A 72,089-nucleotide genomic window follows, 5' to 3' on the forward strand; every position below is an offset into this window, starting at 1 on the left:
AATAAAATGACTGTAGCTAGACTTCTCCAGTATAAAGCACAGATTGGCTTTTCCTGTCTTCTAATTAAGATGTTTGTGCCTGTTATTAAAATTCCACATTCTCTTACCCTGCTGCTCACATTCCCCCACCTTTTTACTTAATTTTTTTTTAGCTATTTAATATATCCCTGCAGCTCAGCAGTCTAAGGTTCCTGTGGGTAATATAGTTAGAGGTTGGTCTGTGCATTGCTGGACTGCAGTCAGTCAAAGGTCTGGGGAAAAAATTGTACAAATAAAGGGCTGCCAGATGACCTGTATTTAAAGGGATAGTATAGTCAAAATTAAAGTTTCATGATTTAGATAGAGCAGTAATTTTAAGAAACTTTCTAATTTACTCTTATTATCAATTTTTCTTTGTTCACTTGGTATCTTTATTTTAAAATGCTGGAATGTAAGCTTAGAAGCCGGCCTATTTTTGGTTCAGCACCTGGGTAGAGCTTGCTGATTGGTGTTTAAATGTAGCCATCCAATCAGCAAGTGCTACCAATGTCCTGAACCAAAAATGGGCTGGTTCCAAATCTTACTTTCAATCTTTTTTAAATAAAGATACCAAGAGAACGAAGAAAAATTGATAATAGGAGAAAATTAGAAAGTTGCTTAAAATTGTATGCTCTATCTGAATCATGAAAGTTTATTTTTGACTACTCTATTCCTTTAACCAGACTGCCAGTTCTGTTTTTTTGCCAAGCTGTTCAGTTACATGAATGTAAAAAGTGCAAACTTAATTATTTGCTTCCAATCTAAGGTAGAAATATAAAGCAAAATCAATTTAAAATGTTTTTGGTGAACTATTTAATCAAAACTATTTATGTATCATCTGCCATCTGATCTATCTATCAATATCTATAATCTATCATTTCTATCATCTATATATATATATATATGTCTATCTCCATCCATCTATCTATAACCTGTCTGAAGTGTTTATATCTATTATATATAGTTAGATATATATATAGTATATAATATCTATCTCCATCCATCACATTCAGTCTATATATTATCTATCTCTATATATCTAGCATCTAGCTGTATTATCTATTTATCAATTATCTAACTCTGTCGCTCCCTCTCTATATATAATATATATATATATATATATATATATATATATATATATATATATATATATATATTAGGGGTGTCAAAAATAATCGCCATTGCGATGCATCGCGATGCAGCCATTAACGATGCTGCATCGATGCGGTGCAAGATCAGAATCGATTCAGGGTCAGTGACGTCATCGCACAATGTCACGTGACCCCGCCTCTCCCACTGACTGATGCGAGGGCTTAAAGTAATGGCAGGTAATGGCAGACAGAGTAAATATTGATTGATTCTATTTTGAACATCAGCACGCTCAGTGCAGTTGTCTGACAAGCGGACAGCAGCCTCCTGTGAATATTTCCTTGTATTATCGCTTCCCTGTTTACTCACTGTTGCGGTCTCTGCTGCATGTTTCCTCTTTGTCAGACCCCTAGCCCAGCACCAAACGAGCATTTGAGTGTTGCTATTAGATATAGAAAAAGTCAAGTGTTAAAAAAGTATCTAATAGCAACACTCAAATGCTCGTTTGGTGCTGGGCTAGGGGTCTGACAAAGAGGAGACATGCAGCAGAGACCGCAACAGTTAACAGGGAAGCGATAATACAAGGAAATAGTCACTGTGTTACACGAGGCTGCTGTCAGTTGGTCAGACTGCTTCTGCCCTGTCAGATCTCTCCTAGTCTTGAAGCAGGCGACACAGCAGGAGGGCTTAATTAATCACATTCACCCGGCCAGCACCTTTACCTCTAGGACAACTTATTGAAGCCGTTCAGTAAGTGGTTGGTGCAGTTGTTAATAAAGGTTCCAGTAAGAGGAAATGACATAGCATTCCTTCCCAGCTGCAGATCATCACAGAGCCGTAATAAACATGTTTAGAGTGCCTACATGATTGATTAGGTGACCCTTTATGTCAGTTAAGAGCCCTAATCATTAACGGTGACACTGCACTGCTCACACATACCATGCATTCCTTTCAAAGCTCTCCAATACCCAGAATACTAGTCTCACTGTCTCATATGAGCTTAGGGAGCAAAATAACAGCCCATCTATGATCTAAGTGTAATATGTGACAGGGTATTGTATTATAGTTGTGCTTTGTATGTGTATATAAATAAATGTATATGTTACATATAAACCTATAGCCTTTTAAAAGCATATCTATTACCTTAAATCTGAATCCATTATTTTTATTTTAAAAAAAAATCAATATCACACATATCCTATGTTAGTTATGTATTTGGGACCTGCTCTGCTAAAAGTTAATCATTTATACACCTTGGTTCATAAACTGTGCATTATTCCCTGACAAAAGAGGCAAGTCCAGAATTATTATTTAACATGCCAGGACCATAGTACCTTATATCCTAGAAACATCCCCTTAGCAATCCCCTTTTTTTTTTTTAAAGCAGATAAAATAAAAAAGGGAGTTCTGACTGCTTGAATTTGTTAATGAAAATCAAGGGCAGTAATCGTGATGCATCGCGATGCATCGTAGAATCGAATCGTATCGAATCGTTACGATGATAATCGTAATCGAATCGAATCGTGAGACAGGTGAAGATGCGCAGCTCTAATATATATACACACACTGCTCTTTGTCTATGTAATCTATATCAGTCGATTTCTGTAATCTCTCATCTATTTACCGTTTATGTATCTAATAAAGCAAGAGGTGGTTTATGCTAAAAAGGAATATAGTATTTTAACCATAAAAAGATAAAAAAATAATAATTGTATAGTTTCTTTGTCCAATCTAATGCCCTGGAACACGACTTGACCCCACTCTTCATTCTTTGTCATTTGCAACATTCAGATATTCCTCAGCTGCTTCCTGCACTCCCTGTGCTGATTCCTCATGGCATATTTCATGTGGGTAATGTGCCGGTGAGTGTATCGTGCTATATTTATCTACTGACTTCGTATGCTAAACACGCCACTAGAGGGCGGAAACACGCGTGGAATAAATGATAATGTGATCTCCATAACAACAAGATGAAAGACGCTAACTCATCTTTGGGGCGTGTCTTTTATGCACCACGTGACAAGGTCCTGCGTGTAGGAGCTGCCCATTGGATCGTGACATCACTAGAAGTTTTGAATGACGTGAATTGAGGGCGGAAATCTCCACGTATGAGACAAGAACAAAACAATAATGGCGGAGTGGGGAAGAGGTAACAAAATATACAGCAAGTGAAATACGTCTCTGTGTAGTGGGAGGGTGGGGCAAGGGACTAAGATATGTATATTAAATCCTCAGCCTGCGATGTAATTGCTATAACTCTTGTCAGTGTCACATAATATGATGTGGGTATATGTAACTAACAGGTGTCAGTGCTACAGGATATGATAGGGGTATATGTAACTAACAGGGGTCAGTGCTACAGGATATGATATGGGTATATGTAACTAACAGGTGTCAGTACTACAGGATATGATAGGGGTATATGTAACTAACAGGAGTCAGTGCTACAGGATTGTGATATGGGTATATGTAACTAACAGGGGTCAGTGCTACAGGATTGTGATATGGGTATATGTAACTAACAGGGGTCAGTACTACAGAATATGATATGGGTATATGTAACTAACAGGGGTCAGTGCTACAGAATATGATATGGGTATATGTAACTAACAGGTGTCAGTACTACAGGATATGATATGGGTATATGTAACTAACAGGAGTCAGTGCTACAGGATTGTGATATGGGTATATGTAACTAACAGGGGTCAGTGCTACAGGATTGTGATATGGGTATATGTAACTAACAGGGGTCAGTGCTACAGGATTGTGATATGGGTATATGTAACTAACAGGGGTCAGTGCTACAGGATTGTGATATGGGTATATGTAACTAACAGGGGTCAGTGCTAGAGGATATAATATGGGTATATGTAACTAACAGGTGTCAGTACTACAGGATATGATATGGGTATATGTAACTAACAGGTGTCAGTGCTACAGGATATGATATGGGTATATGTAACTAACAGGTGTCAGTACTACAGGATATGATATGGGTAAATGTAACTAACAGGGGTCAGTACTACAGGATATGATATGGGTATATGTAACTAACAGGTGTCAGTGCTACAGGATATGATATAGGTATATGTAACTAACAGGGGTCAGTGCTACAGGATATGATATGGGTATATGTAACTAACAGGTGTCAGTACTACAGGATATGATATGGGTATATGTAACTAACAGGGGTCAGTACTACAGGATATGATATGGGTATATGTAACTAACAGGTGTCAGTGCTACAGGATATGATATGGGTATATGTAACTAACAGGTGTCAGTGCTACAGGATATGATATGGGTATATGTAACTAACAGGTGTCAGTGCTACAGGATATGATATGGGTATATGTAACTAACTGGCTTCAGTGCTACAGGATATGATATGGGTATATGTAACTAACAGGCTTCAGTACTACAGGATATGATATGGGTATATGTAACTAACAGGGGTCAGTACTACAGTATATGATATGGGTATATGTAACTAACAGGGGTCAGTGCTACAGGATATGATATGGGTATATGTAACTAACTGGCTTCAGTGCTACAGGATATGATATGGGTATATGTAACTAACAGGGGTCAGTACTACAGTATATTATATGGGTATATGTAACTAACAGGGGTCAGTGCTACAGGATATGATATGGGTATATGTAACTAACAGGTGTCAGTGCTACAGGATATGATATAGGTATATGTAACTAACAGGGGTCAGTGCTACAGGATATGATATGGGTATATGTAACTAACAGGTGTCAGTACTACAGGATATGATATGGGTATATGTAACTAACAGGGGTCAGTACTACAGGATATGATATGGGTATATGTAACTAACAGGTGTCAGTGCTACAGGATATGATATGGGTATATGTAACTAACAGGTGTCAGTGCTACAGGATATGATATGGGTATATGTAACTAACAGGTGTCAGTGCTACAGGATATGATATGGGTATATGTAACTAACTGGCTTCAGTGCTACAGGATATGATATGGGTATATGTAACTAACAGGCTTCAGTGCTACAGGATATGATATGGGTATATGTAACTAACAGGGGTCAGTACTACAGTATATTATATGGGTATATGTAACTAACAGGGGTCAGTGCTACAGGATATGATATGGGTATATGTAACTAACAGGGGTCAGTGCTACAGGATATAATATGAGTATATGTAACTAACAGGTGTCAGTGCTACATGATTGTGATATGGGTATATGTAACTAACAGGGGTCAGTGCTACAGGATATGATATGGGTATATGTAACTAACAGGTGTCAGTGCTACAGGATATGATATGGGTATATGTAACTAACAGGTGTCAGTACTACAGGATATGATATGGGTATATGTAACTAACAGGTGTCAGTACTACAGGATATGATATGGGTATATGTAACTAACAGGTGTCAGTACTACAGGATATGATATGGGTATATGTAACTAACAGGTGTCAGTACTACAGGATATGATATGGGTATATGTAACTAACAGGTGTCAGTGCTACAGGATATGATATGGGTATATGTAACTAACAGGTGTCAGTGCTACAGGATATGATATGGGTATTTGTAACTAACAGGCTTCAGTGCTACATGATATGATATGGGTATATGTAACTAACAGGTGTCAGTGCTACAGGATATGATATGGGTATATGTAACTAACAGGGGTCAGTACTACAGGATATGATATGGGTATATGTAACTAACAGATGTCAGTGCTACAGGATATGATATGGGTATATGTAACTAACAGGCTTCAGTGCTACAGGATATGATATGGGTATATGTAACTAACAGGGGTCAGTGCTACAGGATATGATATGGGTATATGTAACTAACAGGTGTCAGTGCTACAGGATATGATATGGGTATATGTAACTAACAGGTGTCAGTGCTACAGGATATGATATGGGTATATGTAACTAACAGATGTCAGTGCTACAGGATATGATATGGGTATATGTAACTAACAGGGGTCAGTACTACAGGATATGATATGGGTATATGTAACTAACAGGCTTCAGTGCTACAGGATATGATGTAGGGCTGCAACTAACGATTATTTTCATAATCGATTAATCGGCCGATTATTTTTTCGATTAATCGACTAATCGGATAAAAAGAGAATCAATAATAGTTTTCTATGTTTTAAATAAAATCCACATAATGAGTGTTACAAATATAAACTTCAGACTAAAACTTTACATTAACACAACTGTTTCTTCAATTTTTAAGCAGCAGAACACAGTTTTATAATTAAACAAAACAAACCCACAAACTGTTTGAAAAGAGGTAGAACTAGAAAGAGACTATCCCTGTTAATAACATTCTGTTATTCACTCTTTCAGAAACTTTGCATTGAAATGCAAAAATCTCAACATGTCCACATGCTTCTGGCTAAGTCTGGTTCTCTGCAGCTATATTTCCTGCAGCAGAGAAAAGGCTGTTGAGGTGTATAAGTAGGGTTTTGCCAATTTCACCAAAGTGGGATATTTATCTTTATTAGCTCTTCACCAATGCTAAGTGTTTTCTACCTTGGCAAGGGGCCTCTTAAAGTAACCCTTGACTTCATTCTAACATAAAAATATCTTGAATATCTATATGCAATGGTAAATAACCAGCTATAAGGTTCTGGGAAATATCTAGTCCGCTCTAAAAATAACGAATATAGACTTACAAAGGTGGAATCTGGTACATATCACAATTTATTAAAAATATAAAAAAAAACAATAAAATACAAAATCAAAAGCGCTAAGGACTGTATATCAATAACAGGACAAAGCCTTACACATTTATTTATACAGTACATATAATCAGCAATAGCAAGCAATACGCTAATAATTGTGCAAACAGATAATAGTGCACATCAATTTAAATAACTCCCATCAATCTAGGGGCAAGGTGTAAACAATAAGCTTGGCACTATATCATGAAAAGCATAGGTCCAAATCACCAGATTTAATATAAACAATCCAAATGATGACTATTATATCTAGGTTGCACATAAGCCAGGGGTAGTTGTAAACGTATACTGTCCTGAAAAAGTGAAAAGTAGACCTCTGTAGACGTCCTTTAGGCTAAGGACATAACCATAAAACACAATACCATATGCAGGAGTTCATTGGAGTGAAGCAGCTGGTGTTGTGCACAGACCAACTAATTGCAAACCAACTAATCGATTAATCGATTATGAGATTCGTTGACAACTATTTTCATAATCGATTATTATCGATTATGACGATTAGTTGTTGCAGCTCTAGGTATATGTAACTAACAAGTGTCAGTGCTACAGGATATGATACGGGTATATGTAACTAACAGGCGTCAGTGCTACAGGATATGATATGGGTATATGTAACTAACAGGCGTCAGTGCTACAGGATATGATATGGGTATATGTAACTAACAGGCGTCAGTGCTACAGGATATGATATGGGTATATGTAACTAACAGGTGTCAGTGCTACAGGATATGATATGGGTATATGTAACTAACAGGCTTCAGTGCTACAGGATATGATATGGGTATATGTAACTAACAGGCGTCAGTGCTACAGGATATGATATGGGTATATGTAACTAACAGGTGTCAGTGCTACAGGATATGATAGGGGTATATGTAACTAACTGGTGTCAGTGCTACAGGATATGATATGTGTATATGTAACTAACAGGGGTCAGTGCTACAGGATATGATATGGGTATATGTAACTAACAATCTTCAGTGCCTCAGTATTTGATCTGAGGTCTGATATGGGTATGTATAACCAATGGGCTTCAGACCTAGTAAAACAAATTATTTGGTGCTTAGATTAAAGGGACAGGAAAGTAATAAATGTAAACTTGCATGATTCAGATAGAGCTTTTACTTTTAAATTCACTTCTGTTGTCAAATTAACTTTTTTATTCTTTTGGTATCTTTGATTTACATATCCTACACCACTTTAGAGCTAGCTGGTAATTGGTGGCTACACAAACATGTGATTGGCTCACTATACGTGTTCAGCTACCTCTCAGTGCAGTATTGCTGCTCTGAAGCTGACTTTAACCCTTTGTACAGGTTTAAACACATAGTTCTATGCACGTGGTAGTGCAGTAATACAATACATGAGTGATCGAGCACTTAGTTTAACGACAGTGGGACTCTAGAAGTTCTCTCACACTAACGGCTTGTACAGTGCAGCTGTACCGTCCCTAGTTTTTTATTTTCTCCTACATTGGTGTGTCCGGTCCACGGCTTCATCCTTACTTATGGGATATTCTCTTCCCCTACAGGAAGTGGCAAAGAGAAACACCCAGCAGAGCTGTGCATATAGCTCCCCTTAGGCTCCGCCCCCCCAGTCATTCTCTTTGCCGCTCTGAACAAGTAGCATCTCCACTGGGGTGGTAAAGAGTATGTGGTGTTAGTTGTAGTTTTATTTCTTCTATCAAGAGTTTGTTATTTTAAAATAGTGCCGGTTTGTACTATTTACTCTACAACAGAAAATGATGAAGATTTCTGTTAAAAGAGGAGTATGATTTTAGCACCAGTAACTAAAATCCATTGCTGTTCCCACGCAGGACTGTTGAAACCAGAGAACTTCAGTTGGGGGGAACAGTTTGCAGGCTTATCTGCTTCAGGTATGATCAGTCATTTTTCTAACAAGACCAAGTAATGCTAGAAGACTGTCAGTTATCCATTCTTGGATAGGTAAGCCATTTTCTTAGACTCAGTAACAGAATTAAGGCTTATAACTAGGGCTCAATGCTGGTTGACACTATTATGGGCTAAGTCGATTACTTTTTATTATGTTTATGTGACATTTTAAGTGTTTTTCAAACTTAAACACTTTTGGGGAACTTTTTTCGCCTGGCAGTGGTTTAGACGCCTAATCTTGTCAGAAAGGCCCCTTCACTCTGGAATGCTAGAGGGAGGAGGCCTCATTTTCGCGCCTCAGTTGCGCAGTTGCTTTTCACTAGGCAGTTCATGCAGCTTCACGTGGTGTATCTAGATTGGAAAAGGACTTCAGAGAGGCTTATTATTTACTTGAATAACCCCTAAGGAAGGTAAAACGCAGCAGTAGAGACTGTGGTGTGGGACTGTAGTGTCTTTAACCGGTTAATTTCATATTTTAGCTCCGGTTTGGGCATTTAAGGGTTAAATTGTCTGAAAATTGGAGTGCAATACTTTCTAAGCATTAAGTCACTGTGATGAAAATTTCATAAAGATCGGATATTTCTTTGATGGTTTTCTGACATTTCTATAATAAAGTGTACACTTTTATTATTTAAAGAGACAGTAACGGTTTTGTATAAAATAATTTTTATTGCATTAAAACTCTGCATAAGTTTGTCTAACATGTCTGTGCCTTCAGATAGCCTATGTTCTGTGTGCATGGATGCCAAGGTGGTTCCCCCATTGAATGTATGTGTAAAGTGTGCAATAGCGTCCAAACAGATAAAGGACAGTACTGTCACTTTTAAAGATGTTGCCCAAGATGAGACTTTAAATGAAGGTAGTGGGGATAGTTCATCATCCTCTCCTTCTGTGTCAACGCCAGCTTTGCCCGCGCAATCGATACCTAGTACATCTGACACGCCTATGGCTGTTACTATGCAGCAGTTAGCAACAGTTATGAATAATTCGCTAGCAGCATTTTTAGCCAAAATGCCAGTTTTCGCTAGAAAGCGTGATTGCTCAGTTTTAAATACAGAGGATGAGCAAGCAGACGCAGGGGATAATTCATCTGTGGTACCCTCACATCAATCTGAATTGGCGGTGAGGGAGGGCCTGTCTGAGGGAGAAATTTCTGACACAGGGAAAGTTTCTCAGCAGGCAGAGACTGATCCCATTGCATTTAAATTTAAACTAGAGCACCTCCGCGCCCTACTTAAGGAGGTGCTAGCTACACTTGATGATTGTGATCCTCTGGTGATTCCAGAAAAATTGTGCAAAATGGACACATTTTTAGAGGTTCCAGTGCACTCTGATGCGTTTCCGATACCCAAGAGGGTGGCGGATATAGTGACTAAGGAGTGGGAGAAGCCAGGTGTACCATTTGTTCCCCCTCCTATATTTAAGAAAATGTTCCCCATTGTTGACCCTAGAAGGGACGCATGGCAGACGGTCCCTAAGGTTGAGGGGGCAGTTTCAACATTAGCTAAGCGCACAACTATACCGATAGAGGACAGTTGCGCTTTCAAAGATCCCATGGATAAAAAACTAGAAGGTTTACTTAAGAAAATTTTTGTTCAGCAAGGTTTCCTTCTGCAACCAATTTCGTGCATTATTCCTGTCACCACGGCAGCGTCTTTTTGGTTCGATGAACTAGAAAATTCGCTCCAGAAGGAGACTCCTTATGATGAGGTCATGGACAGAATTCACGCACTGAAGTTGGCTAATTCCTTTATTTTAGATGCCGCTTTTCAATTAGCAAAATTAGCGGCGAAAAATTCAGGTTTTGCAATAGTGGCGCGCAGAGCGCTTTGGCTAAAATCTTGGTCGGCGGATGTGTCGTCCAAAACAAAATTGCTTAATATTCCTTTCAAGGGTAAGACCCTATTCGGGCCAGAATTGAAAGAGATTATTTCAGACATCACTGGGGGAAAGGGCCATGCCCTCCCACAGGATAGACCTTTCAAAGCAAAAAATAAGTCTAATTTTCGTTCCTTTCGCAATTTCAGGAACAGACCGGCCCCTAACTCTACAGCCTCTAGACAAGAGGGTAATGCATCCCAGCCCAAGCCAGCATGGAAACCATTGCAAGGCTGGAACAAGGGAAAACAGGCCAAAAAGCCTGCTGCTGCTACCAAATCAGCATGAAAGGATAGCCCCCGATCCGGGACCGGATCTGGTAGGGGGCAGACTCTGGGCTTTAGAGATTGTCTCTCAGGGGTATCTCCTAGAATTCAAGGACCTTCCTCCAAAGGGAAGGTTTCATATGTCTCGCTTGTCTTTAGACCAGACAAAGAGACAGGCATTCTTACATTGCGTAGAAGACCTTCTAAAGATGGGAGTGATACACCCAGTTCCAAAAACAGAACAAGGACTGGGTTTTTACTCAAACCTGTTTGTGGTTCCCAAAAAGGAGGGAACTTTCAGACCAATTCTGGATTTGAAAATCCTAAACAAATTCCTCAGAGTTCCATCATTCAAAATGGAAACTATTCGAACAATTTTACCAATGATCCAGAAGGGTCAATACATGTCTACAGTGGACCTAAAGGATGCATACCTGCATATTCCGATCCACAAGGTTCACCATCAGTTCCTAAGGTTCGCCTTCCTGGACAAACATTATCAGTTTGTGGCTCTTCCTTTCGGATTGGCCACTGCTCCAAGAATTTTCACAAAGGTGTTAGGGTCCCTTCTTGCGGTGCTAAGGCCAAGGGGCATTGCGGTAGCACCTTACCTCGACGACATCCTAATTCAGGCGTCGTCCTTCCACAAAGCAAAGGCTCATACGGATATTGTTCTAGCCTTTCTAAGGTCTCACGGGTGGAAGGTGAACGTAGAAAAAGTTCTCTGTCCCCGGTCACAAGGGTTCCCTTCCTGGGAACAATAATAGACTCGGTAGAAATGAAAATCTTTCTGACGGAGGTCAGGAAGTCAAAGCTTTCAAATGCTTGTCGAGTTCTTCATGCCATTCCTCAGCCTTCTGTGGCTCAGTGCATGGAGGTAATCGGTCTAATGGTTGCGGCAATGGACGTAGTCCCTTTTGCCAGAATTCATCTCAGGCCACTGCAACTGTGCATGCTCAAGCAGTGGAATGGGGATTATGCAGATTTGTCTCCCCAGATACAAATGGACCAGGAAACCAGAGACTCGCTTCTCTGGTGGTTGTCCCAGGATCACCTGTCTCAGGGAATGAGTTTCCACAGACTGGAGTGGATCATTGTCACGACCGATGCCAGTCTCTTAGGCTGGGGTGCGGTCTGGGACTCTCTGAAAACTCAGGGTCTATGGTCTTGGGAAGAATCTCTTCTCCCGATAAACATTTTGGAACTAAGAGCGATATTCAATGCGCTCCTGGCGTGGCCTCAACTAGCGGAGGCCAAATTCATAAGATTTCAGTCGGACAACATGACGACTGTAGCGTACATCAATCATCAGGGGGGAACAAAGAGTTCCCTGGCGATGATGGAAGTATCCAAGATCATCAAATGGGCGGAGGATCACTCCTGCCATCTATCAGCAATTCACATCCCAGGAGTGGACAACTGGGAAGCGGATTATCTGAGTCGTCAGACTTTCCACCCGGGGGAGTGGGAACTTCACCCGGAGGTTTTTGCCCAGTTAACGCAACTGTGGGGCATTCCAGATCTGGATCTGATGGCGTCACGTCAGAACTCCAAAGTTCCACGTTACGGGTCCAGGTCCAGGGATCCCAAAGCGACACTAGTAGATGCCTTAGTGGCGCCTTGGTCGTTCAATCTAGCTTATGTCTTTCCACCGTTTCCTCTTCTCCCCCGGCTAGTAGCCAGGATCAAACAGGAGAAGGCTTCAGTAATTCTGATAGCTCCTGCGTGGCCACGCAGGACTTGGTATGCAGACCTGGTGAATATGTCATTGGTTCCACCATGGAAGCTACCTTTGAGGCAGGACCTTCTAACTCAAGGTCCATTCGAACATCCAAACCTGGTTTCTCTGCAACTGACTGCTTGGAGATTGAACGCTTGATTCTTGCGAAGCGTGGCTTTTCGGATTCAGTCATAGAGACTCTGATCCAGGCTAGAAAGCCTGTCACCAGGAAGATTTACCATAAGATATGGCGGAAATATCTTTGCTGGTGTGAATCCAAGGATTACTCATGGAGCAAGATTAAGATTCCAAGGATACTATCCTTTCTCCAAGAGGGATTGGAGAAAGGTCTCTCAGCTAGTTCTTTAAAAGGACAGATATCTGCTCTGTCTGTTTTGTTACACAGGCGTTTGGCAGCCGTGCCAGACGTTTAGGCGTTTGTACAGGCTTTAGTCAGAATCAAGCCTGTCTACAGACCTGTGGCCCCTCCATGGAGCCTAAACTTAGTTCTTTCAGTTCTTCAGGGGGTTCCGTTTGAACCTTTACATTCCATAGATATTAAGTTACTATCTTGGAAAGTTTTGTTTTTGGTTGCTATTTCTTCTGCTAGAAGAGTATCTGAATTGGCTGCTTTGCATTGTAATTCACCCTATCTGGTGTTCCATGCAAATAAGGTTGGTTTTGCGTACTAAACCTGGTTTCCTTCCAAAAGTTGTTTCTAATAAGAATATTAACCAGGAAATTATTGTTCCTTCTCTGTGTCCTAATCCAGTTTCTAAGAAGGAACGTCTGTTACACAATTTGGATGTGGTTCGTGCTTTAAAGTTCTATTTACAAGCAACTAAAGATTTCAGACAAACATCATCCTTGTTTGTTGTCTATTCTGGTATGAGGAGAGGTCAAAAAGCGACCGCTACCTCTCTTTCCTTCTGGCTAAAGAGCATCATCAGATTGGCTTATGAGACTGCTGGACAGCAGCCTCCTGAACGGATTACAGCTCATTCCACCAGAGCTGTGGCTTCCACTTGGGCTTTCAAGAATGAGGCTTCTGTTGAACAGATTTGTAAGGCAGCGACTTGGTCCTCACTGCATACATTCACCAAATTTTACAAATTCGATACTTTTGCTTCTTCGGAGGCTATTTTTGGGAGAAAGGTTTTACAAGCAGTGGTGCCTTCCGTTTAGGTTACCTGACTTGTTCCCTCCCTTCATCCGTGTCCTAAAGCTTTGGTATTGGTTCCCATAAGTAAGGATGAAGCCATGGACCGGACACACCAATGTAGGAGAAAACAGAATTTATATTTACCTGATAAATTCCTTTCTCCTACGGTGTGTCCGGTCCAAGGCCCACCCTGGCATTTAGTCAGGTTTAAATTTATTTTTCAAAACTACAGTCACCACTGCACCCTATGGTTCTCCTTTTTCTCCTAACCGTCGGTCGAATGACTGGGGGGGCGGAGCCTAAGGGGAGCTATATGCACAGCTCTGCTGGGTGTTTCTCTTTGCCACTTCCTGTAGGGGAAGAGAATATCCCATAAGTAAGGATGAAGCCGTGGACCGGACACACCGTAGGAGAAAGGAATTTATCAGGTAAATATAAATTCTGTTTTTTCTAGTGTGTTTTTATTTTTCGGCACATTTTCACATAATTTGCTACTGAGGTAATGGTTTTAGATCATGGGTTACTGATTTGTGGTGTCGCATAACTTCTTAAAGGACTGTTAAAGGGACATTAAAACCAAAAGTTTTCTTTCATGATTCAGATAGAACACAGGTTTTCAAACCTTTCCTCAGACCTCCCTAACAGGCCAGATTTTGTGGATATCTGAACTAAAGCACAGGTGAAACAATCAGCTGATTAGTAAAGATGATAATTTTACCTGCTCTCGTCTAAGGTAATCCAGAAAACCTGGCCTGTTGGGGAGGCTTGAGGGCATGTTTGAAAACCAGTGAGAGAGAGCTTATAAGTTTAACCCCTTAATGACCACAGCACTTGGTCCGTTTGGGACCAAGGCTATTTTTACATTTCTGCGGTGTTTGTGTTTAGCTGTAATTTTCCTCTTACTTATTTACTGTACCCACACATATTATATACCGCTTTTCTCGCCATTAAATGGACTTTCTAAAGATACCATTATTTTCATCATATCTTATAATTTGCTATAAAAAAAATACAAAATATGATGAAAAAATGGAAAAAAACACACTTTTTCGAACTTTGACCCCCAAAATATGTTACACATCTACAACCACCAAAAAACACTCATGCTAAATAGTTTCTAAATTTTGTCCTGAGTTTAGAAATACCCAATGTTTACAGGTTCTTTGCTTTTTTTGCAAGTTATAGGGCAATAAATACAAGTAGCACTTTGCTATTTCCAAACCACTTTTTTTCAAAATTAGCGCTAGTTACATTGGGACACTGATATATGTCAGGAATCCCTGAATATCCCTTGACATGTATATATATTTTTTTAGAAGACATCCCAAAGTATTGATCTAGACCCATTTTGGCATATTTCATGCCACCATTTCACCGCCAAATGCGATCAAATAAAAAAAAATTGTTCATTTTTTCACAAACTTTAGGTTTCTCACTGAAATTATTTACAAACAACTTATGCAATTATGGCATAAATGGTTGTAAATGCTTCTCTGGGATCCCCTTTCTTTAGAAATAGCAGGCATGTATGGCTTTGGTGTTGCTTTTTGGTAATTAGAAGACTGCTAAATGCCACTGCGCACCACATGTGTATTATGCCCAGCAGTGAATGGGTTAATTAGGGAGTAGGCAGAGAGCTTCTAGGGTTAATTTTAGCTGTAGTGTAGTAGACAACCCCAAGTATTGATCTAGGCCCATTTTGGTATATTTCATGCCACCATTTCACCCCCAAATGCGATCAAATTAAAAAAAAGTTACATTTTTCTCAATTTTAGGTTTCTCACTGAAATTATTTACAAACAGCTTGTGCAATTATGGCACAAATGGTTGTAAATGCTTCTCTGGGATCCCCTTTCTTTAGAAATAGCAGACATATATGGCTTTGGTGTTGCTTTTTGGTAATTAGAAGGCTGCTAATTGCTGCTGCGCACCACACGTGTATTATGCCCAGCAGTGAAGGGGTTAATTAGGGAGCTTGTAGGGTTAATTTTAGCTTTAGTGTAGTGTAGTAGACAACCCAAAGTATTGATCTAGGCCCATTTTGGTATATTTCATGCCACCATTTCACCGCCAAAAGCGATCACAAACTTTAGGTTTCTCACTAAAATTATTTACAAACAGCTTGTGCAATTATGGCACAAATGGTTGTAAATGCTTCTCTGGGATCCCCTTTGTTCAGAAATAGCAGACATATATGGCTTTGGCATTGCTTTCTGGTAATTAGAAGGCCACTAAATGCTGCTGCGCATCACACGTGTATTATGTCTAGCAGTGAAGGAGTTAATTAGGTAGTTTGTAGGGAGCTTGCAGGGTTAATTTTAGCTTTAGTGTAGAGATCAGCCTCCCACCTGACACATAACACCCCCTGATCCCTCCCAAACAGCACCCTTCCCTCCCCCACCCCACAATTGTCCCCGCCATCTTAAGTACTGTCAGAAAGTTTGCCAGTACTAAAATAAAAGGTATCTTTGAATATTTAATACAATTATTTTAGCATATTTACATATGTTGCTATGTAGGATCCCCCCTTAGCCCCCAACCTCCCTGATCACCCCCCAAAACAGCTCTCTAACCCCCCCTTCTGCCTTATTGGGGGCCATCTTGGGTACTGGCATCTGTCTGCCAGTACCCAGTTTGCACACAAAAAAATGGTTTTATTATTTTTATTTTATTTTTTTTCTGTAGTGTAGCTTCCCCCCCCCCCACAGACTAACAACCCACCAGCCACCGATCTTGCTATATTGAATATAATACCCCCCTTTTTCCCCACTTCTAAATAAAATATTTCTGTAGTATAGCGGTTCCCACCCGCTCCCTCCCCGTGCACGCGCCCGCCTCCCCGTACACGTGCGTGCGCTCCCGGCCATCCCCGCCCACGATCCCGCCCCCTCCGCATCATCCAGGGCCATCGATGGCCGCCACCCGCCTCCCACACCGGCTTCCACCCACCAACGAACTTAGCCGTTAATGTCCGGTGCAGGCATCACTGCAATAACCGGAAAGCAGCTGGAAGCGAGCAGGATCGCTTCCAGCTGCTTTCCACACCGAGGACGTGCAGGGTACTACGTCAGGCGTTAACTGCCTTTTTTTTTTTTTGAGGACGTACCCTGCATGTCCTCGGTCGTTAAGGGGTTAAACAACTTAAAGGGACACTAAACCCAATTTTTTTCTTTCATGATTCAGATAGAGCATGCAATTTTAAGCAACTTTCTAATTTACTCCTATTATAAAATTTTCTTTGTTCTCTTGCTATCTTTATTTAAAAAGCATGAATGTGATCATAGGAGCTGGCCCATTTTTGGTTGACAACCTGGGTTATGCTTGCTTATTGGTGAGTAAATGTCAGCCTCCAATAAGCAATGGTGATGAACCTAAAATGGGCTGGCTGCTAAGATTTAATTCCTGCTTTTAAAATAAAGATAGCAAGAGAATGAAGAAAAACTGATAATAGGAGTAAATTAGAAAGTTGATTAAAATTTCATGCTCTATCTAAATCATGAAAGACAAAATTTGGGTTCAGTGTCCCTTTAACAATTTACTTATATTATCTAATTTGCTTAGTTCTCTTGGCATCCTTTGTTGAAAAGCATACCTAGGTAGGCTCGGGAGGCTGCTGATATATACTTCTTGTCATTGGCTTACTGATGTGTTCAGCTAGTTCCCCGTAGTGTATTCCTCCTTTAATAAAGGATACCAAGAGAATTTAGCAAAATTGATAATAGAAGTAAATTGGAAAGTTGCTTAAAAATGTATGTTCTGTCTGAATCATGAAAGAACATTTTCGGGTTTCATGTCCCTTTTAAATACAGTAGAAGTTCATCATCAACAAATACATAAAAGGAAATTCAATTAGCACTTACTTGAATTTCAAATGAGTAGCAGATTTTTCTTCTGACACATTTTAAAATTTAAAGTGTATAATGTGACAGCCATCATCCAATCACAAAACAATTATATATATATATAGTAAATCAAAAATGTATGCTCAAAACACAGTAAAACTTGACAGTAAAGTGTATCGGTGGCAAGCAAAAATGGAGAAATACTGAATATCTACAGTCTTAGAATGATAATGGAATGATAACGGAGCTTTTATTTACCAATTTAAAAGTTTAGCCAGAAGTGTCTGACATGTTTCGGCATGAGTGCCTTAATCATAGACATGATCTTGCTTAAAGTACAACTTCATTTAAACGAAAGCCTTTGCTTCTATTAGTAGCTCATTATGATCACAGGATTAGCTTCTAGTCACATTTTAAAGGGCTATTATACATCTAAAAAAGGAATCATAAATACATAGTAGAAACAAAGCATAGGAGCTCATGGTTACAAAGTTTGTCTAGATATATGGCAAATAATATTACCTTAGTAGCAAAAAACACACCTAGACAAAATATTAAAGGCTAAGCAATCATAAAGATACATAGGTAATGTAGCGGAGGGCAATATTAAAATACTCCCAATAACCGGACGAAACACAGTTTGGGAGTCAATAACTCACGACCCAGCCAGTTTTCAGGTTTAAAACAGAATGATATTTATTAAAAAGGCTATGCCTAGTATTTATGCAGATCTGACCCCAGCTGGGGGGTTGAAAGAATCTTGTACATTAGATAGAGAGCAAACGCCCTTTGACATGCCACAATAGAATTACCTTACTTAGCAGATAACAACTTAAACACAAGACACACTTGGCTTTTCTTATCACCTAGGCGTCTGCTTTCTGGAGGTGATTAAACAATGGAATGTTTATCACTAACTTTAATGACAGTACACAATAGCTGAGGCTAGTAACCTTGTCGTTAGAGAATAGCTTCTTAAAGCTGAACACAGTTAACTCTTTAGTTCTGACCGAAGGGTCTGTCACATATACATAGCACGCAATACAGCCTATAGACAACCTTTCTTACATTATAGTCCAGAAGTGGCTAGGTTTGCCACAGGTAATAATACAAAGGTAATAATATTATTTGCCATATATCTAGACAAACTTTGTAACCATGAGCTCCTATGCTTTGTCTCTACTATGTATTTATGATTCTTTTTTAGATGTATAATAGCCCTTTAAATGTGACTAGAAGCTAATCATGTGATCATAATGAGCTACCAATAGAAGCAAAGGCTTTCGTTTAAATCAAGTTGTATTTTAAGCAAGATCATGTCTATGATTAAGGGCTAAACTTTTTTTAAATTGGTAAAATAAAAGCTTCATTTTAACAGCACCAAGGATTCATGCCGGTTTGTTCTTTGATAATAAATTTATATATTCACACACACATACTGTGAACGCTTGCACATGCTCAGTAAGAGTTGGTGCTTATAAAGTATTGTGCACATTTTGGTAATGAAAGTAAATTGGATTTTTTTATTACATGCTCTATCATTTTGACTTAATGCCCCCTCTTTAAGGGACCCACTTTTTTTTTTCTTCATGATTCAGATAGAGCAGCAATTTTAAGCATTTTTCTAATTTACTCTTATTGTTTTTGTTCTCTTTCTATATTTATTTAAAGGGACACTGAACCCAAATTTTTTCTTTTGTGATTCAGATAGAGCATGAAATTTTAAGCAACTTTCTAAGTTACTCCTTTTATCAAATGTTCTTTATTCTCTTGGTATCTTTATTTGAAATGCAAGAATGTAAGTTTAGATGCCGGCCCATTTTTGGTGAACAACCTAGGTTGTCCTTGCTGATTGGTGGATAAATTCATCCACCAATCAAAAACTTCTGTCCAGAGTTCTGAACCAAGAAAAAAGCTTAGATGCCTTCTTTTTTATATAAAGATAGCAAGAGAACAAAGAAACATTGATAATAGGAGTACATTAGAAAGTTGCTTTAAATTGCATGCTCTATCTGAATCGCGAAAGAACATTTTTGGGTTCAGTGTCCCTTTAAAAAGCAGGAATGTAAATGTAATCACCAATTAGCAAGTGCTACCCAGCCTACTGAACCAAAAATGGGCCATCTCCTAAGTTTAGATTCCTGTTTTTTTCAAATAAAGATAACAATAGAACAAAGAAACATTAATAATAGGAGTAAATTAGAAAGTTGCTTAAATTGCTGCTCTATTTGAATCATGAAAGAAAACATTTGTGTTTAGTGTCCCTTTAAGTACAGTGGAATCCATTATGTCTTGCACTTTTTTTTTTAAATTAAAACTGCACTTTGTTTCCCCCCCCTCATGACTAACTTACAGCTCTTTATGTGAAGGATGTGACTCACACAGTTTTCTTGCAGGTCCAAGCTCCGGAGCAGTGGATGAGATGCTGGACGCAGAAAACAAGCGTCTCGCCGAGAACTTAACTTCAAAGGTGTCGCGGCTCAAGTCGGTGAGTGTCTTCTGCGCATAACAGGAGGGTGAGAGATCTGAGATCTTCCTTATTATAGAGTGCGGTAATGCGCACAAAATGGTGTTTGCTAGGAAATGTAACAGCAAAACAAAATTCTTCTAAATAATCAAATCTGAATAAGTCTGTCACAAAATAACAATTAACTCAGAGTCCAATTAAAGTGACAGCCAGCTGATTTTGTAGTTTTATGCATTGTATAAATCAGCAACTATTTAATATATTGCAAAATGTCTGAATACAAATAAACACTGTAAAAGCATTTATGCTGTCGTTGGTCAATGATTACATACCTGGCAGATGCGAAACGCGGCTGTCCTTATGGCTATTTATTTGTTTACATTTGTTTTATTAAACTGTTTATAATGGGTTTATTATCATGTCGTTGTGCCGGTTTGTGACGCTATTATATTTGCACCATTTGCATTGTTTTGCAGATCAGAGACATACACCTTGAAAACCTTGAGTGTGTTTGTTGTATCTCCTCAGTTGTGGCCAATAAAGGGGGAATAAAAATGAACTACTACACTGACAAACAATTACTGTGTAGAATGTTGCATCTCCAAGGGAAACACAATTCTGCTGAATATGATTGTGTTTAACTTCTGTAAAAAAAACAAAAAACAATTCATTACTGGGAGCTAACTGGTGCTTGGTGGCTTCACAGATAAGACTCTTGTGATTTGTTCAGCTAGCTCCCAGTAGTACACTGCTGCTTCGGAGTCCTAAGATGACTAATTATGTGTTTCACCTTTTTTGCAAAGATTAAACACAGAACTTTTAATTTTTTTTTACTCTGCCCCTTTAAATTACCGAAAAATGGAGCAAAAAACCCCATACAGTTCAAAGAATATTTACTACACACAGCTAAACATTTTATGGGGAATTTAGTTTTCTGCTTACGTACTAATGGTTATAATAAATGAGAATTATTTTATGTTTTAGTTTGACAATAATGGGGGGAAAAAACAATCTCTTTTAAAAGGTCATTAAACCAAAGAAAATTAATTATGCAGAGTAAAAATACTAAAAAAAAATACTTCCAGTGGGGGTAGTAGAGATAAAGAATAAAATGTCAATTTTCATTTGTTCCCTCAAAGTATTGTGCTTTGGTATACAGAGCTGGAAAACCTTTGTGAGCATAGAAGGTGCTAAGATAAGGAGAGCTGATTTTCCCTGTAAGCTCAGCCCATTTTAATGAGTAGTGGTGTAAAAAAAATAAAACCTGTTCTTTTGTATACCAAAATAAACCTATTTCTCATACTGTTTTTACTCTATTGCTGATATAACAAGTCATTGGGAACATATTAAATGGATATGAAATCCACATTTTTTTTCTTTCGTGATTCAGATAGAAAGTTGCTTAAAATTGCTGCTGTAATTTACTCCTAGTATCAATGTTTCTTCTCTTGGTATCTTTATTTGAAAAGCACAATGAATGTAAGCTTAGGAGCCGGCCCATTTTTGTTTCAGCACCTTGGTAGCGCTTGCTGATTGGTGGCTACATTTAGACACCAATCCGCAAACGTTACACAGGTACTGAACCAAAAATTGCCTGGCTTCTAAGCTTAAATTCCTGCTTTTTCAAATAGAGATACCAAGAGAACAAAGAAACATTGATAATAGGAGCAATTTTAAGCAACTTTCTATCTGAATCATGAAAGAAAAAATGTGGGTTTCATATCAATTTAATGGGAAACCAATTTTTTATAGTACACTGTCACTTTAAATACTTTTAAGGAAGTAATTTATTTTCAACTCTGTTCCCTGCAGCTGGCACTGGACATTGACCAAGAAGCAGATGACCATAACAAGTACCTGGATGGCATGGTGAGACTTTATAGACTAGCGATCTGTTTAACACGAAACAGTCAGACAGAGAGGAAAGGAAAACTAGTGGGAATATAAGAAATATCATTTTATTCATGTGATTGGTATTGAAGGTATAGGGAACACAATAGTTTTATTCATTATTGCATTAAATTAACATACTGGTTGAATTTGAAAATGTTTGGAATGCATTATCACCCTTGTTTGCTGCAATTTATTGTTTCTCTGTAGCCAAATTCCGCCCATGGGTTTCTTTATTTGGAGGAATCGGTTATCAGAGAAGATACAGCTAGCACCACAGTTTTGTTGAAGTTCTTTATCTCTGCTGAATCCATTTAGGTACATATATGTAGCAGGGTTAGGCTTGTGAAGCCTGCCGTGAGCTCTATCAGTTCTAAGAACCGAAAAATGCCTAGAGCAGACATCCTCAAATTTCCCATGATGCTCAGCCAGCATATTAGTTGGCTGAGCATCATGGGAAATGTAGTTCCAAACCTCTGGAGGGCCAAGTTTGAGGATGTCTGGCCTAGAGGGATAGGAAAGTCACAATTAAATTGGCATGTCATTATAAGACCCTTTTAAATCACTTCTGTTATCAAGTTTGCTTTGTTCTTTTGGTATACTTTTGTTGGAAATAATATGTACATATCTTACACTGCTGGGAGCTAGCTGCTTATTGGTGGTTGCACACAATTGTCTCTTGTCATTGGCTCACCAGATGTTTTCAGCTAAATCCCAGTAATGCATTGCTTCTCTGGAGCTGACTTTAACTATGTGTTTAGTCATTTTGCAGGGCTTAAATATACAAGCAAAAGTTACTTTATCTGATTTATTACATCATTTTCTTTTTGCACTTTTGTAACCCTCTAATTGTCAGAGACAAATGACAGGAAGAGGAAGCAAAATAAGTATATCACACCGTTGTTTTACTGCTCATAATTAAACATTTTTATATTAAAATCTCAGTGTTTATTTTCCTTTTAACTAGTACTTGGAAAGCAAGAGGTATATTCTAACCCTTTAGAAAAGCTTATCTAATGATTTTCCTACATACTTCATCAATAAAGTCTACTTGATTTCTATACAGATAAAAATAATTTGAAAAGCTTTTCTAAAGAATTAAAATATACTCCTAGATGTTTACAAAACATACCAGTGTTCTCCACAGAAAATTCTGCCAGGCAAGTGTCATTTTTAAAGTAACCATGTGGGGGCAGTGCAATACTTTCTAATATTATAACATATTTATTGCTATCCAAAGCACAAAATAATTTCATAGTTTAACAGAAATTTATTTAATGATAATCTGTGCAATAAACATTAAAACAAATAAGATCATTTTAGCTTAATATTATATTAATATTTAGCCGGGTATTCAGTAAAATCAGCCGGGTGGCACACCCATTAAAAAGCTCCTGGGGAAGAACAGTGCAAACAATAATTCACAGAGCATGAGTGGGTTAATTTTTTTTTACGTTTTATACCCTGTAAAACACTGTGAACTGGATTAAGTCACCATTTTATCAAATTGATTGACAGATGACGATTTGTAAAATAACGAATCCTTGTTTCCCCCCAGGGCGTTCAGCCCCTTTGCATAATTGTCACAGCCCGGGGAAAACAAGGATTGGTTCTTTTATGAATCGTCATCTGTCAATCAATTTGACAAAATGGCGAACGGGAGAGCTGCGCTTATCGTCGCAGCGGTAAATAGTTAAAAATTCTTCAATATATATAAATTTAAAACTTTTCATGAATTAAACCCTTCTTAATTTTTAAATGTCTATGCAATGCCGTGGGGCAATATTAGTAAATTGACCTTCATTTTAACCCATTTAATGCGCATGGTGAGCTGTATGTACATTGCTTTGTGTAGGCGCATGACGCTGTTTTCGGCAACGCTCCGCACCACAGGCCAGAGATTGTTGGCCTAGTGGACATCACTCCCAGGCTTCAAGGGAGTGCTGGTGACGTCGCCACGTATGCACGAGGTAACGTCACAAAGAGGGCAGAACCAGGAAGCTTAGTGTAGCTGTTAGGGAGATGAATGTGCGGAGGATCTTCAAACCCTTAGATCTTCGTTACCTTAGCAGCTACAAGCCTCCAAAGAGAATCGCTGGCTCTTTCAAATGATGTTGGTCTTAGAGCAGTACCACGGAGCAGATCTTTTAAAAATAATGTAAAATAAAGCATTCCAAGCAAATAAAAGGATTTGCTTACAATGGGACAGTTTATGTGCAATAAAAAATGTGTATAGACCCCTAATAAAGTTTATTTTCCAGTAGACAAGTCCCTCTCTCAAAGAAACATATGAATTTTGTCTGAATAGTCAGCTGATCACTGTGGTAAAAGTATAGTCATGTGATCACTGTGGTAACTGTATAGTCAGGTGATCACTGGGGTACCAGTATAGTCATGTGATCACTGGGGTAACGGTATAGTCTGGTGATCACTGGGGGGAACAGTATAGTCTGGCCGATCACTGGGGGGAACGGTATAGTCAGACCGATCACTGGGGGGAACGGTATAGTCAGACTGATCACTGGGGGGAACGGTATAGTCAGACCGATCACTGGGGGAACGGTATAGTTAGACCGATCACTGGGGGGAACGGTATAGTCAGGCCGATCACTGGGGGGAACGGTATAGTCAGGCCGATCACTGGGGGGAACGGTATAGTCAGGTCGATCACTGGGGGGAACGGTATAGTCTGGCCGATCACTGGGGGGAACGGTATAGTCTGGCCGATCACTGGGGGGAACGGTATAGTCTGGCCGATCACTGGGGGGAACGGTATAGTCTGGCCGATCACTGGGGGGAACGGTATAGTCAGACCGATCACTGGGGGGAACGGTATAGTCAGACCGATCACTGGGGGAAACGGTATAGTCAGACCGATCACTGGGGGGAACGGTATAGTCAGACCGATCACTGGGGGGAACGGTATAGTCAGACCGATCACTGGGGGGAACGGTATAGTCAGACCGATCACTGGGGGGAACGGTATAGTCAGACCGATCACTGGGGGGAACGGTATAGTCAGACCGATCACTGGGGGGAACGGTATAGTCAGGCCGATCACTGGGGGGAACGGTATAGTCAGGCCGATCACTGGGGGGAATGGTATAGTCTGGCCGATCACTGGGGGGGGGAGCGGTAAACACCTTGCAAGAATAAAGTGCTTTTATTTCATATTGAACTCTCTAATCTATATTATAACCCCCTAAAAGCCTATATGGACCCCTATTTCACATGTGGCTACCCATGATGACAATTTAGTCAGGTGATCACAGTAACAGCAGGGGTCACTGGGCCATTTTCAATATTATTTACTAAAATCTAAGATAAAAATGATACATTTTTTAAAAATAATTGTTAACAGCTTTTGCCGCAGCTATCTCGCATGCCATGACATATAAATATAATAATGCTATATTGTCAATCTGCTGGGCCTGCTGAAAAAAAATTTCATTTGTGTGGGTCGCTCACTGAAATTTGACTTAAAATAGGGTTTAACTGTAGGTAGTAAAAAACTCAAGCTTGGCTCCACACTGGAGTGAAAAAAGGCTAAGCAGTGAAAGGGTTAAGTTACCTTTTTAATTTCCTTCAAGAAAAGTAAGTTTTATTAAAGGGACATTTTATCTATATGCTGAATCACTTAAAGGGACACTGAACACAATTTTTTTATTTTGTGATTCAGATAGAGCAGGCAATTTTAAGCAATTTTCTAATTTACTCCAATATTCAAATTTTCTTAATTCATTTGTTATCTTTATTTGAAAAGCAAGAATGTAAGTTTAGATGCCAGCCCATTTTTGGTGAACAACCTGGGTTGTTCTTGCGGATTGGTGGATAAATTCACTCGCCAATAAACAAGTGCTGTCCAGCGTTCTGAACCAAAACTTTGCTGGCTCCTTAGCTTAGATTCCTGTTTTTTCAAATAAAGATAGCAAGAGAACAAAGAAAAATTGATAATAAGAGTAAATTAGAATTTCTTTCATGTAATTGGCAAGAATCCATGAGCTAGTGATGTATGGGATATACAATCCTACCAGGAGAGGCAAAGTTTCCCAAACTTCAAAATGCCTATAAATACACCCCTCACCACACCCACAATTCAGTTTTACAAACTTTGCCTCCTATGGAGGTGGTGAAGTAAGCTTGTGCTTGATTTCTACGTTGATATGCGCTTCTCAGCATTTTGAAGCCCGATTCCTCTCAGAGTACAGTGAATGTCAGAGGGACGTGAAGGGAGTATCACCTATTGAATGCAATGGTTTTCCTCACGGGAGATTTATTTCATAGGTTTTCTGTTATCGGTCGTAGAGATTCATCTCCTACCTCCCTTTTCAGATTGACGATTTACTCTCATATTCCATTAATTCTACTGATAACCGTTTCAGTACTGGTTTGGCTATCTGCTATATGTGGATGGGTGTCTTTTGGTAATTATGTTTTCATTACTTGAGACACTCTCAGCTATGGTTTGGCACTTTATGTATTTATATAAAGTTCTAAATATATGTATTGTACTTATATTTGCCATGATTCAGGTTTTCAGTATATTTCCTTTTTCAGACTGTCAGTTTCATATCTGGGAAATGTTTTTTTTAGGAAAAATTATTTCTTACCTGGGGTTTAGTCTATTTTTCAAATTGAGTGTCTTTTAAATTCGCAGGCAGAATTAGGCTTGCGAGGGCGCAAAATGCCAAAGTTTGTGTCATTCTTGGCGCGAGATTTCTTTGGCGCCAAGTTACGTTTGTTGACGCAAAATCGTCATTTCCGGCGTCACAAGGTTGCGTCATCTGTGACGCGAGTATGTCATTTCCGGACGTTTTTGGCGCCAAAAAATATTTTTCTGTTTGTTGCGCGTCATACTTGGCGCCAAATATTTTCATTATTTAAGACCCCATTCCTATATGCCTCTTGCTTTTTTTCTATCAGAGGGCTAGGCTGTTTGCATTTTTTCCCATTCCTGAAACTGCCATATAAGGAAATTAATAATTTTGTTTTATATGTTGTTTTTTCTCTTACATTTGCAAGATGTCTCAATCTGATCCTGTCTCAGAAATCACTGTTGGAACCCTGCTGCCTGATAACAGTTCTACCAAAGCTAAGTGCATTTGTTGTAAACTTGTGGAGGTTTTATCTCCTGCTGTGGTTTGTAATAGTTGTCATGATAAACTTTTACATGCAGAGAATGTATCAGTAGTAGTTCATTACCTGTTGTTGTTCCCTCAACATCTAATGCACAAGATATACCTGTAAATTTAAAATAATTTATTTCTGATTCCATTCAGAAGGCTTTATCTGCAATCCCGCCTTCTAATAAACGTAAAAGGTCTTTTAAAACTTCTCATAAAGTTGATGAAATTTCAAATGACTGGCAACATGCTGAATTATCCTTCTCTGATGGGGATCTATCTGGTTCAGAAGATCCTGCCTCAGATATTGAAACTGACAAATCTTCTTATTTAAAATGGAGTATATTCATTCTTTGTTAAAAGAAGTGTTGATTACATTGGATATGGAGGAAACTAGTCCTCTTGATATTAAAATGTTTTAATTCTGTTCATAAACATCCTGTGGTTATTCCAGAGGTTTTTCCAGTTCCTGACGTTATTTCTGATATTATTTTCTAAGGAATGGAATAGGCCTGGTACTTCTTTTATTCCTTCTTCAAGGTTTAAAAAATTGTATCCTTTGCCAGCAGTTTCTTTAGAGTTTTGGGAAAAGATCCCAAAGGTTGATGGGGCTATCTCTACTCTTGCTAAACGTACTACTATTCCTATGAAATATAGTACTTCTTTTAAAGATCCTTTAGATAGGAAACTTGAATTTTATCTAAGGAAAGCCTATTTATATTCAGGTAATCTTCTCAGGCCTGCAATTTCTTTGGCTGATGTTGCAGCTGCTTCAACTTTTTGGTTGGAAACTTTAGCGCAACAAGTATCAGATTATGATTTGTATAGCATTGTTAACTTGATTCAACATGCTAATAATTGTATTTGTGATGCCATTTTTGATATCATCAAAATTGATGTTAAATCTATGTCTTTAGCTATTTTAGCTAGAAGTGCTTTGTGGCTTAAATATTGGAATGCTGACATGACTTCTAAGTCCAGATTGCTATCTCTTTTTTTTCCAAAGGTAATAAGTTATTTGGTTCTCAGTTGGATTCAATAATTTCAACTGTTACTGCGGGGAAGGGAGTTTTTTGCCTCAGGATAAAAGACCTAAGGGTAAATCTAAAGCTTCTAACCGTTTTCGTTCCTTTTGACAAAATTAGGAACAGAAACCTAATCCCTCCCCCAAGGAATCTGTTTCCAATTGGAATCCTTCCTCGAATTGGAATAAATCCAAGCCATTTAAGAGATCAAAGCCAGCCCCAAGTCTGCATGAAGGTGCAGCCCTCATTCCAGCTCAGCTGGTAGGGGGCAGATTGAGATTTTTCAAAGATGTTTGGATCAATTCGGTCCAAAATAAATGGACTCAGAGTATTGCCTCTCAGGGGTACAGAATAGGATTCAGAGTAAGACCGCCTGTGAGAAGATTTTTTCTCTCACGCATCCCTGCAAACCCAGTAAAGTGTGTTTTAGACCTGGAGTTATCAGGGGTAATCATGCCAGTTCCGTTTCAGGAACAGGGTCTGGGGTTTTATTCAAATCTATTCATTGTCCTAAAGAAAGAAAATTCATTCAGACCAGTTATGGATCTAAAAATTTTGAATCGTTATGTAAGAGTACCAACTTTCAAAATGGTGACTATAAGGACTACTCTGCCTTTTGTTCAGCAAGGGCATTATATGTCCACAATAGACTTACAGGATGCATATCTTCATATTCCGATTCATCCAGATCACTATCAGTTCCTGAGATTCTCTTTTCCAGACAAGCATTACCAGTTTGTTGCTCTTTTCAAAGGTTCTCGGTGCCCTACTCTCTGTAATCAGAGAGCAGGGTATTGCGGTGTTTCCTTATTTGGACGATATCTTGGTACTTGCTCAGTCTTTACGTTCTGCAGAATCTCACACAAATTAACTAGTGTTGTTTCTTCAAAAACATGGTTGGAGGATCAATTTACCAAAAACTTCTTTGATTCCTCAGACAAGGGTAACCTTTTTAGTTTTCCAGATAGATTCAGTGTCCATGACTTTGTCTCTAACGGACAAGAGACGTTTGAAATTGGTTGCAGCCTGTCGGAACCTTCAGTCTGTCATTCCCTTCAGTAGCTATATGCATGGGAGTTTTAGGTCTCATGACTGCAGCATCGGACGCGATCCCCTTTGCTCGTTTTCATATGAGACCTCTCCAGCTTTGTATGCTGAACCAATGGTGCAGGGATTATACAAGGATATCACAATTAATATCCTTAAATCCCAATGTTCGACTATCTCTGACTTTGTGGTTAGATCACCATCGTATTGTTCTAGGGGCCTCTTTCGTTCGTCCAACCTGGACTGTGATCACAACAGATGCAAGTCTTTCAGGTTGGGGAGCTGTTTAGGGATCTCTGACAGCACAAGGTGTTTGGAAATTTAAGAGGCGAGATTACCAATAAATATTTTGGAACTCCGTGCGATTCTCAGGGCTCTTCAGTTTTGGCCTCTATTGAAGAGAGAACCATTAATTTGTTTTCATAAGCAGTGTCTTAAAGGTTTAACCAAGACTTTTAATTTTAAAAAAGCAAAATTCAACGATTTAAGGAAATCATTAAATAACATAAATTGGGACAAAGTATTCTCTAATAAAAATACAGAGGATAAATGGATAACATTTAAAACTTTGTTAAATAAATATACATATCAACAAATACCATATGGTTATAAAAATAAAAAATCCAAGCCAATGTGGCTGAATATAAATGTGTTAAGAGAAATTAGGAAAAAAAACGTATGGCATTTAAATTATTCAAAGAAAATAGTACAGACTCAAAATTCCATATTTATAAGGAATGTAACAAAGCATGCAAAAAAGCAATCAAATTAGCCAAAATTGAAAATGAAAAATGAATTGCAAAGGATTCTAAATCTAACCCTAAAAGGTTCTTTAAGTACATAAATAGCAAAAAATCTAAGAAAGACAATATAGGTACATTAAAATGCGGGGAAGGTAGCATGATTAACAGTGACAGGGAGAAGGCTGAGATGCTAAACGAGATTTTTTTCTTCAGTATACACAATAGAGGAACCATTGGATGATACTTTGGAAAAAAATAGAACATGCCAGCCCATACCATTAATTGGGTTATGTATAGAGGATATCAGGAACAAATTGGATAATATTAAGGTAAATAAAACTCCAGGCCCAGATGGAATACACCCAAGGGTGTTAAGGGAACTTAGCACTGTTAGAGACAAACCTCTACTCTTAATTTTTCAAGACTCATTATCCTCAGGCATGGTACCCAAGGATTGGCGTAAAGCTGATGTGGTGCCACTCTTCAAAAAGGGAAGCAGGGATGATCCAGGAAGCTATAGACCAGTTAGTCTGACATCAATAGTGGGGAAGATATTTGAAGGGATTATAAAGGATTATATTGATGAGCATATTCGTGTAAACAAGATTATGAGTTCTAATCAGCATGGTTTTATGAGAAATAGATCATGTCAAACTAATCTAATTAGATTCTATGAGAAAGTAAGTAAAAATATAGATAAAGGGGAATCAGTTGATGTGATATACTTAGATTTTGCAAAGGAGTTTGATACAGTGCCACATGAGAGATTAATGCACAAAATTAAGGGACTGGGAATAGCTGAAAATGTTAGTTTGTGGATAAATAACTGGATAAAAGATAGGGAGCAACGAGTAGTAGTAAATGGATCATACTCAGATTGGACAAAAGTAATCAGTGGAGTACCCCAGGGATCAGTGCTGGGCCCTATTCTTTTTAATATTTTTATAAATGACTTGGAGCTAGGATTAAATAGCGACATCTCTATTTTTGCAGATGATTCTAAGTTATGTAAGGTCATTAGGTCAGAGCAGGATGAACTTTTGTTACAAAGGGACCTGCAAAAATTAGAAGTATGGGCAGGTAAATGGAAAATGAGATTTAATACGGGAAAATGCAAGGTTCTACATTTTGGAAGTAAAAATAAGCAGGCAACGTATTATTTAAATGGGACAAGGCTTAGCCAAACACAGGAGGAAAGGGATTTGGGGGTAGTAATAGATAACAAGCTAAAGATGGGTGCACAATGCAGGGCAGCAGCTTCAAAGGCTAATAAGATACTAGCATGTATTAAAAGAGGCATTAACTCAAGGGAGGAAAGCATAATTCTGTAACTATATAAAGCCCTGGTAAGACCTCACCTTGAGTATGGAGTGCAGTTCTGGGGACCAATCGCAAAAAAAGATATTGCAGAATTAGAAAAAGTTCAGAGAAGGGCCAAAAAGCTAATAAGGGGATTGGAGAATTTAACCTATGAGGAGAGGATAGCCAAACTGGGTCTGTTTTCTTTAGAAAAAAAGCGCTTAAGAGGTGACATGATTACTTTATATAAATATATTCAAGGCCCATATACAGAGATGACAGAAGCTCTGTTTATTCCAAGAAAATTGTTTGTGACCAGAGGTCACAATTTAAGGTTGGAGGAAAGGAGATTTAATCTCCTGCAACGGAAACGTTTTTTCACTGTAAGAGCAATAAAATTGTGGAACTCATTACCAAAGGAGGTAGTGAATGCCAATACCCTAGATACATTTAAAAATTATTTGAATACATTTCTGTCTATAAACAAAATTCATCGATATGATTGCTAGTATTAAATGGGTGGGATTATTTAAGTTTAACTGGAGCTTTTAGTGGGATTATTTAAGCTTAACTGGAGCTTTTTGTATATATTTTAGATTTGTATAGGTTGAACTCGATGGACTTCGGTCTTTTTTCAACCTCATCTACTATGTTACTATGTTACAACTGTGGCATATGTCAATCATCAGGGTGGGACTCAGTCCTCAAGCTATGAAAGAAGTATCTCGGATACTTGTTTGGGCGGAATCCAGCTCATGTCTAATTTCTGCGGTTCATATCCCAGGTATAGACAATTGGGAAGCGGATTATCTCATTCGTCAGACTTTACATCCGGGAGAGTGGTCTCTCCACCCAGATGTGTTTTCTCAAATTCTTCAGATGTAGGGTCTTCCAGAAATAGATCTGATGGCATCTCATCTAAACATGAAACTTCCCATGTACCTGTCCAGGTCCAGGGATCCTCAGGCGGAAGCAGTGGATGCGTTGACACTTCCTTGGTGTTATCAACCTGCTTATATTTTCACGCCTTTAGTTCTTCTTCCAAGAGTGATCTCCAAAATCATCATGGAACAATCGTTTGTGTTGCTGGTGGCTCCAGCATGGCCTCACAGGTTTTGGTATGCGTATCTTGTTCGGATGTCCAGTTGCCAACCTTGGCCACTTCCATTAAGACCGGACCTTCTGTCTCAAGGTCCATTTTTCCATCACAATCTCAAATCATTAAATTTGAAGGTATGGAACTTGAACGCTTAGTGCTTAGTCATAGAGGTTTCTCTGATTCAGTGATTAATACTATGTTACAGGCTCGTAAATCTGTTTCTAGAAAGATTTATTATTGAGTTTGGAAGACTTACATTTCATGGTGTTCCTCATAAATTCTTTTAGAATTCCTAGAATTTTACAGTTTCTTCAGGATGGTTTGGATAAGGGTTTGTCTGCAAGTTCCTTGAAAGGACAAATCTCTGCTCTTTCTGTTTTATTCCACAGAAAAATTGCTAAACTTCCTGATATTCACCGTTTTGTACAGGCTTTGGTTCGTATCAAGCCTGTCATTAAATCAATCTCTCCTCCTTGGAGTCTTAATTTGGTTTTGAAGACTTTACAGGCTCCTCCATTAGAGCCTATGCATTCTTTGGGCATTAACCTACTTTCTTGGATAGTGTTGTTCCTTTTAGCCATCTCTTCTGCTAGAAGAGTTTCTGAATTATCTGCTCTCTTATGAATCTCCTTTTCTGCTTTTTCATCAGGATTTTGCAGACTTCATTTAAATTCTTACCTAAGGTTGTGAATTCTAATAACATTTAATAGAAAAATTGTTGTCCCTTCTTTGTGTCCTAATCCTAAGAATTCTTTGGAGAGATCTTTACATTCTTTGGATGTGGTGAGAGCTCTGAAATATTATGTTGAAGCTACTAAAGATTTCAGGAAGACTTCTAGTCTATTTGTTATCTTTTTTGGTTCCAGGGAAAGTCAGAAGGCTTCTGCCGTTTCTTTGGCATCGTGGTTAAAGCTTTTGATTCATCAAGCTTATTTGGTGTCGGGTAAAGCCCAGCCTCAGAGAATTACAGCTCATTCTACTAGATCAGTTTCCACTTATTGGGCTTTTAAGAATGAAGCTTCAGTTGATCAGATTTGCAAAGCAGCAACTTGGTCTTCTTTGCATACCTTTACTACATTCTACCATTTTGATGTATTTGTTTCTTCGGAAGCAGTTTTTGGTAGAAAAGTTCTTCAGACCGCTGTTTCAGTTTGATTCTTCTGCTTATGATTTAAGTTTTTCCTTTTATTTATGAGAATAAACTTATATTTGGGTTGTGGATTTATTTGTTTCAGCGAAATGGCTGTTTTTATTTTGTCCCTCCCTCTCTAGTGACTCTTGCTTGGAGTTCCACTTCTTGGTTATTGCTATCCCATACGTCACTAGCTCATGGACTCTTGCCAATAACATGAAAGAAAACATAATTTATGTAAGAACTTACCTGATAAATTAATTTCTTTCATTTCTTGGCAAGAGTCTATGAGGCCCACCCTTTTTATGGTGGTTATGATTTTTTTGTATAAAGCACAATTATTTCCAAATTCCTTTGTTGATGCTTTTTACTCCTTTCTTTATCACCCCACTACTTGGCTATTCTTTAAACTGAATTGTGGGTGTGGTGGGGGGTGTATTTATAGGCATTTTGAGGTTTGGGAAACTTTGCCCCTCCTGGTAGGATTGTATATCCCATATGTCACTAGCTCATGGACTCTTGCCAATATGAAAGAATTTAATTTATCAGGTAAGTTCTTACGTAAATTATGTTGTTGCTTAAAATTGCTGCTCTATCTGAATCGTGAAAGAAAAAAATTGGGTTCAGTGTCCCTTTAAAGGTGACGCAGCATATCTGTAAAAATCTTAATAGAAAATATCAAATCGCTATGTAAAAAAAAGTAGTAAAATCAGATGTTTTCCTCTCATTCGAACAAGTGCCCTTTGAGAAACGCCCCCAAAATAACAGCCAATCAGCATAATCTGTGCTCTGTTCACACTTTGCTCTTATTTTGAGGGATTTCACCATAATATTGTGATATTATATAGGCAACTTCCTTTAAAGAGAGATGGGAAATAAAGTGATTGCGCCCTAACATACCAGATGCATGCTTTTCTTGTAAGTCTTGGGATTAGCATTCTGATTGGATGATGAAAGGGACATGAAACCCAAAAATGTTTCTTTCATTATTCTGAAAGAACATGCCATTTTAAACAACTTTGCAATTTACTTCTATTATTTAATTTGCTTCCTTCTCTTGTTATCCTTTGCTGAAAGGTTTATCTAGGTAAATTCAAGAGCAGCAGAGACCGAGATTCTAGCTGCTGATTGGTGGCTGCATATATATATATATATATATATTTTTATTCATTGCCTCACCCTTGTGTTTATTCAGAAACCAGTAGTGCATTGCTGCTTCTTCAACAAATGATACTAACAGAATGAATCCAATCTGATAATAGAAGTAAACTGCAAAGTTGTTTAAAATGGTTTGTTCTACCTAAATCATGAAATAAATTTGTGGGGCTCCTTGTCCCTTTAAGGTACCTATGCTAATTTCTAAGCCCTTGAAGACTGAATGTTATTGCATTGCACTTGTTATTAATCCAATTCTACTGTACTTAAAGTGAAGGTCAATTTTGAGGAATTAGTGCCCGGTTTTAAGTACTCCTATTAAAAACAAGGGCACTTTAATTCATCAAAATTGACATTTCAAGTGTTTTCTTTCGAAAACTCCCCTTTTAATCCTGAAAGCTGCTGCAGCGATTCCCCTGGACGTCGGAAGCCTCTGCTTACGTCAGAAATGACAAATCTGGCTTCCTCCAATCACGGGGGTATCATGGCCTGAGAGAACGTCGGTATTGGATGAAGCCGGATTCGTCATTTTGCACTTGCGACGGCCGGGGGAATCGCTGCAGCAGCTTTCAGGATTAAAAGGTACCCTTTTGAAGAGAACACTTGACATGTCAATTTTGATTAATTAAAGTGCCCTTGTTTTTAATAGGATTATTAAAAACCGGGCACTAATTCCTCAAAATTGACCTTTGCTTTAATGGTCCTTTTAAAATTTAAAGGGACTGGTTTTGTGTTCCTTTAATTAAAATTCACCAAAAATCAGAGGTTTTTGCACAGAAAACATTTACCCTCTAATTTGTCATAATTTAATGTTGCATCTCCCTCCTTTCTAAACAGTATGGGGATTTCTCCTTTCTAAACAGTATGGGGATTTCTCCTTTCTAAACAGTATGGGGATTTCTCCTTTCTAAACAGTATGGGGATTTCTCCTTTCTAAACAGTATGGGGATTTCTCCTTTCTAAACAGTATGGGGATTTCTCCTTTCTAAACAGTATGGGGATTTCTCCTTTCTAAACAGTATGGGGATTTCTCCATTCTAAACAGTATGGGGATTTCTCCTTTCTAAACAGTATGTGGGTTTCTCCTTTCTAAACAGTATGGGGATTTCTCCTTTCTAAACAGTATGGGGATTTCTCCTTTCTAAACAGTATGGGGATTTCTCCTTTCTAAACAGTATGTGGATTTCTCCTTTCTAAACAGTATGTGGGTTTCTCCTTTATAAACAGTATGTGGATTTCTCGTTTCTAAACAGTATGGGGATCTTCACCCTAAGTGGTATTATTTTTTTTAATTTCCTTTATTGTTGAAATACATAATATAACAAACAGTGGAAAATACAATTAAAGGCATTACATAAATTTACAAGTACATATTGATCCTTGTGGGATTAATTATTATTATCATTTATTTATAAAGCGCCACAAAATTCTGTAGCAGAGAGTACAGAGGTTTGTAAAGATCTGTGGTAAGATACAAATACATAAGACTTAACAAATCTAGTGCAGGATTAAAGGGATAGGAAAGTCAAAATGAAACGTGCATGATTCAGATAGGGCAGGTCATTTTAAGACACTTTTAAATTCACTTCTATTTTCAAATGTGCTTCGTTCTCTTAGTATTCCTTGTTAAAAACTGAATATGCACATATCATACACTAGTGGGAGCTGTTGCTAATTGGTGCTTGCACACGTTTGTCTCTTGTGATTGGCTAACTAGATGTGTTTAGCTTCCTACCAGTAGTGCAATGCTGTCCATTCAATGGATAACAAGAGAATGAAGAAAATTTGATCATAGAATTAAATTAGAAAGTTGTTTAAAATGGTATGTTCTATCTGAATCATAAAATACAATTTTGTGGTTTACTATCCCTTTAAGAGGGCCCTGCTCTGAAGAGCTTATGGTCTACAGGTCGAGGGTGCAGAGACATAAGGTTTGGGGTAACTGGTCATGTGGATTGTAGTTGCAGCAGCAAATCAAGGCAGTTCAAGATTTATTTTGACTATGAGAGATGGTAAGTTCTCTAAAGAGCATCTGACACTATACAAGTGGTATACTACTGTGTTTCTCCGGTGAAATAATCAGCTGATCAGTAACCATGGTAAATGCTCACAGTGCTGTCTTTTATGAAGTCCTTGATTAAACCCAACCTCCTCTCCTCCTTTAGGATTCTGATTTCATGAGTGTGACGGGGCTGTTAAGCGGCAGTGTGAAACGTTTCACCGGGATGACTCGCTCCGGCAGGGATAATCGCAAGCTCTTGTGCTACGTTTCCACAGGCCTTATTGGACTCTTCTTTCTTCTTTACTATCTTGTGTCACGAGCGAGCACGTGAAAAGGCTTGATGGACCCTTCAAATAAAGACATTCCAAATGCACCGCATCCTATGACCCAACTACACAGAGGGTCTCCAGCCGGATGAAGAGGTTGGCGGGTCTAGCACTTTCATTGAACTTCCCAAACAAGGAAACCTCCATGCCTAATCTTTTATTTAATGTAATTATACTAATTAAACTGAACACATTTTACCCTTCTCAAGCTGTAAAGAACTTAAATAACCAATACCTTTTAATTTTGTAGTGTTCCAATTATTTAGACAAAAACGTTATTTAAACACCGTCTATTAAAGAAAATCCTTTTTATATCCAGTGACTCATGATGTAATGAGATATTTTTGCACAAATTAGACCTTAATGATAACAATAGCTTGATACATTTTATTATCATTTCTAATACTACACTTGAATACGATTGAATGGACATAACCCAATTTTTTTCTTTCATGATTCAGATGGGAGGAGGATACAATTTTAAACAAATTTCCAATTAACTTCTATGATCAAATTTGCTTTGTTCCCTTGGTATCCTTTGTTCAAGAGCATACCTAGGTAGGCTCAGGAGTTTGGAGCTAGCTGCTGATTGGTGCCTGTACAAATTTGTCTCTTGTGATTGGCTAGCTAGATGTGTTCAGCTAGCTCCCAGTAGTGCATTGCTGCTCCTTCAATAAAGGATTTTCTGAATAAAGAAAAATTTTGGTCTTCGTGTCCCTTTAACCTAGAAAGGAATTAAAGGAGCATTAAACTGCTGCACACAACACAATGCTCAGGACTCGTCATGCTTGTGTTTCTCCTCCTCTGCAGCCTTTTAACCTTTTGCAGGTGACGCTTTGCATTTTTAAACTGAGAGCCGCCGCCATCTTAGATCTCCAGTATTCTTGCACCGTATGATATCAGTGGTCTGCGATGTTGCTGGCTTTTTCACAGCTGGGTTGTGAAAATTGGGATCTCGCAGACAATACACAGTAGACGCTTTACATTTTTTAAGTTTTTTAAATACAAAGCTTAAATGTTAAGTAACATATAGACAAAAGGCCACGTTAATGGGACATTCTACACTTTAGTCATCTTAAAGTCTTACTTTAGATTAAGCTGCAAATATCCTCCTGCACCTCTCTCTATATCATGCGGCAGGAACAGTAAAAAAGTTATTTTAAAATGAATATTGTTTCTGGTGACTTTGAAACGGCTTCCAAGCTCCGCCCACTAATGACATCACAATCTGGGCTACATCTAGACACTCTGCAGAATATCATTAACAGTCTATTCAATCCAATTAGTGAGTCTTTTGTAACTAGTGAAGCCTTTAATGCAGCCCAGATCGTGATGTCATCAGTGGGCGGAGCTTAGCAGCAATTTCAAAGTGACCAGAAACAATAGTCATTTTAAAATAACTTTTTTACTGTTACTGCTGCATAATATAGAAAGGAGGGCAGAAAGCTATTTGCAGCTTAAAGTGATATTAAATCCAAGCGTTTCTGAAACGCTAGGCTTTACCAATGTGCAACAATAAAGGGGACTTTCAGTCATGAAGTATAAAATACTTCATGCTGAAAGTTCCTTTGTCTGCAGCGTTTGCCGCGCTGAGAGCCTCAGACCGCCCGCAGCAGAATGCTATTTTTCAATGAAGTGACGTTTACACATCTTGGCCAATAGCCGTACGGGCCAGCTGGTATTATGCCGGATAGCTAGCACGCTATTGGCTAAAATTACCTCAGTGATAAAATAGCGTTCTGCCGTGGTCGGCCTGAGGCGCTCGGCGCATGCTGCAGACAAATAAAGAAACTTTTAGCATGAAGTATTTTATACTTCATGCCTGAAAGTCCCCTTTATTTGTTGCATTGGTAAATCCTAGCATTTCAGAAATGCTAAAATTTACTATCACTTTAATCTAAAGTAAGTCTTTAAGATGATTAAGGTGTAGACTGCCCCTTTAATAAGACAGCACAGCGCAGCCACTGCAATATATAAAGCTCCCATTCTGTACCACACATGCGTTAACCCAAAGTGCACAATACAGCTGTCAAAAATCTGTGAATGTGCACTGCTTTTGTCACAGAGTGTGAGAATACCTAAGTGCCAAGATGGCGCTAGCCAGTTTAACGGTGTTAAAGGATTACTTTCTGTTATAATTTTTAAGCTAAACAACTAACATATTAAAGTTAATAAACATTAATTAAAACCTACTGACCTATATTTTCTCCAAAACGAAGTTTCATAACGTTCTAAAAGTTATATCTTTTATTCGCCGATGATGTCACGTTATCCTGCCCACTATTTTCAGCACTGCATGTTCAAAATACTTAAACCAATAACTTTGTGTTTAAAACGCCATTTTGAAACCTAGGTATTGTAAACGGATTGGTACAGAGCAAAGGATACCCACGGAGTGGGTTTGGAAAACAATTAAATTCGCAGACAAGATTTCTGATATACGGTAGAGATATGTTAATGAAAAGCTATTGATAAAAAGCGTATTTGGGGTAGTTAGTTAGTAACAGGCATAGAAAATATTTACTTACAGTGGCCCTTTAAGCGTCACAAACCAGCACCGGTAAGTACAGGAACAAAAAACATCATGCTGAGTAGTATCCCTGCACTTGTACCCAGCAGTTTATCACTTACATGAGCCAAAGAATGCTTGCAGACTGTACCATTTCATAAGTATATAGTAGGTGAATAAAGAAATGCACCCCCTCCCCTTGTGCAATCAATAAATTACTCTTCTGAAACAAATCCCAGTATTAATGTGCACATTATATAACTAAAAAAATGCTCAAAATGTATTAGATAAATTGCTTTACAATACAATTTGTGGTCAAATTAAAGGGACATTAAACTCAAAAGGTACTTTTCCATAAAATGAGTCACATTTATTAGTTGCTGGACTGACCAAATTTGCTCTCAAGAACCCCGTCCACCCGACAGCACGGCAGCGGCCTCATTTAACAGCCCCAGCTCTTAAGCAACCAATTGCGTGTGAGCAGGATTTGTCAATCATCAGAATCGGGATGATTTCATTCCGTAACACTAGATTTTTCTTTGCATAAATGTTTTGTAGATGAACCTTTTATAAAGCCCATAAGTCAGAGCTTTCCAAACTTTTCCTGTTGATGACACCCTTTTTAGACCGACATCATTTGGCGACACAGTAATTCAGGTGTATTAGCAAACAGGAGGTTAAATTAACTTGTTTTAAGAGATACGGACACATACATAAATTATATAATAACAAATTGTATTTACAAGTAACAGTAAGTGTGCAAGAATTAAAAAAAAAAGTTTAACAACACCAATAACTACTTACTATTTTAATGGGATGTATGAGGTTGATGGGATGATGTATTTCTTCATCAAGCATTTTTAAGCTTCCACTTCCTATTCATATATCAAGAGCAGCAGCAGCAATGCACTACTGAGAGCTAGCTGCAAAAAAAAACACTGACTTCACCTAGTCCAACTGATTACTTCCCGCGCTGCAAACACACTGCTGTGCTGTCCTATTCACTGACTACACGTGCTGTCACAAGCCGATTGAGAATATTACACGTGCAGTCAGGAGACAATGTGCCGCCAAAGCCACCAATGGGAATAGTTTCAGTTCCTACTGAGCTGCACCAAGGTTAAGATGATCTGTGACCCACTAGGTATCAATCACGTGTCAACCACGTGATATGCGTAGCAGGCAGGTGGAAAGTCGGATACCAAAAAAAAAAAAAAAAGGTAAAAAAAAAATGTGTGCTGCAGCAGGGACACACCTACACACTGCCGCCGACACACAGTTTAGAAAGCACTGCCATAAGTAGTGTTTTTGTAACAATGTATAGCGTTGCTTATTTTTAAATAACATTGTGCCGATTTTCAGACTCCTAACCAAGCCCTAAAGTGTCAGATGTATACTGATGTCTACACATTCCTGGTTATGTAATGGGTCTTTTCATATGCAGGGTAAGGAGGGTCTGCTCTTTATGTTTTCCAGTCCCTTTCAGTGGGTGTCCCAGCCTAACCTCATCAACAGTGGGTTGTAAAAGGTTTTATACTGTATTTTTAGTCAAAATTGTGTAACAAAGCTACAAATAATGTTACAAAACACTGCTGCCACAGTGCACTAAAGACACGTGCAAACTCCTGAGCTCTGATGAGCCTACCTAGTTTTACTCTTTAATAAAAGATACCAAGAGAATAAAGCAAATTTTAATAACCAAAGTAAATTGGAAAGTTGTATAAAATTGTATGTTCTATCCGAAACATGAAGGTTTAATTTTGACTTTACTGTCATTTTAAATACCATAAAAAAACAATTGCGCCTATTTTAACTTTATTATTACACCAACACTGTTAATACTAACAACAGAACATACTGGTTCATCAGCATTAAACCTTCAACAATATACAAGTGACTATTATATACAGAATAGACGTGCAATCAGCATTTCATTGTATGATCGAATGCTGAATATGGCTGCTGGTAGAACCAGATTTATTTATGTAAAAGTGCAATGCATAAACATCTGGATTTGCACAGATCTTTGCGTGTTGCACTTGCATGAGAATAAATCCAATTTGGATTAGAGGGTGATGTCACTACCCGCGGCAATACAACAAAATGCTGAATGCACAAGGTCTAATACAGATGTCCCCCCCACAAAATGAGACATGATCTTTGCTAAAAGAAATATTAATTTGACAAGGTAAACAATTTATCAATCTACATGCTTCATTTCCGATTCACAAAATAAAATTGAAAATAGTAAAAATAAAACTATAGATATTGTACATGTGAGTGTTTATGTAATTATTTTAGTAATGAATTACTTCCTGCTGCCAGTCTTCTATCTGTGCTCTTATCAAAAAGGTTTGATCCTGTCTCCATCTAAAGGGGAGGAGAGTCCACGGCTTCATTCATTACTTTTGGGAATATAGAACCTGGCCACCAGGAGGAGGCAAAGACACCCCAGCCAAAGGCTTAAATACCTTCCCCTCATCCCCCAGTCATTCTTTGCCTTTCGTCCCAGGAGGTTGGCAGAGAAGTTTCAGAATTTTTAATTTTGTTTTTTGTCTCTTATGGAGGGTAGTACTCTTCGGAATGGGACTGGAGTTTTAAGTAGTCCTGTCAGCCTCTCAGTGAGAGCCTGCGTGAAAGTTAGACTCCGGAGATGCAGTTGAGATGCAAAACTATGCCGACTCATATTAACAGCTCCACAAGCAATCAGCGTTGACGAGTTTTGCTGCCTGGTTTCTGCACTCAAGTCCATGTCAGGAGTGATGCTTCTACCTGTCACACTTGAAGGGCCGTGTTCCTGTTCCACGGCATTGATTCTGGTAAGATCGTTTCATTTTTTTATACACAATGATAACACAGAAGACAGGGTCACAGTGTGGTGCCTTTTATCTTATGGAATCAAGGGTTAATATCCTAGTAAGGGGATTATTGAACAGGGGGGGTTTATACATAATATTGTTTTATTGCTGCGTTATGTGGCAATGGTGGAACTTCAGGTTGACTTCCGGGAGTATTTGCACGGCCAGTTTTGGCGCGTTTTCTCCTTAATGCAGGGGCAGTCCTGCGAGGCATCCCAGGTGACTGGGTGTGTCTGTCTCCACTTCCTCTGTTAATCAGCAGCATAGTAAACAAAGTGGTTTCTGTAGACGGGGTCATAGGAGGTGGTGAGTGCCCCGGCCATTGGAGGATATAAAGGTGCCTGTTTATTCAGCTAGTGTAGTCCATAATAAAAGCGCAAGCTATGGAGGATTCTGACGTGTTAGAGGGTACTCCCTCTTTAACAAAGTCTCATTCCTGTGTTTGTCAGGAGGTTCTTGTAGATCAGACTGCTCAACTATGTTCCACATGCCTTGATAAAGTTGTGGCATCTAAAGCTAAAGGGATGTCTAGTACTACTGAGCCGTCCACCTCTGAGGGTTCTCCGTCCCGTGAGGTGCGTTCCCTGCTTTCATCTCCGAGTGCACATGCAGCGCCCCAGGGTCCAACCATTACTCCTACGGGAGAGATTTGTTGGCCATCAGATTTTGCTGATCAACTGCAAACGGCGTTATCGAAAGTGATCCATGCCTTACCACGTTCTGCTAAGTGCAAGCGTAGGGCGTATCATGGCGGCCCGGCCCAAGGGTTGTCTATGCCTATGGAAATATCAGAGGCATTATACGATGACGAGGCACACTCTGACTCTTCAGAGGAGGCTCCTTCTGGGTCGGAGTCAGTGTCATCTCATCCTCCGGCGGTGGAGGAGCCTGGCTTTAGGTATAGGATGGAGAATTTGTGCTTGCTGAAGCAAGTGCTTGCTACTTTGGAGGTCCCGGAACTGAAGCTTCCGGAACAACCTTAGATTCCGAAGCTTGATAAGGTATACGAACAGGGTGGTGCCTCAGACCTTCCCGGTTCCTGTTAAGATGGCTAATATTATTAAGAATGAATGGGAGCGATTAGGTTCTTACTTTTCCCCTTCTTCTTTTTAAGAAACTGTTCCCCGAAGTGGATGACTATTCCCCTCGAGGATAGTTCGTCATTCAAAGAGCCCATGAATATAAAGTTGGAAAACATGTTAAAGGGACACTAAACCTACATTTTTTCTTTCATAATTCAGATAGAGCATGCGATTTTAAGCAACTTTCTAATTTACTCCTATTATCAAATTTACTTCATTCTCTTGCTATCTTTATTTGAAAAAGAAGGCATCTAAGCTAAAGAGCCAGCCAATTTTTGGTTCAGTACCCTGGACAGCACTTGTTTATTGGTGCTGTCTAATCAGCAAGGACAACCCAGGTTGTTCACCAAAAATGGGCCGGCATCTAAACTTACATTCTCATTTTCAAATACTCTTTCATTTTCAAATAAAGATACCAAGAGAATTAAGAAAATTTGATAATAGGCGTAAATTAGAAAGTTGCTTAAAATTGCCTGCTCTATCTGAATCGCAAAAGAAAAAATTGGGTACGGTGTCCCTTTAAGGAAAAGGTTTCAGCACACAGGGTTTGTTTTTCAACAGGCAGCGGCTGTAGCCACGGTTGCCGGAGCAGCAACATATTGGTGTGAATACCTGTGTGATAGGGTCGAGAGGGAGACTTCCATCGACGAGATACAGGATAAGATTAAGGCATTGAAGGTTGACAATTCTTTCATTTGTGACGTCGATATGCAAATTATTTGCCTGAACTCAAAGCTTTCAGGATTCTCAGTTTTAGCTTGCAGGGCTCTGTGGCTAAAGTCTTGGTCTGCGGACATGACCTCTAAGTCGAGGCTGTTGTCCCTGCCTTTTCAAGGAAAGATTCTGTTCGGTCCAGGATTGGATTCGATCATATCCACGGTTACGGGAGGCAAGGGAGCTTTCCTATCGCAGGATAAGAAGGCTAAGCATAAAGGATCTACTTTTCGTCCCTTTCGCGTGGACAAGGCCCAGCGCCAGCAGCCCGCTGTGAAAGCGGATCAGTTCAAGGGATCTTGGAAACCTGCTCAGTCTTGGAACAAGTCCAAGCAGAACAAAAAGCACGCAGAGACTAAATCGGCATGAAGGGGCGGCCCCCGACCGGTCTCCGGACCAAGTAGGGGGCAGATTGTCTCTCTTCTCCAAAGCCTGGTTGCAGGATTTTCAGGACCCTTGGGTTCTGGAGGTTATCACCCAGGGTTACAGGATAGGGTTCAGGTCCCATCTGCCCAGGGGCAGATTCCTCCTGTCAAACCTGTCTTTAAGATCGGAAAAGAGAGAGGCCTTTCTAGAATGTGTGAGGGATCTCTCCTCTCTAGGTGTTATCGTGCCAGTACCCCGAACAGAAAGGGGTCTAGGGTACTATTCAAATCTCTTTATGGTTCCAAAGAAAGAGTGCACGTACCGCCACAAGTTTCTGGCTGTTCCATCGTTCAAAATGGAAACGGTCAGATCTATTCTGCCCCTAATTCAAGAGGGACAGTTCATGACGACAGTAGACTTGAAGGATGCTTACCTTCATGTTCCAATTCACAGGGACCACTTCAAGTTCCTAAGATTTGCGTTTCTGGACCAACACTTCCAGTTTGTGGCCCCTCCTTTCGGTCTGACGACGGCCCCGAGAGTGTTCACGAATGTTCTTGGGGCGCTTCTTGCAGTGGCCAGATCTAGTGGCATTGCAGGAAGATTGCGTCCATCTGTCTTGCCCTTCAGTCCTCCTCGAGCCCTTTGGTGGCTCAGTGTATAGAGATGATCAGGCTCATGGTTTTCAGCATATACGTCATCCCTTTTCGCCAGGTTCCATCTCGGACCTCTTCAATTGTGCATGTTGAGACAGTGGAACGACGATCATTCAGATCTATCACAGCAGATATCCATGGATGCTTGGACCAGGGACTCCCTCTCGGTGGATCCGTCCGTAGCATCTGTCGGGGACATCCTTCTTGAGACTGTCCTGTGACCAGGGAGTCTGGCAGGATGGGGAGCTGCTTGGGGTGCCAGAATGGCACAAGGAAAATGGTCCCGGGAGGAGTCTCTCTTTCCGATAAATATTCTGGAACTTCAAGCAATTTACAACGCACTGAGGGCATGGCCTCTTCTGGGGTCGTTCAGCTTCATCAGATTCCAGACTGACAACATTACCTCAGTGGCTTACATCAACCATCGGGGGGGGGGGGGAAAGAGGAGCTCCCTGGCAATGAGGGAGGTGTCTCATATTTTGGAGTGTGCGGAGTCCCACAGCTGCTCGCTCTCAGCGATCCACATTCCAGGTGTGGACAACTGGGAAGCAGACTTTCTCAGCAGGCAATCCTTCCATCCGGGGGAATGGTCTCTTCTCCCCGAAGTGTTTGCAGAGATTTGTCTCAGATGGGGAACGCTGGAAATAGGTCTCATGGCGTCCAGACTCAATTGCAAGCTACCCCGATATAGGTCGAGGGATCCCCAGGCAGAGCTGATAGATGCCTTAGTGGTGCCTTGGGGATTCAACCTAGCTTACATTTTACCACTTCAACCTCTTGTAGTGGCACGCATCAAGCAGGAGCGAGCTTCTGCCATCCTGATTGCTCCATCGTGCCGCGAAGGACGTGGTTTGCGGATCTGGTGGGGATGTCATCCTCTCCGCCATGGAGGTTACCCTGTTGCAGGGATATGCTGGAACAGGATCCCTTTCAACATCAAAATCTTGTTTCTCTTAGGCTTACTGCGTGGAGATTGAATGCTTAGTCTTAGCCAAGAGAGGTTTTTCTGAAAGTGTAATTGACACTCTAGTTTAGGCAAGGAAGCCAGTCACTCGTCGCATCTACCATAAGGTGTGGAGGACTTGCTTGTCCAGGTGTGAGAAGCACGGGTATCCTTGGCACAAGGTGAAGGTATCCAGGATTCTGTCTTTTCTACAAGAAGGTTTGGAGAAGGGTCTTGCCGCCTGTTCCTTAAAGGGACAGATTTAGGCATAATCAGTTTTGTTGCACAGGAGACTCGCTGAGTTTCCTGACATTCAATCTTTTGTTCAGGCTCTGTCTAGAATCAGGCATGTCTTTAGGCAGTCTGCTCCTCCATGGAGCTTAAACTTGGTCCTTAAAGGGACAGTCAAGTCCAAAAAAAACTTTAATGTTTCAAATAGGGTATGTCATTTTAAACAACTTTCCAATTTACTTTTATCACCAATTTTGCTTCGTTCTCTTGGTATTCTTAGTTGAAAGCTAAACCTAGGAGGTTCATATGCTAATTTCTTAGACCTTGAAGGCCGCCTCTAATCTAAATGCATTTTGATAGTTTTTCACCACTCGAGGGCATTAATTCATGTGTTTCTTATAGATAACATTGAGCTCATGCATGTGAATTTACCATGGAGACAGCTCTGTCAAAAGAACTGAAATAAGGGGGCAGTCTGCTGAGGCTTAGATACAAGGTAATTACAGAGGTACAATGTGTATAATTATAACTGTGTTGGCTATGCAAAACTGGGGAATTGGTAATTAAGGGATTATCTATCTTTTAAAACAAAAATTCTGGTGTTGACTGTCCCTTTAAGGTATTGCAGAGGGTTCCGTTTGATCCTATGCATTCTATTGACATTAAGATTCTGTCTTGGAAGGTTCTCTTCCTGTTGGCTATTGCATCGGCACGCAGAGTATCTGAGCTGTCTGCCTTGCGATTCGAGCCTCCTTATCTGGTTTTTCATTTGGATAAGGCTGTTTTTTGCACCGGTTTGGGGTTTCTTCCCAAGGAGGTGTCTAACCGTAACATAAATCAGGAAATAATTGTTCCTTCTTTGTGTCCTAACCCTTCTTCTTTCAAGGAGAGGTTACTTCATAATCTGGATGTGGTTTGTGCCTTGAAGTTCTATCTTCAGGCTACAAAGGATTTCAGACAGTCTACATCTCTTTTTGTGGTGTATTCCGGGAAGAGCAAGGGGCAGAGGGCCTCTTCTACTACTTTGTCCTTTTGGTTGAGGCGCTTGATTCGCTTGGCCTATGAGACAGCAGGACATAAGCCTCCTCAGAGGATCACGGCTCATTCAACTAGAGCTGTGGCTTCGTCTTGGGCCTTCAAGAATGAGGCCTCTGAAGCAGATTTGTAAGGCGGCTGCCTGGTCCTCCTTACACACTTTGACAAAGTTTTATAAACTTGATGTTTTTGCTTCTGCAGAAGCTGTTTTTGGGAGAAAGGTTTTACAGGCTGTGGTGCCCCCAGATTAGGGTCCGCTTTTTTACCCTACCGGTTTCATTCAGTGTCCTCTAAAGCTTGGGTATATGTTTCCCAAAAGTAATGAATGAAGCCGTGGACTCTCCTCCCCTTTAGATGGAAAACATAAATTATGCTTACCTGATAATTTTATTTCCATCGTGGGGAGGAGAGTCCACAGCTCCCGCCCGTAACTCTGATGGGCGGACCTAAATTTTATTTATCTTCTGGCACCATTTATACCCTGATATTTCTCCTACTGTTCTCTGCAGAATGACTGGGGGATGAGGGTAGTGGGGGAGGTATTTAAGCCTTTGGCTGGGGTGTCTTTGCCTCCTCCTGGTAGCCAGGTACTATATTCCCGAAATTAGTGAATGAAGCAGTGGACTCTCCTCCCCACAATGGAAATAAAATTATCAGGTAAGCATAATTTATGTTTTTGAGGTATAGAGTGGTACCGCCCGCTCTGTACTGGATATTTTATGCGCATACACATCCTGAACAGGAAGACAAAGAGCCTGTGCCTGTGCATGTGCCGTTTTTAAGTATTGATCTAGGCCCATTTTGGTATCTTTCATGCCACCGTTTCACACCAATTTGATCATATAAATAAAAATCATTAACTTTTTCACAAACTTTGGGTATCTCACAGAAATTATTTACATACCGCTTTTGCAATCATAACGCAAATAGTTGTAAAAGCTTCTTTGGAATCATCTTTGTTTTTGCATGGTTTTGCCATTGTTTTTTGGTAAACAGATGGCTGCTAATTGCAGCTGTGCACCACTCTTCTAATATTCCTGGCACTGAAGGGGTTAATCAGGTAGCTTGTAAGGTTAATTTTAGCTTTAGTGTAGAGATTACCCTTCCACCCCCTGATCCCTCCCAAACAGCTCTCTTCCTTCCCTCATTCCCCACTGGTCATCTTGGGTATTGGAACACAGTCTCCCAATATGCAGTTTAGGGATTTATATATATATATATATATATGAGTTTATATAGAAAGAATAAATCCTGGAAAAGAAATAGGAAAGACCAGGATGAAAGACAGGGAATTCAGCACTCTTTTACAAAATTAAACTAAAGCTCAAAATACTTATTCAAAATGTGTCAGCCTCAAAGGCTTGTGTAGCTGCAAAGGAGAGAACTCTCTGGCACTTACTGTATATTACATATATATATATACAAAGATAGAAAAATGCAAAAAAACCCAATAGGTAGATATGATCTCTTTATATGGATATCAAGTAGCATAAAAAATACAACATATTATGTTACAAACCTGACCGGTCAGGGGATAGTGTCTATACCAAAACAGAAATTATAAACATGATATGTGGTTATTTTCACAGGCCTGTGGAGCCATGTGTGTAAACTGCAGGATAAGAATGGGGGACAATAATTAGACTACTACACCCTACTGCTTGCGGCACCTTAGTATGTAAGGCTATATGCCGGGCAGATTACTATATGGGATCTAAGTAGTTACAGTTAGTGTACCCCAACACCTATGCAGAAGTATTGATGTTCTTAAAAACTGATAGCACATATACATGTAACTATAAGATATATTTGTGGGGGACTGAAATACAAGCTACTACACCCAGCTGCTTACGGCACCTTATAGTGTTAAGGCTAAATGCCGGGCAGGTATATGTATGGGATCTAAGTAGGTTGTTGTACTGTGCCCCAAAATATGTACAAATATCTTATTGTCATGCAAACAAACAATTTAGCACAGTAGTATACAGCCAGCCTCGCTGAGTAATCACTTAGAGGCAGCTACTCTTGCTATCGAATAAGAATGTCCCTTTGGAGAAAAGTTATGCAAGCTGAAAAGTTAGCCATGAAGCAGATACAGATAGTTGCAGAAAGCACAAGGTTTAGCCTCCGTGTTGCGTGGTATTAGTAAGCTTCAAGCGCATATTAGTAGCATTTCCTCAGGGAATTTTTAAAGTATACTCTCTCAACAGGGTATCATCATCCAAGACAGTCAATAAGCAGCCTATTAGTCAGGCAGTGACAAGGTAGTATACGACCTGTTTCCTTCAAAGTTATTTCTGTGACTGATTCTTAGGAGATGAGCCTCATTGGGTGTTCAGGAACTCCATTCTAGAAATCCATCAGATATGTTTGTTTGCAGCGTGTCTGTTCCGTGTATTCAACACCTATCACATGCTCCGGTCAGCTTGTCCAATGCCGACGCGCGTTTCACCCGCTAGGTGTGTCGGGCTTCGTCAGGGCGTCATCACGCCGGAGCATGTGATAGGTGTTGAATACACGGAACAGACACGCTGCAAACAAACATATCTGATGGATTTCTAGAATGGAGTTCCTGAACACCCAATGAGGCTCATCTCCTAAAAATCAGTCACAGAAATAACTTTGAAGGAAACAGGTCGTATACTACCTTGTCACTGCCTGACTAATAGGCTGCTTATTGACTGTCTTGGATGATGATACCCTGTTGAGAGAGTATACTTTAAAAATTCCCTGAGGAAATGCTACTAATATGCGCTTGAAGCTTACTAATACCACGCAACACGGAGGCTAAACCTTGTGCTTTCTGCAACTATCTGTATCTGCTTCATGGCTAACTTTTCAGCTTGCATAACTTTTCTCCAAAGGGACATTCTTATTCGATAGCAAGAGTAGCTGCCTCTAAGTGATTACTCAGCGAGGCTGGCTGTATACTACTGTGCTAAATTGTTTGTTTGCATGACAATAAGATATTTGTACATATTTTGGGGCACAGTACAACAACCTACTTAGATCCCATACATATACCTGCCCGGCATTTAGCCTTAACACTATAAGGTGCCGTAAGCAGCTGGGTGTAGTAGCTTGTATTTCAGTCCCCCACAAATATATCTTATAGTTACATTTATATGTGCTATCAGTTTTTAAGAACATCAATACTTCTGCATAGGTGTTGGGGTACACTAACTGTAACTACTTAGATCCCATATAGTAATCTGCCCGGCATATAGCCTTACATACTAAGGTGCCGCAAGCAGTAGGGTGTAGTAGTCTAATTATTGTCCCCCATTCTTATCCTGCAGTTTACACACATGGCTCCACAGGCCTGTGAAAATAACCACATATCATGTTTATAATTTCTGTTTTGGTATAGACACTATCCCCTGACCGGTCAGGTTTGTAACATAATATGTTGTATTTTTTATGCTACTTGATATCCATATAAAGAGATCATATCTACCTATTGGGTTTTTTTGCATTTTTCTATCTTTGTATATATATATGTAATATACAGTAAGTGCCAGAGAGTTCTCTCCTTTGCAGCTACACAAGCCTTTGAGGCTGACACATTTTGAATAAGTATTTTGAGCTTTAGTTTAATTTTGTAAAAGAGTGCTGAATTCCCTGTCTTTCATCCTGGTCTTTCCTATTTATTTTCCAGGATTTATTCTTTCTATATAAACTCATCTATTTTACATAAGGGTCTGCACCATATATTTGATATATTCTAGACCATACCAGTATTAGCCTAGAAGCCAACTGGTTGGTCACTTTTTGTCTTAATATAAGCTCATAGCGATTGCTTCCCCTCCGTTACTAAATTTGATATATATATATATATATATATATTTGTGCTCATAAGTTTACATACCCCGGCAGAATTTATGATTTCTTGGCCATTTTCAGAGGAAATGAATGATAACACAAAAAACTTTTTTCACTCATAGTTAGTGTTTGGCTGAAGCCATTTATTATCAATTAACTGTGTTTACTCTTTTTAAATCATGACAAAAGAAACTAACAAAATGATCCTGATCAAAAGTTTACATACCCTGGTGATTTTGGCCTGATAACATGCACACAAATTGACACAAAGGGGGTTGAATGGCTATTAAATGTAACCATCCTCACCTGTGATCTGTTTGCTTGTAATTAGTGTGTGTATAAAAGGTCAATGAGTTTCTGGACTCCTGACAGACCCTTGCATCTTTCATCCAGTGCTGCACTGACGTTTCTGGATTCTGAGTCATGGGGAAAGAAAAAGAATTGTCAAAGGATCTGCGGGAAAAGGTAGTTGAACTGTATAAAACAGGAAAGGCATATAAAAAGATATCAAAGGAATTGAGAATGCAAATCAGCAGTGTTCAAACTCTAATCAAGAAGTGGAAAATGAGGCGTTCTGTTTGATAACATACTGCATTCATCTTGCCATCAATTCTGACCAAATTTCCTGTGCCTTTGTAGCTCACACATCCCCAAAACATCAGCGATCCACCTCCGTGTTTCACAGTAGGACCTTTTATACACACACTAATTACAAGAAAACAGATCACAGGTGGGGATGGTTACCTTTAATAGCCGCCATTCAAACTCTTGTGTCAACTTGTGTGCATGTTATCAGGCCAAAATCACCAGGGTATATAAACTTTTGATCAGGGTCATTTGGGTAGTTTTTGTTGTCATTATGGTTTAAAAAGAGTAAACACAGTTGATTGATAATAAATGGATTTAGCCAAACACTAACCATGAGTGAAAGAAAAGTTTTTCTGTTATCATTCATATTCTCTGAAAAATTGCCAAGAAATCATAAATTCTACCAAGGTATGTAAACTTATGAGCACAACTGTATCTGTGTGTGTATATATATATATATATATATATATATATATATATATATATATATATATATATATAAATATATATATATATAAATTATTTCTGTCATGTATGGAACGTTTCTCACCCACTGATAATCCCTTTAATATCCATTCCCCAGTTTAGCATAACTAACACAGTTATATTAATTTACATTTTACCTCTGTGATTGCCTTGCATCTAAGCCACTGCAGACTGCCCCCTTATCTCATTTCTTTTGACAGACTTGAGATAAGAGGCGGCCGTCAAGGGCTTATCAGTTAGCATATGAGCCTACCTAGCTTCAAAACTATATTTTTTTTAAGTAGACAATCCAAGGTATTGATCTAGATCCATTTTGTTATATTTCATGTCATAATTTCACCTCCAAATGTGATCATATAAAAAAATTTACTTTTTCACAAACTTTGGGTTTCTCACTGAAATTATTTATAAACAGCTTGTGCAATCATGGTAAAAATGATTGTAAAAGCTTCTCTGGGATCCCCTTTGTTTAGAAATAGCAGACATGCCAGTACCTATAAAATGTCATTATTTTCTGTAGTGAAGTGATCTCCCCCCTCCCATGATCATTATTTAGTTAAGAACCCCAAATTTTTTCTGTAGCGTATCGCGCCTTCCTTCCTTGCCTCTCCCTTTATTCTTCATTTTCCACAGTGTAGGGCCCTCCCACTCCTTCCCCCTCTGCTGCTGGACTGCCCACCGACTCCCGGATTCCCTCCCACACCTCCCACCGGCACCAGCAGGTGATTGTTACAGACAGTGACACGCAGAGTGTCACCGTCTGTAACGAACCGCACATCATTATATATATATATATATATATATATATATATATATATTATACAACAGAAGTGCAATATCACTTAAATGTCAAATGATTCAAAATTGTATAACCTAACAGTAACTGCATTATGTTTTCTCTTGTAAGGTGTATCCAGTCCACGGATCATCCATTACTTATGGGATATTCTCATTCCCAACAGGAAGTTGCAAGAGGACACCCATAGCAGAGCTGTAATATAGCTCCTCCCCTAACTGTCATAGCCAGTCATTCTCTTGCAACTCTCAACAAGCAAAAATTTGTTTCTCTTAAAGGCACAGTACCATTTTTTATATTTGCTTGTTAACTTGATTTAAAGTGTTTTCCAAGCTTGCTAGTCTCATTGCTAGTCTGTATAAACATGTCTGACATAGAAGAAACTCCTTGTTCATTATGTTTAAAAGCCATGGTGGAACCCCCTCTTAGAATGTGTACCAAATGTACTGATTTCATTTTATGCAATAAAGATCATTTTCTGTCTTTAAAAAATGTATCACCAGAGGAATCTGATGAGGGGGAAGTTATGCCGGACGAGACCTTCTAGTTATGGGAGTGATCCATCCAGTTCCAAAGGAGGAACAGGAATAGACTTTTCATCCGGGAGAGTGGGAACTCCATCCGGAGGTATTTGCACAACTGATTCATCGTTGGGGCAAACCAGAACTGGATCTCATGGCGTCTCGCCAGAACGCCAAGCTTCCGTGTTACGGATCCAGGTCCAGGGATCCCAAGGCGACACTGATAGATGCTCTAGCAGCGCCCTGGTCTTTCAACCTGGCTTATGTGTTTCCTCCGTTTCCTCTGCTCCCTTGACTGATTGCCAAGATCAAGCAGGAGAGAGCATCAGTGATGTGTGGCCACGCAGGACCTGGTATGCAGATCTAGTGGACATGTCATCCTTTCCACCATGGTCTCTGCCTCTGAGACAGGACCTTTTACTTCAGGGTCCTTTCAACCATCCAAATCTAATTTCTCTGAGGCTGACTGCCTGGAGATTGAACACTTGATTTTATCAAAGCGTGGCTTCTCCGAGTCAGTTATCAATACCTTAATACAAGCACGAAAGCCTGTCACCAGGAGAATTTACCATAAGGTATGGCGTAGATATCTTTATTGGTGTGAATCCAAGGGTTACTCATGGAGTAAGGTCAGGATTCCTAGGATATTATCTTTTCTCCAAGAAGGTTTGGAAAAAGGATTGTCAGCTAGTTAAGCGTCTGGCAGATGTTCCAGACGTTCAGGCATTTTGTCAGGCTTTAGTTAGAATCAAGCCTGTGTTTAAACCTGTTGCTCCACCATGGAGCTTAAACTTGGTTCTTAAGGTTCTTCAAGGAGTTCCATTTGAACCTCTTCATTCCATAGATATCAAACTTTTATCTTGGAAAGTCCTTTTTTTTGGTAGCTATTTCCTCGGCTCGTAGAGTCTCTGAGCTATCTGCCTTACAATGTGATTCTCCTTATCTGATTTTTCATACGGATAAGGTAGTCCTGCGTACCAAATCTGGGTTTTTACCTAAGGTGGTATCTAACAAGAATATCAATCAAGAGATTGTTGTTCCATCCTTGTGTTACACAATCTGGACGTGGTCCGTGCTTTAAAGTTTTACTTACAAGCTTCTAAAGATTTTCTGTTGTCTACTCTGGACAGAGGAGAGGTCAAAAGGCTTTGGCAACCTCTCTTTCTTTTTGGCTAAGAAGCTTAATCCGCTTAGCCTATGAGACTGCTGGACAGCAGCCTCCTGAAAGGATTACAGCTCATTCCACTAGAGCTGTGGCTTCCACTTGGGCCTTTAAAAATGAGGCTTCTTTTGAACAGATTTGCAAGGCGGCGACTTGGTCTTCGCTTCATACTTTTTCAAAATTTTGCAAATTTGATACTTTTGCTTCTTCGGAGGCTATATTTGGGAGAAAGGTTTTACAGGCAGTGGTTCCTTCCATTTAAGTTTCCTGCCTTGTCCCTCCCTTCATCCGTGCACTTTAGCTTTGGTATTGGTATCCCATAAGTAATGGATGATCCGTGGACTGGATACACCTTACAAGAGAAAACACAATTTATGCTTACCTGATAAATTTATTTCTCTTGTGGTGTATCCAGTCCACGGCCCGCCCTGTCATTTTAAGGCAGGTAATTTTTAAATTTAAACTACAGTAACCACTGCACCCTATGGTTCCTCCTTTCTCGGCTTGTTTTCGGTCGAATTACTGGCTATGACAGTTAGGGGAGGAGCTATATTACAGCTCTGCTATGGGTGTCCTCTTGCAACTTCCTGTTGGGAATGAGAATATCCCATAAGTAATGGATGATCCGTGGACTGGATACACCACAAGAGAAATAAGTTTATCAGGTAAGCATAAATTGTGTTTTACAGTAGGGTATTTGCTCTTATGTAAAATTAAAAACTAACAGTTTAGATTTACTATATTAAATATACCGGCCCCAAAGCAGGAAATCAATGCAACAAAAGTCAGTGCACCTTTCATTACTGAGATTCAAATCTTTTATTTTTTTCAATTTTTTTGTATATCCACCTTTATTTTTGATGACAAACTCAATCCTCCTTGGCATGGAGGAAACCAATGTCATACAAATCTCTGGAGAGATGTTCTGTCCTTCTTCAGAGAGATTTATTTTCAGCTGCTCTTTGCTGGAGGGGTTGTGTTGTTCTACCATTATCTTTTAAAGGTGTTTTACTGAATTTGTCAGGTGACATACTTGGCCAGGTCATAGTTTTCACTTGTTTCTCCTTTAGAAACTCCTTTGTGATTTTGGATCATTATCATGCTGAATATTCGTCCTCTGCCAAACTTTTGGAGACTGGGAGTCACCTTGTCAGCCAGTATTTTGGTATATTGCAGGCATTCACGTGCCATCTATAAATGTCATCTCCCCAATACCTTTTGCAGTCATGCAGCCCCATATCGTCACACTCCCACCTCCATGATTTACTGTTGGGACTATACATTCTCTGTAATAATCCTGACCAGGTTCACACCAAACATGCTGCACCCCATATGAGCTGAAACATTGTATCTTGGTCTTAGCCATCTTGCCAAATAATGTGCTCCCATTGTTCATCAGGTTGTTCATGTTGTTTAGCAAAGTTTAATCTTGCAGTTTTGTGCCGAAGAGCAAGCAAGGGTTTTTTCCTTGGATGCTGTCCATAGAAGTTGACATTTATGCAATGTCCTTAGCACTGTCTGAGCTGTCACAGAAACTCCAATTTCTATTGATAATCCCTGAGCCAAATCTTAAGCACTTACCTTGATGCAAATCTGAAGCACTTGCCTGTTTTTCAGAGCTAGATTGTGCAAGTAGCAGTTTTGACTGATTTTTAGTTGGTCACCAATTTTCCTGTATCCTTTTCCATCTTTGTGAAGTCTCACAATCAGATTTTTCAATTCCTCTGGCAATTCTTTTCCATGTGGAGACATGATTCAAACTTGCAGATAGACACAGCCCATTGGTCAAAAAATTAGACTGTTCTGGTAACTATACTCATGCAATTAGGCTAATTGGAAATCATAGTTGTACTCAATTTTGTTTCAGTGATCTAACTTGTGTGCCAGTGACCACAGGTGTATTCACTCTACTTTGGGACCTGTATTTTCAATATAATCTTTCTAAAGTATTTGTTTTTGATTGTTTATAATAGGAAATACTCTACTTGTCAACTTAGAAATAAAATAATTATTGAGAGGTGATACAATTTTAAATAATTTGATATTTAAGTGATACTGACAATCTATCTGCCACTATAATTCCACCCTTACATCCGTCCTTGACAATCTGGCCCCTCTTACCACAGCTTGGAAATCACACACTCATCCTCAGCCCTGGCATACTTCTCTGACACGGTACCTACGCAGATGTTCTCATACTGCTGAGCGGCACTGGAGAAAATCTCAGGGATCAGCTGATTTTCTTCATTACAAATTCATCTTGAACTCCTACTATTCTGCCCTTAATCTCTATAAGCAACATTACTTCTCTACTCTTATCTATACTTTCTTCAAACCCAAAACGTCTGTTCTCCACTTTCAATACTCTTCTCCGCCCACCTCCACCTCCTAATACAACTTCTCTGTCAGCTAAAGACTTTGCCAGCCACTTCAATAACAAAATTGACTCCATCAAAATTAAATCAGCTCTCAACACACTTCCATTCTCTCACCCCATCAAATGCTTGCAATCAACCACAACCCACATAGCCATAAATTTAGCTCTTTCTCCCTTGTTACTGAGGAAGAAGTTTCTGCACTTATACTGCGCTCTCACTTCACTACCTGTCCCCTTGACCCTATCCCCTCACAGCTACTCCCCTGTCTCTCTTCTACCCTTACTCCTATACTCACACACACTTTCAACCTCTCCCTCAGCATTGGTATATTTCTTTTTTAAGACACGATGAGTCCACGGATCATCTTAATTACTAATGGGATATTCACCTCCTGGTCTGCAGGAGGAGGCAAAGAGCGCCACAGCAGATCTGTTAAATAGCTCCTCCCTTCCCTCCCACCCCAGTCATTCTCTTTGCCTACGATAGTGCCAGAGAGTGCTACTTTGTCCTAGGGTGTAGCCGTATCCCTTATCAGTCTCTACAGTAGAGCTTTTTGGTGACTTTAAAGCAATGGGAAATTCTCACTGCGCCTCCCATGTATTTGCTGCCCTGTATGCCTTAGTCTGAGGAAAAGGATTACTCAGCATGCCTTTTTTTCCACAGGTCAATGGGAGGGAGAGGACCTCTTAAACCTGGGATCTGCCTTGCTGTCAGGCAGAGGATGAGGTAAGTGCTAACTTTTTGTCTAGGGATAGAAAGAAGATCTCAGAAAAAAGTTTGAGCACTGCATTATTTTATTCAAAGCCTCATTACCAATAAGGAATAAATTCTCCTATGATGTTAGGGGGCACTATGACAGTTTTGGCTTACAAGCCTTCATTAAAGTTGATAGATTCTCCTACTGCGTTAGCAGAGGGTAGGCAGACTTAGACGCAGGCACTAGGGCTGAAAGAGACATGTATCTCATCTTCCGGCGGTTTTTTCATAACATAATTTTAACCGACCGGGAGAGTACATATTAACTATTACGTGCTTGGGCGCTGCTGCATGAACACTAGAGCAGGCTCAGTGCGTAGTTTTTTTTTAATTATTGTTAAACACTTATGAACTTCGCAATTATCTGTAAAGCTTGTAAAAGTGGCAGAGGGTTATTGATACGCCCACGATGGGCTGTACTTAGGTGGCGCCTTTTTTAGTTGCACAGCTGTTCCTTTTCTTCCGGTTTTTGGAACGGGCTGTTTAGTTTTAAGGTGTTGGCGCTTAGAGCAGCGCTTCTGTTACAGCCGTTTAGTTCATGTCGGCGTTTAGAGCAGCGCTTCTGTTACAGTTGTTTTGGTCAAGGTGTTGGTGCTTAGAGCAGCCCTTCTGTAACAGCAAAATCTTCTACGGATGGGCTGACAGGCACCTCAGCTGCGTTAAGATGAGGTGTAGAGGGGGTTTGCTGAGGCAGCAATCTTGAGTGACAACGGACTTATGTACCGGTACACCCCTGCTTACCTTTGAAAGAAAAAAAACAAACTTAAACTAAACTTAATGAGACAGTAGAATCTGTTCTGTGAGCTACGAAAGTTTCTCTTTAACATTTAAAGAGACAGTAACGGTCAATTATGTGTTCTTTTTTTATTATAAAGTTCAGATTGTTATTTGATTAATCATTTTGTCTCTGTTCACTGTTGTTAAATTAACTGAAATAAAGGAATTACCCTTTCAAATTTAAAGAGACAGTAACGGGTTTTCTATGTTAATTAAATTAAAAACCTTTTATTTGATTAATCATCTCTTCTCTGTTCACTATGTTGTGAGAGATTTTTCAAGAGGAATAAAATATTTTCTCGCAAATGTACAAAACTTTTTGTAGCCCACACATGCAGTGCTCTGCACTTCCTCACAAACTTTACCCAGAGTTATTCTCCAGCCATCGCTTCCATACGATACTTTTAAGCGATATCTGTTGTATTGTCTGTTTTTCCCATACTGTAGGGAAATCACTTGAGGACAAATTGCTAATACAGTAGTATATATTCCGAAATTTCCTCCCTGGAGCATGAAGAGGAGGATACTTCGGTAGTATATAAGGGGAAAGCTCAGACTCTGTCTGTGTAATTCCTTTATCTGATACTGAAGTGTTTTCTTTCAGTTAAGCTTGAGCACCTCCATTGGTTATTTTAGGAGGTTTGAGCTACCCTGGACGAAGCCGATTTGGCGTAGTCAATCTTTTAATTCCAGCAATCTTTATAAGGATGATTGGAAGGATAGGGAGAAACTGGGCATCCCCTTTTCTCCAGATTTAGCGGACTCTTTCACATTGGGACCCAGGAAGGGTGTGTATGTCAGAGTTACAACTACCTGCGGTTTGCATTACTTTGTCACCGGGGCAGTGGCATACTGGTTGATGTGTTGTCTGTTCTATCAGGACAGATACTCCTCTCGAAGAAATCCAGAATAGTGTTGAAGTGATTAAGTTAGCTAACGCTGCTCTGTCAGATGCTCCACTTCAAGGTTTTTAAACTGGGAGCTAGGATTTCAGGCTTTGCCATAAGGCCAGCAGAACGTTCAGACTGCGAATGCCTCATCTGAGTATAAATTGTTGGTGATTCCCTATAAGGGGAAGACCTTGTTTAGTGCTCTGAATTAGTATAAGGTTAGAGCAGCAGCTTAAGACTTTGATAACTCAAGTTTGATTCCCATTACGGGGAAATACATAAAAAAAAAAAAACTTCTCTGATATTACGTGAGGTAAGGGTAATTCTTTCCCTCAGAATTTGAAAGCAGTTGTCAGTATAGTTCACTTCCTTTCGATTTTTCAAAGGAAGTTGTTCAACTTTTCTTCCAAGCAGGAGTTGTCCAACTTTTACTGTTGACTCTGTTAATCTTGGAATCTGGAGATCCTGCTGATTAATCTCAGTCAGCATGACAGGTCTGTCCTCAATCCGGGAGGATTCTTTATCCCTGGGATACAATATAGCATTCAGGATTTTTTCTCCCAAGGGCAGGTCTTTGTTTTCCTGATTATCTGCAGTAGAAGAAAGGCGTTCTTACTCTGCATAGGAGACCTCTCTGACTTGGGAGTGATAGTTCCTGTTCGGTCTCAGGGACAGAGTCTGGGATTTTATTCCAACTTGTTTGTTGTTCCCAAATAAGAGGGAAGCTTCAGACCTATTTTAGATCTCAAGGGTCAAAACAAATTTTTCGGAGTACTGTCCTCAGATGGAAGCTAATCATTCCATTCTTCTGTTGTTCCACAAACATGGAGTTAAAGGACGCATATCTGTATGTTCTCATTCACAGAGATCATCACAAGTTCCTACGGTTTACCTTCCTGGACAGACTCTGCCACTTTGTGGCTCTTCCCTCCGGTCTTGCCACAGCTTCCAGGATTTTATCAAGGGTTCTGTGATCTCTGTTGACGATGCTTCGGTTAAGGGGCATCACATTGGCGCCCTATATGGACGACATCCTAGTCCAGGCGCCATCCTTACATCAAGCAAGATCTCACACGGACACGGTATTATCCTTCCTGTGGTTTCACAAGTGGAAGGTGAATTTAGGAAAGAGTTCCTTAGTTCCAATTGCAAGGGTAACTTTCTTAGGAACCATAATAGACTCCCTGTCTATGAAGATTTTTCTGACTGACGTCAGTAAACTAAAGATTATCGATGCTTGTCTAGTCCTTCAGTCCTCTTCTCGGCCATCAGTGGACCAGTGCATGGAGTTAATCGGGCTGATGGTGGCGACAATGGACATCATCCCATTTGCTTGCTTCCATTTCAGATTTCTACAGTTTAGCATACTCAGACAATGGAACTGAGATTATGCGGTCTTGTCTCCTCGATTACGACTTGAGCAGGAGACAAGGAATTCTCTATCATGGTGGTTGTTTCTGGATCATTTCTCTGAGGGAATCTGCTTTCGCAGACCATCTTAGATGATTGTGGCAACAGATGCCAACCTTCTAGGGGGGGGGAGCGTTCTGGGGCTCTCTAAGGGCTCAAGGAACATGGACTCGGTCAGAGTCTGTTCTACCTATAAACATTCTGGACCTGAGAGTGATCTACAATTCTCTTCTGGCCTGGCCCCAGTAAGTCTCTGTACAGTTTTTCAGGTTCCAGTTGGAACATGACGTCAGTGGCTTACTTCAATCCTCAGGGAGGAACGAGGAAGTGTTTCCCAGCCTGATTTTCAAGTGGGGTCAGCTGAAATTAGATCTCATGGCATTGCGACAAAATGCCAAGCTCACGAGATACGGGTCGAGTTCCAGAGACCCCCAGGTGGAACTGATAGATGCTCTGGCGGCCCCTTGGATCTTTAATATAGCATACCTGTTATCTCTGTTTGCTCTTCTTCCTCAAGTAATTGCTTGAATCAAACAGGAAAGAGCCTCGGTGATCTTCATAGCACCGACTTGGCCTTGCAGGATTTGGTATGCAGATCTGGTGGAGATGACATCTCTAGCACCCTGGAGACTTCCGTGGAGAAAAGTTCTTCGGATTCAGGGGCCCTTCCTTCACCCAAATCTAGTTTCTCTGAAGAAACATTTACTTTTATTCAAATGGGGATTTTCTGACTCGGTCATAGAGACCATGATTCAGGCTCGTAAACCTGTAACTAGAAGGATTTACTATAAGATTTGGTGTAAATGTCTCTATTGGTGTGAATCCAAGGGCTACCCATGGAGTAGAGTTTGGATTCTTAGAATTTTGTCTTTTTTCCAAGAAGGTTTGGAGAAAAGGTTTGACGAGTTCCCTAAAGAATCTCGACATTATCTATTTTGTTACAGAAATGTCTGGCGGCTGTTCCAAATGTACAATCATTCTGTCAGGCCTTGGTCAGGATCAAGCCTGTGTTTAAACCAGTTGTTCCTCCATGGAGTCTTGATTTAATTCTCAAAGTTTTTCAAGGGGCTCTGTTTGAGTCTATGCATTTCTTAGATATTAAGTTGTTATCTTGGAAAGTTTTATTTCTTGTTACTATTTCTTCTACTCGGAGAGTGTCAGAGCTCTCAGCATTACAGTAGAAGTCTCCTTAACTTATTTACCATTCAGATAAGGTAGTTTTACGTACTAAATTAGGATTTCTTCCTAAGGTTGTTTCTGATCGGAACATTAATCAGGAGATTGTTGTTCCTTTCTTGTGTTTTAATCCTTCTTCCCAGAAGGAAAGACTTCTGCAGAATTTGGATGTGGTCTGTCGTGCTTTAAAGTTTTACCTGCAGGCGACTAAGGATTTTCATCAGTCTTCTTTTTTATTTTTCTCAGGAAAACGTAAGGTACAGAAAGCTACGGCTACTTCTCGTTCATTTTGGCTGAAGAGTATCATTCGTTTTGCATATGAGACTGCTGGACAGCAGCCTCCCAAGAGAGTTACGGCTCATTCAACGAGGGCTGTTGTTTTCTCATGGGCATTCAAAAATGAAGCTTCTGTGGAACAGATTTGCAAGGCTGCAACTTGGTCTTCTCTTCACACTTTTTCAAGATTTTACAAATTTGACACTTTTGCCTTGGCTCAGGCCGTTTTTAGGGTTCTTCAAGCAGTGGTGTCTTTCGTTTCGGTTCCCTGTCTTGTCCCTCCCATATCATCTGTATACTCTAGCTTGGGTATTGAATCCCATTAGTAATTAAGATGATCCGTGGACTCATTGTGTCTTAAAAAAGAAAAGAAAATTTATGCTTACCTTATAAATGTATTTCTTTTTTGACACGATAAGTCCACGGCCCGCCCTGTTATTTTAGACAGGTTGAGGGTTATTGTAAACTTCAGACACCTCTGCACCTTGGCTTTTTCTTTCTCTTCCTAACTTCGGTCGAATGACTGGAGTGGGAGGGAAGGGAGGAGCTATTTAACAGCTCTGCAGTGGTGCTCTTTTCCTCCTCCTGCTGACCAGGAGGTGAATATCCCATTAGTAATTAAGATGATCCGTGGACTCATCGTGTCAAAAAAGAAATACATTTATCAGGTAAGCATAAATTTTCTTTTCAATCATCTCTGAAACATGCACTGGTCACACCTATCCTCAAAAAACCTTCCCTTGATCAAACCTCCCCATCCAACTACCGCCCTATTTCCCTCCTCCCTCTTGCCTCAAAGCTTCTCGAAAAGCTAGTATATGCACGCCTATCCCATTTCCTTACAATAAACGCCCTCCTTGGCGCACTGCAATCTGGATTTCGTCCCCATCATTTCACAGAGACAGTAATCATTAAGGTTAGCAACAACCTACTTATAGCAAAATCAAAAGGCCACTTCTCTCTGCTTATCCTCCTTGATCTGCCCGCAGCCTTTGATACTGTTGGCCACTCTCTTTTGCTCCAAACCCTAAAATCCTTCGGCATTTGTGACACAGCCCTCTCGTGGGTCTCTTCCTACCTGTCAAACCGTACCTTTAGTGTAGCCTTCTCTGGGGCCTCCTCTGCCCTGTCACCACTTTCTGTCGGGGTACCGCAAGGCTCTGTCCTTGGTCCCCTTCTATTCTCAATCTACAAGTCATCATTAGGTTCCCTAATTAAGTCCCACGGTTTCCAATATAATTTGTATGCCGATGACACCCACTTCTCTGCACCAGACCTATCTCCTTCCTTGCTAACCCGTGTCACTAACTGTTTTTCTCACATCTCTTCCTGGATGTCCTCTCACTACCTCAAGCTAAATCTCTCCAAAACTGAGCTCCTTATTTCCCCCCCTTCTTCCAAATCTCCACCCCCAATCTCTCTATAACTGTCGAGAACTCCATCATTACCCTTGCATGCCTGACGTCTTTGGGTCACATTTGACTCAGATCTTTCTTTCACTCCTCACTCCACACCTTCCACCTTAAAAACATCACTAAAATTAGACATTTCCTTACACAAGACACAACTAAGACTTTTATCCACTCTCTCATCCTTTCCCGCCTCGATTACTGCAACCCTGTCCTCTCAGGTCTCCCCAACTACCGCCTAGCTCCTTTAGAATCCATAATGAGTGCCTCTGCCAGATTCATCTTCCTTACACGTCGCTCTTCATCTGCTGCACCTCTCTGCCAAACCCTTCACTGGCTTCCTCTTGCCTCTAGGATTAAACAGAAAATTCTCACTCTGACATACAAAGCCTTCAACTGCACTGCTCCCCCCTATATCTCAGACCTTGTCTCCAGATACTCTCCCTCCCGTCCCCTTCACTCTTCTCATGACCTCCTCCTCTCTTGTTACCTCCTCACACTTACAGGACTTCTCCAGACTGTCTCCCATCTTGTGGAACTCTCTGCCTCACTCCACAAGACTCTCCCCTAGTTTTGAAAGCTTCAAGCGCTCCCTAAAGACTCTACTGTTCAGGGATACATACAACCTACACTAACCTTTCTTTATACTGTTTCCTCTCCTCCATTGCTATCCCCTGAACCCCCTTAGCATGTAAGCCTAAGAGTCCAGCTGTTTGTAGATCACCTTCTTAAGAGCTGACTACAACAGTGCAACTCTCTGCAGGACCCTCTACCCGCTTGATTCCTATAAATGTTTTGTTGTACTCCACCTCTGTTTATAGCGCTGCAGAATCTGTTGGCACTCTACAAATAACCGATAATAATAATAATAATATTGCCATGGGGTGTATTCACTTATGTTGTATACTGTGTGTATGTATGTATGTATGTATATATATATAAAAACTAACAGCACCAACCTCTACAATTAAAAAATATATACCAACACCACTCTGTTGTTGCAAATCTCCAGATTGGTGGTGCAGTCAGATAGGTAAAATTGAAATTATTTCCACAAGGAGAGTCGGAAATTACTTAAAGGTAACTTCCAAAGACTATCTTCACCTGCACTGGTAATCTAAATAAATTTAGAACCCCAGTAGAGGGACGCCCCCTGTCCAGAAATCACAGAGAGAGATCAATTTAACCAAAATGTATTCTTGAATATACCCATGTGGGTACTTCAGAGACAAATAACTACAGAATATGTAAAAATAATTCAAATATATAACCTTAAAAAATTAAACTTAAAGGGACATGAAACCCAAAAAATTTCTTTCATGATTCAGATAGAGAATACAATTTTTTTTTTTTTTAATCTTTATTTTTATTCATTTCCAACAAAATATTTACTTCCTACCAGTTGTAGGTTTCTGTTGCGCCTCGCAGGGCATTATATTACAAGAAATAAGTACATTGTTAATTATCAGGGTACATTAAAAAGAAGATAGAAAAAAAGGAAAAAAAAGCCAAAAAAAAAAACAAAAAAAAGAACTAAAGAAGATTATCATCTATCGTTTCTGTGTTTTCCTTTCCTTCCCTCTCCGCTATATATCTCTTAATTTTTCTTTTCCTTTTCTTTTAATTTTATGCCCTGATAGGTTATCAATATAGATTTTGTTATGTTTCAGTTCTTATTCTTTTGGTATAAGTGTGCTGGGATTCGTAGATTTCCAAGTTTGGCTCACGGGTGAGGTTTGCTTCAATTTATATGGGGGGAGGGGGTAGAGAAGAGGGGGGGAGCGAAAACTGAGAAGAAGGGGAAGGAAAAAAAAAAAAAAGGGGGTAAATATATATATTTTACCACAGACCCGAGAGAACTAAGTCTGAGTTTCTAAATGGATATATTAGGTAGTCTATTTCCTCATTTGAGAAAATTTTTATGAATGATGACCATTTTTCAAAAAATCTCTTGACTTCACTAGGTTTAAATAGTTTTGCATCATGTTGCTCGAGTATACATTGTTTTTTTAAGCAATTTCTGATTTCTGGGATACTAGGGGTTGATGTTTGTTTCCATTTTTTAAGTATCAGATATCTTACTGCTAGTGCAGTAATATTAACATTTTTTTTCTCTTTTGGGAACAGTCTCTCGTCTGTTACGAGAAATGTTGTATTAATAAATGAGAGATCTATATTAGTTATTCCAACTCTTGTATTTAACCAATATTCAACTTTTTTCCACATTATTCTCACCTTTGGACACTCTCATAGCATGTGCTTAAGGTTAGCCGTTTCTAGAGAGCATTTTGGACATTTATTAAATTGAGCATTGCCCCATCTATGTCCCTTTTCAGGGATAACATATGTCATGTACAAAAGTTTTATATGTGATTCCCTCCACGTAGAGGGGAGAGTTGTTTGATTAACCTTTGATATAGATTTTTGGATATATCCCTCCTCTAATTGAGTTGGCCCTGTGACTGTAGCCCATTTTAATTCAATTTTTATTATATTATCGGAGCCTTTTCTTGAGTTTAACATTTGGTAGCAAGGAGAAATTGAGAACTGGTCTTTTTTGACCTGGCATAGCCAATCCTCGAGTGGACCTAGTGACAAGTTCCAACCTGATATATTAATTACCTTCCAAATGTAATGTCTCACCTGAAGGTAGGCAAAGAGGTCTTTTTGTGAGAGGTCAAATTCATTTCTAAGGTCTGTGAATGATTTGATACATTTCCCTGTTATATCTATTAATTGTACTGCTCTTTCGAGGCCTCTTGCCTGCCATCTTTGGAGGGGTGATATTTGTAGACCTAGTTCGAGTTGTGGATTGCCCCTAAAAGGTAGATAATTTGTGGTTTTCTCATTTAATTTTAATAGATTACAGATCTTTAACCATGCTTTGATTGGAACAAGGATTGATCGATATTTCTTGATTCTCTTTGGTATTTCACTAAGTTTATTGTGTATTAACGCTATAGGAAAATAAGGGAAGGTTATATTTTTCTCTAAGTCGTTATCTGTTACGTAATCCTTAAGATAGATCCAATCTGTTACTATTCGAGCTAAAAATGCAAGGTTATATAAGCATAAGTCTGGTAGAGCACATCCTCCAAATTTTTTAGGTAAGGAAAGTTTTTCAAGGGAAATTCTAGGTTTCTTATCTTGCCATAGGAATTTTCTAAGTGCAATATTTAGAAACTTCACATCTTTCTGCTTTAGGATCAATTGTATATTTTGACAAATGTAGAGAATTTTTGGCAGTAATATCATTTTGTAAAGGGCAATTCGCCCTGAAAGTGATATGGGGAGATTTTGCCAACTTTTCATTTTTTCTCTTACATTCTTTAAAATTGGAGGTATGTTATAAGAGTACCATTGTTCTGGGTTTAAAGTAATTATAATACCCAGATATTTAAATGAGTGTTCTACTATTTTAAACTGTATATTATCTATGTATTGTTCTGGAGGACTTAACCAAAAAAGTTCAGATTTATTAGTGTTCATCTTATATCCTGAAAATGAACTAAATTGAGTTATAATAGTCAATAATTTAGGAATATTTGACTGAGTATTTCTAATATATATTAATATATCATCCGCGTATAGCGCAATTTTAAGTTGTTTTTTTCTTATTTTAATTCCTTCGATCTCTTGTCTAATTAAAATTTTAGTGGTTCAATTGCGATATTGAACAACAACGGGGATAAAGGACAGCCTTGACTTGTGCCTTTTGCCAGGTGTATTTCTGATGACTGTCTAGTGTTGATTAATAACCTAGCATGATCTTCTTCATACAGATTTTTAATAAATTTAGGGAATTGGCCTTTAAAACCAAATTGGGAAAGTGTATGTAGTAAATGATCATGATTAACCGAATCAAATGCCTTTTCGGCGTCAATTGTAACTATTGCCTTATCAGTATCATTTTGTTCTCCTCCTTGAGCTTGAGTTGGCTCTGTGTTAACATAGTCAATGGTAAGAAATAATTCTCGGATTTTAGCAGAGGAGTTCCTATTAATCATGAATCCGGCTTGATTTTTATGAATTATATGTGCGAGGGAGGATTGTAATCTGTATGCCAAAATAGATTAAAAAAAGTTAGCAGAGCAATGGGTCTGTATGACTCTTTCTGGGTTGGATCTTTTCCGGGTTTTAGGATAAGGGTAGTGTATGAGGCTGAGAAATTGGCAGATGGCGGACAGCCCTCATTATATATAATATTAAATAATTTAGTTAAATATGGAGCTATAGTGGGAGTTAGTAGTTTATAGAATTCACTAGGCAGGGCATCCGGGCCTGCCGCTTTATTAATAGACAGATCTTCTATTCCCCTCGTCACCTCTAACTCAGTGATAGGAAGATTGATCATTTTATTCATTTCTTCTGAGATGCTTGGGTAGGTGATTTGTTTCCAAAAATCCTCCCTTTCTCTGATATCAGATTGACTTGGGGAATACAGGTCTTTATAATATTCTACCATTATTTTTAAAATATCTTCTGGGTCTGAAAGTAATTTATCATTTTTCTGAATGCTTTCTATTAAATTGTGCCCTTTATCTTGTTTCACTAGTCTAGAGAGTAGTTTACCTGCCTTATTCCCATATTTATATAATTGTGATTGGAGTCTCAGTTCTTGTTGGGTAGCTTTATGAAGAAAAAATGAATCTCTTGCTTGTTTTGCTTGTGTGTAATTGTTCCAAGTTGTAGGTGTTTTATTAACTATGTAACTATTATATTCATTTGTTAGTGTTTTCATAATATTTTCTTCCTTCTTTTTGTAGTTCTTAGTTCTATTAATATTGTATGCTAGTATCTCTCCTCTCATAACTGCCTTTGCAGCTTCCCAGAATAACATTGGGCGATTTATATATTCTCTATTAAAATGAACATATTCTTCAAATTTTAAATTTAACATTGTTTTGAATTCTGGGTCAGTAGCCAGATATTTAGGGAAGAAAAATCGATTATTTTTAGATGTAGCATCGTGTGAGCTAATTTCGATAGTTATTGGAGCATGGTCCGAGATTGTAACCGGTAGAATACTGGTCTTAATTTTTAGTTTTAACAATTTCTCATCTATTAGAAATAGATCAATTCTCGAAAGAGACTTGTGAGCCTTTGATAGGCAGGTAAAGCTTTTACTATCAGGGTTTTGCAGCCTCCATATGTCTTTTACCCTTAAATTGTTGTATAGTTTGTTAAAGATTTTTGCTTCTAAATTATCTTTTTTAGTTTTCAGTATAGTAGCGTTAAATCTAAATTTATCTAAAGCATATTGAGGGGATATATTAAAATCTCCTCCAATTATTAACATCCCTTCTATTTTTGAGAGTATTTTATTTTGTAGGTTATCCCAGAAACCATGATCAATAATATTTGGGGCGTATATATTGCATAGTGTGTATATCATGTTGCCACTTTTAATTTTTACTATTAAAAACCTTCCCTCTGGACCAACTTCAAGTACCGTGGAGGTTATATTCATTTTTTTCCCTAGTAAAATAGCTACCCCTCTTTTCCTTCCCAGTGCTGGAGAGGCTAAAACCTCGCCAACCCAGGATCTTTTCAACTTATATACTTCTTCTAATTTAATATGGGTCTCCTGAAGGAAGGCAACATTAACCCTTAATTTTTTAAGATATGATATAATTGTATTTCTTTTTATTGGGGATGTTAGTCCACCTATATTCCATGAAACCATTTTACAAACATTCTCTGTCATTGTTATTTAAAGAAGAAGGATAAGATAGTAACTGAAGTCTTGAGTTTTTGAGGGAAGGGGAGAAAAAAAAAAAAAAAAAAAAGAAAAGGGAATCCCCTCTCCCCAGCCCCCCCTCCTTCCGAGCCCCCCCTGCCAGCCCTGAAAAATTTCCCACAAGCCTTGCCCTTTAAAAGATGCAAAATTGGTCAGAATGATTCTGGCCAATGCATCATCCCTAATTACGGACTGGGTGTACATTATAACATTCTGAAAAAGATGCTCTTATTAGAGTTAATTTATATTTTGAAATAATTATTTTCCCCCTTTACTCAGTGTTTGGGGTATAATTTGTGATAAAAAAATTTCAGCCTCCTTTGCTGATTCAAAAAATTTAACTTCCTCACCTATTGTTATTTTAAGTTTGGCTGGGTATATTAGGGTAGCTTGATAGCCTAGATTTATCAATCTTGTACATATTGGTGCTAGGTCTCTCCGCTTAGCTGAGGTTTCCATTGAAAAATCTTGAAAAACCATGATTTTAGTATTCCCAACTAGAATAGGTTGGTTTTGCCTGAAGTGTTGGAGCAGGGTAAGTTTGTCTTGATAATTGAGTAGTTTAGCTATAATAGGCCTAGGGCGAGCGTTCGTTCTCTCTGGATTATACCACCCTAACCTATGAACTCTTTCGATTATCATTTGGGGGTATGTTTTTTGGTATTTGTAAAAGTTGTGAGATTGTTACTGTAATTAATTTGTTTAAATCTTCATACTGTTTTTCTTCGGGGACTCCAATTATTCTAATGTTGTTCCTACGTGCCCGATTTTCTAGATCTTCTATTTTTAATTGCATTTTCAGTACTTTGGCATTTATTTCCTTTAAGTTAGAGTTATGGTTCAGGGTGGTATCCTCAATGTCAGATATTCTCTGCTCTACCTCAGTGATTCTGTTGGAGAACTGATGTATTTCTGAAGTTAAAGAATTTATATCTTGTTTAATCTCATCTCTTAGCTGTTCGAATTTAGGAGATAGGGCTTCTGATATTTTTGTAACTAAAGTTTGTATGTCCAAGTGTTCATTTGTAGGTGAGGGTCTGTTTCGGTGAGTCTCTACCGCATTATCTTGTGCGTTTTTGTTTTTCCTCTCTCTTTGTTTGGCTGCCATGACTGAGGGAGGAGTCTTAGATTGTGTGGTGATATATTTATCCATAAATTGTGCAAAATTGTGTAAGTGTGACTGTCAATCACAGTTCAGGAATTTGAGTGAACCGAAGAAAAAGGGGGATTACATGAAAATAGATCCCCTATAGTGAAAGAGAATTAGGAAGGGGGGTGGAGGAGGGGGTGTAGTTAGGGAGTGCGAGGAAAGGTAGTGCTGGAATGTGTTGTATCAGAGGGTGAAGTGAAGGGAACCAACAAGAGAAGGGGAAAGAAAAAAAAAAAAAAAGGGGGACAAAAAGAAAAAAAAGGGAGTGCTTGAAGTGATAACTTATTTAGGATGTCTCAGGGATAGCCCTTGACCTTATTACGGTGGGTAAAGGTGTATTTGTGTTTCCTTTATCTATGTGTTTAGGAATTTCTCAGTGGGCCCTATTAAGTTGAACAATGTTATACAACTTAGTTTTATCAACCAATCTAATATTAATTCTTAATGCTTGTGAAAAGTTTCTCGTAAGCAAGTATTATTATATATTTTCCCACTAAATAAAATAATTTTTTTTTTCTTTTTCTTCCTTTTTAAATAGCTATAGTGGTCTTAGTTCAGTTTCCTATTCTACTTAATTTAACCTCGGCCTATATAGCCCCGATAGGTTTTTTAGCCACTTCTAACTTTATTAAGTTTATGCCTTCTAAGATTAGTGTACCTTAGAGAGGTTTCCTTCGCCTAAGGTGTGTGCACTAAATTCAAATGTTATCAGAGTTAACAATGTTACAATTTTCAATTTAGCAAAAAGATAATAAACAACATGGCATTCACATTACTTAAGTCTTCACATTGTTAAGTTTTACATCAGAGATCAGGTAACAAGTATGTAATTAAATTTCCTTAAGACAGAGGAAAATAATCTTGTATTTGGTTTTAGTCTCTTTTACTCTATTGGCCTCTTTATCTAGGGCTTACATCATAATCCTATTTTCTGAAAAAAGTCCCATCAAAAATGTCCAGGACAGACATCTTCCCAGAAAAAGGAACAAAAGCTTAAACCTTAAGAATATGGCCAATTATCTTACTTGTGGTGTATAAAACTGGGGTACTATTTTCATTACCTATATTTTTATAGATTAGATCATTTTAGCCAGTAGTTTCAGTTATTGCTTAAAATTTTATTTATATGATCTAGGCAGATTCCTTATTTCTAGATCATATAAATTTAAACCAGTTACTAACTGCAATTATTTGCAGTATATTTCTGTGGATACTGTTTCTAATTTTGCCTATAGCAACAAGTCAAAATTTTAATATACTCCTAACAAAATAACAATATCTTCTTTCCAATATGTAGCCTATTGCTTTTTGCTTTTCACCTTTTCCTACTCCTGACCACCCTCCTCTTTTAAAGCGTGAGAAATAGGGGAGAACAAAAGCTTATATCAATGCCTTATTCATAAGGGGGCTCAAGTAATT

At 39.2% G+C, this 72,089-nt stretch overlaps 1 protein-coding gene across 1 annotated transcript; it reads left to right on the plus strand.

Annotated features, from left to right (window-relative positions):
* The first annotated feature begins 3,039 nt into the window (after window positions 1-3,039).
* BET1L (Bet1 golgi vesicular membrane trafficking protein like) lies at window positions 3,040-37,261 on the plus strand. The gene is made up of 4 exons (XM_053688878.1): window positions 3,040-3,256; window positions 20,028-20,119; window positions 21,911-21,967; window positions 36,777-37,261. Exons 1-4 carry the CDS (start codon window positions 3,238-3,240, stop codon window positions 36,942-36,944), a joined length of 336 nt encoding a protein of 111 aa, XP_053544853.1. The 5' UTR covers window positions 3,040-3,237; the 3' UTR covers window positions 36,945-37,261.
* The last annotated feature ends 34,828 nt before the right edge of the window (window positions 37,262-72,089 follow it).

The sequence above is a fragment of the Bombina bombina genome, chromosome 7, assembly GCF_027579735.1.
Source record: "Bombina bombina isolate aBomBom1 chromosome 7, aBomBom1.pri, whole genome shotgun sequence".
NCBI classification, from domain to species: domain Eukaryota; kingdom Metazoa; phylum Chordata; class Amphibia; order Anura; family Bombinatoridae; genus Bombina; species Bombina bombina.

Bases quoted from the DNA above. Each gene is read 5' to 3' on its own strand.
- BET1L (XM_053688878.1), top strand. The intron at 20,120-21,910 runs GTGAGTGTCTTC...TGTTCCCTGCAG, and splicing joins AGGTGTCGCGGCTCAAGTCG to CTGGCACTGGACATTGACCA. The intron at 21,968-36,776 runs GTGAGACTTTAT...CTCCTCCTTTAG, and splicing joins ACAAGTACCTGGATGGCATG to GATTCTGATTTCATGAGTGT.